The following is a 72,089-nucleotide window of genomic DNA, read 5'->3' as shown; positions in this document are numbered from 1 at the left end:
TATGTCCCTCAACATTCTACAGAACTTTTATCGCTGTACGATTGAGAATATATTGACAGGCAACATCGTAGTGTGGTTTGGCAGGGTTACTTCACATGATCTTAATTTTCTAGCAAGGGTGGTCAAAACTGCCTCTAGAATTATTGGGGCTCCACTTGAACCGCTCCAAAATATATACTGGAAACGCAGTACTAAGAAAGCACTAAGTATTATGTGGGATTCTAGTCATCCCGCATACAATTTCTTCTCTCACCTCCCATCAGGGAGGCGTTTGCAGAGTATCCCAACACGCACATCATGTTTCAGGGATAGTTTTTACCCCCAGGTAATTAGGCTAATGAATGATAGTTCAACTGGAAGGAGGACTGGGGTCTGAGCTTAGTTACTAGGTTTACTGTACTTGGATGTTGTTTTAATGTTTTATATATATATATATATATATATATATATATATATATATTTTTTTTTTTTTTTTTTTTTTTTTTTTTTTTATTGAACGGTGTGGAGAGAGTGCCAAGGCACATTGTTTTCCTTGCTGTGGTACTCTGTACTAATATGCATATGACAAATAAATCTGAATCTGAGATCCGCGACCTGGCCCCGGATAAGCGGAAGAAGACAAGATGATATTTTATCTCTCTCTCTCTCTCTCTCTCTCTATATATATATATATATATATATATATATATATATATATATATATATATATATATATCACACATACAGTACAGTGGTGCTTGAAAGTTTGTGAACCCTTTAGAATTTTCTATATTTCTGCATAAAGATGACCTGAAACATCATAAGATTTTCACACAAGTCCTAAAAGTAGATAAAGAGAACCCAGTTTAAAAAATGAGACAAAAATATTATACTTGGTCATTTATTTATTGAGGAAAATGATCCAATATTAAATATCTGTGAGTGGCAAAAGTATGTGAACCTCTAGGATTAGCAGTTAATTTGAAGGTGAAATTAGAGTCAGGTGTTTTCAATCAATGGGATGACAATCAAGTGTGAGTGAGCACCCTGTTTTATTTAAAGAACAGGGATCTATCAAAGTCTGATCATCACCACACATGTTTGTTGAAGTGTATCATTGCACGAACAAAAGAGATTTCTGAGGACCTCAGAAAAAGCGTTGTTGATGCTCATGAGGCTGGAAAAGGTTAGAAAACCATCTCTAAAGAGTTTGGACTCCACCAATCCACAGTCAGACAGTTTGTGTACAAATGGAGCAAATTCAAGACCATTGTTACCCTCCCCAGGAGTGGTCAACCAACAAAGATCACTCCAAGAGCAAGGCGTGTAATAGTCGGCGAGATCACAAAGGACCCCAGGGTAACTTCTAAGCAACTGAAGGCCTCTTTCACATTGGCTAATGTTAATGTTCATGAGTCCACCATCAGGAGAACACTGAACAACAATGGTGTGCGTGGTAGGGTTGCAAGGAGAAAGCCACTGCTGTCCATAAAGAACATTGCTGCTCGTCTGCAGTTTGCTAAAGATCACATGGACAAGCCAGAAGGATATTGGAAAAAAAGTTTTGTGGACGGATGAGACCAAAATAGAACTTTTTGGTTTAAATGAGAAGCGTTATGTTTGAAGAAAGGAAAACACTGCATTCCAGCATAAGAATTTTACCCCATCTGTGAAACATGGTGGTGGTAATATCATGGTTTGGGCCTGTTTTGCTGCATCTGGGCCAGGACAGCTTGCCATCACTGATGGAGCAATGAATTCTGAAATTATACCAGCGAATTCTAAAGGAAAATGTCAGGACATCTCTCCATGAACTGAATCTCAAGAGAAGGTGGGTCATGCAGCAAGACAACGACCCTAAGCACACAAGTCGTTCTACCAGAGAATGGTTAAAGAAGAATAAAGTTAATGTTCTGGAATGGCCAAGTCAAAGTCCTGACCTTAATCCAATCGAAATGTTGTGGAAGGACCTGAAACGAGCAGTTCATGTGAGGAAACCCACCAACATCCCAGAGTTGAAGCTGTTCTGTACGGAGGAATGGGCTAAAATTCCTCCAAGCCGGTGTGCAGGACTGATCAACAGTTACCAGAAATGTTTAGTTGCAGTTATTGCTGCATAAGAAGGTCACACCAGATACTGAAAGCAAAGGTTCACATACTTTTGCCACTCACAGATATGTAATATTGGGTCATTTTCCTCAATAAATAAATGAGCAAGTACGGTATAATATTTTTGTTTCATTTGTTTAACTGGGTTCTCTTTATCTACTTTTAGGACTTGTGTGAAAATCTGATGATGTTTTAGGTCATATTTATGCAGAAATATAGAAAATTCTATTTTCTATTCTATTCACAAACTTTCAAGCACCACTGTAGATAGATATTGCATAATACAGATATTTTAGACGTATGGAGTATAATGTAGGTATTGTATATTGTATATAATAGTTATAGTAGTTATTGTAGATTACATATTATTGTATTGTGTCATGTCTATATTGTCTATATTGTAGATTACGTATACATACAGCCGGAGGAAAATGTTTGTACACCCTTTGGAATTTTTTACATTTCTGTCTAAATTGGTCATAAAACATCGCCTGAACTCTCCAGCAATCTTAAGAATGAACAAACAGTGTCTGCTTGAACTAAAACCACTCAAACAATTACATGTTATCATATTTTTATTGGCCATAAGATGGAAATATTGACAGGATAGGGAGGCATAAGTAAGTACACCCTTAGCTAAGGCTCATCCAAGAGCTAATTAGACTAATTAGATGATTAAACAATTTGACTCAGGTGTGAGCCAACCTGATGTCCAATCACTGAGGTGTGTCGTAAGCTACCCACCCCACTGGAAAACCAGTTAAAAGGTGTGTTTTGATGAGAGGCATGTTCTGTGCATCATGCCTTGCTCAAAGGAGCTGTCTGAAGACTTAAGACACAAAATAATTGATTTGTATAAAGCTAAAAAGGGTTACAAAACCATCTCTAAGACCCTTGGTGTTCATGTGTCTACAATTAGAAAAATTGTGTATAAATGGAGACAATTTGGAACGGTTGTTACTCTGCCAAGGAGTGGCCGCCCTGCGAAGATCACTCCAAAGGCACTGTAAGTCATCATCAATGAGGTAAAAAAGAATCCAAGAGTGTCCGCTGAAGACTTGAGGAAATCACTGAAACATGCAGACATCTCTGTGGACACATCTACTATAAGAAAGACACTGAACAAGAATGGGATTCATGGGAGAAGGCCACGGAGGAAGCCATTGCTGTCCAGAAAGAACATTTCTGCTCATTTGGAGTTCGCGAAAAAGCATTTGGATGCTCCTCAGCACCACTGGAAAAACATATTGTGGTCTGATGAAACCAAAGTTGAATTGTTTGGGGGGAACACACCACATCATGTGTGGAGGAAAGTCGGTACAGCACACCATCAGCAAAACCTCATCCCCACCGTCAAGTATGGCGGCGGTAGCATCATGGTGTGGGGGTGCTTTGCTGTCTCTGGGCCTGGACAACTGGCTGTAATCAATGGGAAAATGAATTCTCAAGTATATCAAGATATTTTGCAGAAAAACCTGAGGCAATCTGTCAAAAAGTTGAAACTCAAGAGAGGATGGGTCCTGCAACAGGACAATGACCCTAAACACAGAAGTAGGTCGACATTAGAATGGTTTCAGAAGAACAAAATTCACTTTCTGGAATGGCCCAGTCAAAGCCCCGACCTCAATCCAATCGAGATGTTGTGGCATGATCTCAAGAAAGCCATCCATTCCAGGCATCCCAGGAATCTTGCTGAATTGCAACAGTTTTGCAAAGAGGAATGGTGCAAGATTTCTCCTGATCGTTGTGCCCGTCTAGTCTGCAACTACAGGAAACGTCTGGTTGAAGTTATTGCAGCCAGAGGAGGGTCAACCAGCTACTAAATCAAAGGGTGTACTTACTTATGCCTCCCTATCCTGTGAATAATTCCATCTTATGGTCAATAAAAATATGATAAAACGCAAATGTTTGGGTGGTTTTAGTTCAAGCAGACACTGTTTGTTCATTCTTAAGATTGCTGGAGAGTTCAGATGATGTTTTATGACCAATTTAGGCAGAAATGTAAAAAATTCCAAAGGGTGTACAAACATTTTCCTCTGACTGTATATACATTTTTCTTATATTACATATACATAAATTCACCCCCCCCCCCATCCATATCGCTAGAGAGACACCAACTGCCAGAACCAAAGTCTACAGTGGTGTAGTGGTTAGCACTGTCACCTCACAGCAAGAAGGTTCTGGGTCTGAGTCTAGTAGCTGACAGGGGCCCTTCTGTGTGGAGTTTGCATGTTCTCCCTGTGTCTACGTGGGTTTCCTTTGGGTGCTCTGGTTTCCTCCCACAGTCCAAAGACATGTGAATTAGGTTGATTGGCTAGTCTAAATTGCCCATAGGTGTGTATATGTACCCGCCACCAGGTGAGAGTTTGGGTCCTTCTGGTGGACTATAACCACCCAAGAGAATTTAGAAGCTAGTTGATAGCTTCCTGGAACGCTGACCCTCAACTATGAAGATGGCAACAGACAGACAGTCAACATACTTGGCCAATGAACCTGATTCTAATTTCATGCTTTTAGCTCTTTGTAAGCTTTAAATTTTGTGGAGTTTTGTGGGCAAAATGAGCTGCACTTTTCAGGTAAAGTCAACGTACTTACATGGTAAGTATGAAGAAAATCATACTTAAATACTTAAGTATGATTAAATACATAAATAAATAAATAAATCAGGTGGAATCTTTTAGTTTGGTTTGGACTGTGAAAACATTTTCAGATAGCCTGATACATTTTGAAACATGCAACATTTTTGCACAACTTTTAAACTGATGAATGAGGCACAATGTTAGCATATTTAATAAAATAGCATTTATAATTTAATAACTTTAGCCAAGCTGTGTCATTAGAGTGATTAATCCAGGCTGGATGATTTTTATCTGTTTGCAAAGAAGACAGGTGTATTGACTCGACCTAATCATATAATTAAGAAGGAATGAGGGACACACACACCCACTGAAATGAAATTTGTTTCTGCATGCAGTGTGTTGAAAGCACATGAGGTCCCGTGAGTTTGGTGTGATGAAACAGAGTGACTGTTACCAGCCCAAAGTTTATTATTGTCTGTTAACAGCATGTTTTGTAAACTTTTATTCCTCTTAAAGTAAGTAAGTAAATTTTATTTATAAAGCACATTTAAAAACAGTGCAAACTGACCAAAGTGCTGTACAGTGTCTGAAAATAAAATAAAGCAAGTAAAAGCAATAAAAGAAAAGAATAAAAAAATACTTTACTTTCCTTAAAATAAAGAAAATAAAAGCAATAAAGCATATTAGTAGCATATAGTAAGAAAACATTTTAGCAACATTCCAATAGACAAAGACAACTGGGCGCAGTGTACAGTGGCAAAACACTGACAGCACTGACCAACACATAGCAGGGTTAGATCTTAACACTAGCCCGTGGCTAGTGCAGATAGCCACGGGCTAGTGCAAAATCTCTGCTACTAGCCCGTGTTGGCTAGTGCAATAACTTGACATGGGTGTGGCCATCTTGAATCACGCAAAATCTGATACAAAATCTTTTAGCTCATTCTATTTGTTGTACATGGTGTAATGCATTGTTGCTGAACATTACTGTCACAGTTCATTGACACAGGTTGTAACTGTGTACCATGATGAGTGCCTAATTTGCCAGACCTACCACAAGGTGGCACCACCATTCAGCACATTTAATATTCTGTAAGAGTAGGTGGCAGGGCAGTGGGGGCTGATGTTAGCCATGTTTGAAAAGTTTTGAGATGTGAGTAAGAGGAGATTTGCACTGAATTTGCAAGACAGCATAGTTTTTAACTGGCCTATCCATATGGCCAGTGATTCTGAGTGAATGAAGCATAACCTTGTGAGTATGAAAATTCAAGATGACTCCAAATCAGTCAGTTTTTAGAATTGAAATACATGTCGCATTGTGCTTGTATGGCTACTTAACTGTAAGCAATGACTACCTCTTTTATACTTCAAAGTGACAATTATGGTTTGAAACACAAAGTCACATATGAGAACCATAATGGATTGAATAAAGTACTGGTTTTGTTACACTGAATTGGGAGCTTCTGTTGTTTCAACTTGTTCATTGTTTAGTATTTAAAATTCTTTCAATTGTCACAGGAATTAGGGGCCAAGCAGCGAAGCTGGCGAAGGCCCCTAATGAGTTTGTCGGTTTTCTTATTATTATTATTATTATTATTATTATTATTATTATTATAGACAATTCAACTTTCTCCTTAGGGATGTCTATGGCAGCCCATAGAACCGTATGTAGGAAAATGCTCAAATTTGGCACACACATTCTAGACAGTCTCAGCATTCCCCACAACAATTTTTAGGTCCCGACCCCCAACCCTCTAGCGCCACCAGCAGGTCAAAGTTGCAGGTACATTTCTGCTTGTAACTTTTGAACCGTTGGTCCGATTTTCAAAAACTTGGTATCCCTGGAATCCTTGGGTCAAGACGAATCCAAAGCACCCCATGACGTCATTTTCCGCCCATATAGTTTTCCCGCCATTTTGAATTTTGTGAAAATCACTTAAAATGCTTCTCCTCCCTCAATTTTTGAGCAATTTCTCCCAAACTTGGTACATGGCAACTGTGGACTAAGCTGCACAAGAAACTTACCCGGATTTTAGAATTTCATAAGCGTTTGGCCGTGGCAGCCAATCAAATTTGGCTGCGCAGACGCCAAACAGGAAGTGTGCTCATATTTCAGCCGCCCTTTGGCGTATCTTAACGAAACTTGGTGAGATTATGCCCCACCCCTCCCGGAAGGAACACAAAAAAATTGGAACAAATTGGCTGCTAGGGGGCGCTATAACTAGGAAAAATGTCTTTTGGCTCATATCTCATGATGCGTTTGGGGCAGAAACAAAATTCCACTATCTCTGGAATCCTTGGGTCAAGACGAATCTATCGCACCCTATGACGTCATATTCTGCCTTGAGGATTTTCCGCCATTTTGAATTTTGTTAAAATCAATGAAATTCTATGGCAACCCATAGAACCGTCAGACGAGAGGTATTCAAATTTGGCACACTGATTCTAGGCTGTCTCAAGGTTCTTGTCACCAAATTTCAACTCACCACATCAAACTCTCTAGCGCCACCAACGGGTCAAAGTCGCAGGTACATTTCTGCTTGTTACTTTTGAACCATAGGTCTGATCGTCAAAAGCTTAGTATCGCTGGAATCCTTCCTTCAGTCCGAATCCAACGCTCCCTGTCTCGTCATATTCCACCTGGTAGATTTTCCGCCATTTTGAATTTTGTGAAAATCAATTAAAATGCTTCTCCTCCCTCAATTTTTGACCAATTTTTCCCAACCTTGGTACTTGGCAAGGATGGACGAAGCTGCACAAGAAACTTACCCGGTTTTTAGAATTTCTTATGCGTTTGGCCGTGGCATCCAATCAAATTTGGATGCGCAGACGCCAATCAGGAAGTGTGCTCATATCTCGGCCGTCCTTTGGCGTATCTTAACGAAACTTGGTGGCTTTATGCCCCACGCCACCCCAAAGGAAAACAAAACATTTGGACCAAATAGGCCGCTAGGGGGCGCTATAACTAGGAAAAATGATTTTTGGCTCATATCTCATGATGCGTTTTGGGCAGAAACAAAATTCCACTATCTCTGGAATCCTTCCGTCAAAACGAATCCAACACGCCCTATGGCGTCATATTCCACCAGGTAGATTTTCCAAAATTTTGAAATTTGTGAAAATCTATTAAAATCCTTCTCCTCCCTCAATTTTTGACCAATTTCTCCCAAACTTGGTAGATAGTAACTTTAGACTAACTGTCTGCCTGGTCAGTTCTTTCTGTTGCCATGGCAACTTAGGCTGGGTCACACTGCTTGGCCCCGCATTGCTGCTTGCAGCTATATTTGGGCTTAAAATAGCGGGCTAGTGCAACACTCTGCGGGCTAGTGCAATTTGCAAGCCACTAGCCCGGCTGGCTAGTGCAGAAAAACCTTAAGATCTAACCCTGCATAGTAAAAGAAGATGAAGCATGAAATAATTAAGATACATAAAAAGTGTTAAAAAGCATTTTAGATGCATAAAAAGTGTTAAAAGGCAGTGACTTAAGGGAGAGAAAAAAGCTAAGAACTAAGAAGCACTTAGCTAAGAAAAAAGCTAAGAACTAAGAAGAACTTAGCCTTTAAGGTGTAAAAGTGTGTTTTCAGTCTAGATTTAAAAGTAGTGATAGTGGGAGCGAGTCTGATGTCTGGAGGCAAACCATTCCAAAGACGTGGGGCTGCCACTGCAAAGGCTCGGTCACCTTTATGTATGAGGTGGGACCGGGGAACATGGAGGAGGCCTTGGTTAGTGGATCTGAGAGACCTGGGTGCAGAGTGGTGTCGCAGCATGCCTGAAATGTAGGAAGGGGCCTGACCATGTAAAAACTTAAAAACTAAAAGAAGTATTTTGAATTGGATTCTAAAACATATGGGGAGCCAGTGCAGAGAGGAGAGGACAGGAGTGATGTGATCATGCTTCCTAGTACCAGTTAAAAGTCTAGCAGCAGCATTCTGCACCAGCTGTAAGCATGCTATCTGGGACTGGGGGAGGCCAAAATATAGGGCGCTACAGTAGTCGAGGCGAGATGTTACAAAGGCATGTATAATGGTTTCTAAATCCTGGAATGATAGAGAGGGCTTAAGGCGGGTTATGACTCTGAGTTGGTGGTAGCTGTTTTTAATGACTGAGTTTATCTGTCTCTTAAAACAAAGTTCGGAGTCGAAGATGACCCCGAGGCTTTTGGCGTATGGTTTCACAAAAGGTGAGAGGGTAGATAAACTAGAAGTCACAAAGGGGATTGATTTGGGGGGACCAAAAATGATAACCTCAGTCTTAGAATCGTTGAGTTGGAGAAAGTTCTTGGTCATCCAACACTTAATGGCATCCAGGCAGTCCAGCAAACACTGGGTGGAATCCTTTGATGTTAATGGTATGTATAACTGAGTGTCATCTGCATAAAAATGAAATGAAACATTGTGTTGGCGAATTATGTCACCTAGGGGGAGCATGTATAAACAGAAGAGCACCGGGCCCAAAATGGAACCTTGTGGGACACCATATGAGACCGAGGCTGAGGGAGAGGAAGAGTGATCGATAGAGACTGAGAAAGTTCTGTGTAGTAGATATGATTTAAACCAGAGTAGTGCTGTGCCACTGATGCCCACCCGCCCCTCGAGGCGGTTAAGGAGGATGTTGTGGTCCACTGTGTCGAAGGCCGCACTGAGATCCAACAGAACCAGGACTGCATTCTCACCCGAGTCCAGAGTGAGGAGTAGGTCATTTGTAACCTTCAGCAGTGCAGTCTCAGTGTTATGGAAAGGTCTAAAACCGGATTGAAAAGGCTCTAAAACTGTGTTTTGGGACAGATAGGGGGACAGTTGGGCAAGAACAGCTTTTTCCAGAACCTTGGAAATAAAGGGCAGCTTAGAAATAGGCCTATAGTTGTTTAGACATTTGGGGTCCAGGTTGTGTTTTTTAAGCAGTGGCTGGACGACTGCATGCTTAAAGCAGGCTGGGACAGCACCTGATGTCAGACAAGCATCCACAACAGTTTGCTAACTTTAATTTTTTTTTGATCAGTTAAAACTAGACAGCCTTTCGATTTCATAAAATTGGTGAAATTTAGTTCCCTCTGAAATTTGGTTATTGTGATATATGCTTATTTCTGTAATATAATTGTAATTGTAATATAATCTGTAATTTCTGTGTATATATATATATAATGGGCGGCACGGTGGTGTAGTGGTTTGCGCTGTCGCCTCACAGCAAGAAGGTCCGGGTTCGAGCCCCATGGCCGGCGAGGGCCTTTCTGTGCGGAGTTTGCATGTTCTCCGCGTGGGTTTCCTCCGGGTGCTCCGGTTTCCCCCACAGTCCAAAGACATGCAGGTTAGGTTAACTGGTGACTCTAAATTGAGCGTAGGTGTGAATGTGAATGGTTGTCTGTGTCTATGTGTCAGCCCTGTGATGACCTGGCGACTTGTCCAGGGTGTACCCCGCCTTTCGCCCGTAGTCAGCTGGGATAGGCTCCAGCTTGTCTGCGACCCTGTAGAAGGATAAAGCGGCTACAGATAATGAAATGAGATGAGCCAAGCTGTGTCATTAGAGTGATTAATCCAGGCTGGATGATTTTTATCTGTTTGCAAAGAAGACAGGTGTATTGACTCAACCTAATCATATAATTAAGAAGGAATGAGGGACACACACACCCACTGAAATGAAATTTGTTTCTGCATGCGGTGTGCTGAAAGCATGTGAGGTCCCGTGAGTTTGGTGTGATGAAACAGAGTAACTGTTACCAGCCCAAAGTTTATTATTGTCTGTTAACAGCATGTTTTGTAAACTTTTATTCCTCTTAAACCACAACAGTTTGCTAACTTTAATTTTTTTTGATCAGTTAAAACTAGACAGCCTTTCTATTTCATAAAATTGGTGAAATTTAGTTCCCTCTGAAATTTGGTTATTGTGATATATGCTTATTTCTGTAATATCTGTAATGTAATTGTAATATAATCTGTAATTTCTGTGTGTGTAATATATATGGGCGGCACGGTGGTGTAGTGGTTTGCGCTGTCGCCTCACAGCAAGAAGGTCCGGGTTCGAGCCCCGGGGCCGGCGAGGGCCTTTCTGTGTGGAGTTTGCATGTTCTCCCCGTGTCCGCGTGGGTTTCCTCCGGGTGCTCCGGTTTCCCCCACAGTCCAAAGACATGCAGGTTAGGTTAACTGGTGACTCTAAATTGACCGTAGGTGTGAATGTGAGTGTGAATGGTTGTCTGTGTCTGTGTGTCAGCCCTGTGATGACCTGGCGACTTGTCCAGGGTGTACCCCGCCTTTCACCCATAGTCAGCTGGGATAGGCTCCAGCTTGCCTGCGACCCTGTAGAACAGGATAAAGTGGCTAGAGATAATGAGATGATATATATAACAGGCCATTCTGTTGCTGGGAAGTTACTTAATTTGAGGGGATTCCCTAGCAAATAATGTGCATGAAATTGCTTGCTTTCCGCAGTCAAGCAGACAGAGGAAGTCCAGTGTGCATGCACAGGTTTACCTGCTGCTTCTTCTTCTTCTTTTTCTTCATCTTTCAGGTTTTACGTGTTGCATTACTGCCATCTACAGGTTTACCTTGACCGTGCACTGACAGTTACATAATTCTGTCTCTAAACGAACAGCTGATCACACCGAGGTGCTCTCTGAGTGCCGATATTTATTAGTTTGCTCCTGCGTTTCCTTTCCTTTGCAACATAATGTCTTTTCTTCTTGCTTTCCGTTACTATAGTCAGTCTTCCATGTTTCATTTGCACACTCACGTCCTCCATTGTTCTCTCCTGTTTCAAATTTCTATCCCACAATGCCTTGCGCGAACAGGGAAAGCCCACCATGTGATGCATGATGCTCTAATTCATGCATGGCCCTAAATTTATTAATTGTTCTATTTTTGAAAAAAAAAGAATAAAATTGGAAGTCTGTGATTCGAATTCAGTAGCTTTCGGTCCACTAAACAAAAATAACTGGCTGTCAGGGAAAATTCTTTTTATGACCTAAACTTGAAAAATCTGAAAGGCAGTCTACCTTTAAAGAACATGTTCTTTTTATCCATTTATAATTGTATTTAATGTTGTGGAACATCAACGAAGTAATATAGTTTCTCTCTTATATTAGGAGCATTTAAACAAGAAATGTGATATTCAAGAAAAGCTGCTTAGTTTTGGGGAAAAAATGTTTGTATCCCACGAGAGTTCCTGATTTTATGTAAATTTTCATTTCGACTCACTACTATAATGTTAACATGGAATGAATGGCTTCAAATTGAATTGGAAATTAGGTAATTGCAAATCGATAGGCGGATTATACTGCGGTGTTTAAATCGCTTATTTGTTTCAATTACAGTATTAAAACATTTTATGAAAATTTTGTGAAGCTTAGTTTTTCATTTAAATTAGAGAAATATTAAGTATGTAAAAATCAATAACTGAAGAAAGATGCAAACACAGTCCTTCGTTCAATTAAGACCAAAGAAATGTTACTGTATAAAAGGAGGATGAGTCACAATGGCTCAGCTGGCTTATAAGTCCATTTCATCATAGCATATTCTTTTGTATCCAGAGTTTGGCACTGCTACATAAGCTGCTAAATGAACCTTCCTCTTTTGCTCTCTGTGAACTTGACCTTTTCTGGCATCACTAAATTCAAATGAGCTGTAGTACTTTACAGGTGATAGCCATTCATCAACGTAAGTAAAAAAGAAAATTGGCATTACCAAAACTTTTGGTATTCATTCATCTGATGAAAATTTACAACCCCAATTCCAAAAAAGTTGGGACAAAGTACAAATTGTAAATAAAAACGGAATGCAATGATGTGGAAGTTTCAAAATTCCATATTTTATTCACAATAGAACATAGATGACATATCAAATGTTTTTAAATTGAGAAAATGTATCATTTAAAGAGAAAAATTAGGTGATTTTAAATTTCACGACAACAACACATCTCAAAAAAGTTGGGACAAGGCCATGTTTACCACTGTGAGACATCCCCTTTTCTCTTTACAACAGTCTGTAAACATCTGGGGACTGAGGAGACAAGTTGCTCAAGTTTAGGGATAGGAATGTTAACCCATTCTTGTCTAATGTAGGATTCTAGTTGCTCAACTGTCTTAGGTCTTTTTTGTCGTATCTTCCGTTTTATGATGCGCCAAATGTTTTCTGTGGGTGAAAGATCTGGACTGCAGGCTGGCCAGTTCAGTACCCGGACCCTTCTTCTATGCAGCCATGATGCTGTAATTGATGCAGTATGTGGTTTGGCATTGTCATGTTGGAAAATGCAAAGTCTTCCCTGAAAGAGACGTCATCTGGATGGGAGCATATGTTGCTCTAGAACCTGGATATACCTTTCAGCATTGATGGTGTCTTTCCAGATGTGTAAGCTGCCCATGCCACACGCACTAATGCAACCCCATACCATCAGAGATGCAGGCTTCTGAACTGAGCGCTGATAACAACTTGGGTCGTCCTTTTCCTCTTTAGTCCGAATGACACGGCATCCCTGACTTCCATAAAGAACTTCAAATTTTGATTCGTCTGACCACAGAACAGTTTTCCACTTTGCCACAGTCCATTTTAAATGAGCCTTGGCCCAGAGAAGACGTCTGCGCTTCTGGATCACGTTTAGATACGACTTCTTTGAACTATAGAGTTTTAGCTGGCAACGGCGGATGGCACAATGAATTGTGTTCACAGATAATGTTCTCTGGAAATGTTCCTGAGCCCATTTTGTGACTTCCAATACAGAAGCATGCCTGTATGTGATGCAGTGCTGTCTAAGGGCCCGAAGATCACGGGCACCCAGTATGGTTTTCCGGCCTTGACCCTTACGCACAGAGATTCTTCCAGATTCTCTGAATCTTTTGATGATATTATTCACTGTAGATGATGATATGTTCAAACTCTTTGCAATTTTACACTGTCGAACTCCTTTCTGATATTGCTCCACTATTTGTCGGCGCAGAATTAGGGGGATTGGTGATCCTCTTCCCATCTTTACTTCTGAGAGCCGCTGCCACTCCAAGATGCTCTTTTTATACCCAGTCATGTTAATGACCTATTGCCAATTGACCTAATGAGTTGTAATTTGGTCCTCCAGCTGTTCCTTTTTTGTACCTTTAACTTTTCCAGCCTCTTATTGCCCCTGTCCCAACTTTTTTGAGATGTGTTGCTGTCATGAAATTTCAAATGAGCCAATATTTGGCATGAAATTTCAAAATGTCTCACTTTCGACATTTGATATGTTGTCTATGTTCTATTGTGAATACAATATCAGTTTTTGAGATTTGTAAATTATTGCATTCCGTTTTTATTTACAATTTGTACTTTGTCCCAACTTTTTTGGAATCGGGGTTGTACATTCATTTTGGAGTATGGAAACATTTTCACACACCTTTACTGAAAATGAAAGAAAAGATGTCCCATATGGAGCTGTAGCTAAGTTCTAATCTTTAAATGGACAAGTTTTACAAAGTTGTGACCAAAACATACATTTCTGTTACAGTAAACTGTTTGGGAAAGCGCAAAGTCATAACTAGAGTAGTAGATGATTGTATCATGTTCATTTTTACTGATATCAACAGTTATAGGGATAGAAGAAGAAAGGAAACGCAACCTCTCAGCTTTACATGTAGCTTTGAGAACATGTAATTCTTTATTTGGATTAGCAAGTAAGATGCATATCATATCAGAACCCAAATATTGCTTTGAAAGAGTTTCTTATAGCAGCATGGCATCAACTGTAATATTCACATCAAGGATATAGGTGGCATCTACGTTTCCAGATGAAATAACTGCCAACTGTGGCTGATACAGAGCAAAACTTTGCAAATTGTTTAACTTTTCTTTTGGTAAATCCACAAATCTGTAGCCCCCGAACACACATTTTATGAACATGTCCCAAACTACCAAAGATTAGAACAATGATATACATTTATAGCCCCAGCTGTTTAGGGCATTACACAAAGGTTGGTATTTTAGCAACTTTGATGCGTAGCACATGTCCATATAAGCGTCAAAGGAGCAACCAATTTCTAGGATAGTGACTTTTTTGTTTGACTCATTAATTTGCACTATATCTGGAGTGTTAGGTGAGTTACTTATAGCGCAGTCCAGTATTGTGCTATTCTCATGCAAAATGGAAAACCAGTCCTTTTTAACAGTTTCGTTATTGTAAAATTTTGTATATTTGGCAATGGTACAAAGCTCTCTGACCGTGACAATGCAGTCATGATGCACGATGTAAAGTCCTTTGTATGCGAGGTATCCGTTCATAATGTGCACTATCATCTCTCTCTCCCAGTTGCTGTGAAGCAGGCAGAATAGTTCATGTGTGGAGGGGTACCAGGTTGACAGGTTGGCTTTGGTAGGCAGTACCTGAAGATGGGCTTTTAATGTGAACTTCAGGATATCTTCGTGCAAGACTGTGTTTTTCAATGCAGAGTGCAAGACACTGTGATCAGCGCAAGACAAACAAGCCAATTTCCGCTGTAAGCGTAGCCCAGTCCGGTGCTATGTAGGGCGAGACTGAAAGTAATTCAGAATTGTTCTTCTCGAATTTTGAACATCATGGTATTGTTTGTTCTCGCCCAGAGTGATGGTTGCCTCCACTGTAATGGATGGATCTGTGGCCAGCTTATCATTCTCCTCTGCTGTCTGTCCTGTCTGGCCCAGCGCAGTTGTATAATAGCGTGGTTGCAGAGGTTGTTCAAATCCAGCCAATCTGAGCGTACGCCAAAGCCAGTTGTATGGGAGTCTAGTTTTCCATTGGGCTCTTTCTTAAACCCAAGGATGCTGTCATCCTGTGGTGATGTGAGGGGGATCCTGCGCTTTCTCAAATGCAGAAGGAGTGAGGCTCTGGCAAGCTCATGCACTGTTGGATCATCATTGTTCAGCATTCTTAAGAGATTGCTTATTCGGGTAGCAATATAAACCCATTCGACATGTGGGACACCCAGTCCTCCCTCCCCAGTCCTGAAGAAAACAATTTCTCTTGTTGTACGTACGTGTGTTTAGACCTATCCATTGTCTTAGCTCACTGTCCTATTATTTAGTTCAGTTAGGACACATTTGGAGAGATGAATGTTGGTGAAAAGATGTTGAACTTTGGAAAGGGCAATCTCTCTTATGGCCTGCAATTTCATTATAGTGGGTAATGACGAAAAATCAATCAGTGAAAGCCTTGCAGAGTACTCAGCAACCAGTTCTTGTGTCTGTTCATCCCAATCTCCTGCTATGTTAAAGCAGTGTCCCAGGTAGCAGTATGTTTCATGCCGTGCATAGACCTTGATGGCATTACCCATGATGAAGAAAGAGGGTGGTCGATCGCTTTTAGCCTTGAACCGCCTATTGCTTCCACTGCGTCTTTCATAAAACACAGCACACTTTGAAGGTTTCAGCTCTAGTCCAGACCACCGTAGAAATTTGTCCGTATATGAAAGCATTGTAATGACGCCTTCGTCTCTAGATGGCATCTGGACATCGTCTGCGTAGGCTTGAACTGGGTTCAGGGGTCTAATGTGTGGTGGGGCACAGAGGCACAGCCATTTCAGCCAGTAATTCAAGGCTATTATGAAGTTCACTGCGCTCCATGGGCAGCTGGTTTTAATGCTGGTTCCCAGTTGTATTGGACTGGTAAGCTGGTCTCCACATATCACTTGGAAGAAAGAGTCTTTGTAAATGTCCCTAATTATGTTCACATACCGTATAGCCGGGGTAGGTTAATCTCTTCTAGGGCCCTGATCATAACCATGTGTGGCAATGAACCAAATGCATCCCGAAAGTCCAGAAAGACTGCGTAAAATCGGGCAGATTCATGTTTGAAATCATCTATTCCTGTTTTTAGGCAGAATATATATTTGTTCATGCCTTGACAGTTCATGTAAGCCTTCTGTTTATCTGACAAAATACCTGTTTCTATGAGCTATGGTAGAATGCGGTTAAGCATGCACTTCATACAAACTTTGTATACAGCAGGAAGGAGGGAGATGTCTCTCCATGTAGCTGGGTTATTAGGTATGTTATCTTTTTTTCAGGATTCTATGGATCAGGACTCCTTTTCAAGACTGTGGTACTTTCTCATTTATTAAGCAGACATTAAATAATTGTGTTAATGCTGTACATGTTCATTGTTTGGTGACTTTTAATGTTTTGTAGGTAACACCATTCAACCCACTCGCCTTGTTGTTTGGAAGGCAATCAATCACCTTTATAACCTCTTGGGGTGTAAAGAGCGAGATGTTTGGTGGCTCAGCTGGGAGATTTAACTCTACCACATCATGCCGGGGAGGGCTATTCAGGTGTTTGTGCATAGGGTCTGCTCAACTTTTAGCAGAGTAGTAGCTGTAAACTCGAGCTATGTCACTGATACTTGGTGGGGGATTTGGATATGTACTGTTATTAAGGATGATACTGATGGCCTTACTTTTATTATTATTCCAGAGATAGGCAATTTCGTCTTGGCCTACCTTTCTCGGGAGTCTCTGCTGCTGCGTTCCCGCTGCCTTGTTGAGGGCTGGCTGAATGACCTCGCACGTAAAACGTAGTTGTTTCTCTATCCATTCTGTCAGGACTTTCGATGTTCTGTCCTCTGGGGGCTCACAGAAAACTGGAAGTTTGCTGAGAATCCTAACAGTGTATTTCAGAAGCGGTGTTCCGTATGGTCTGCCATTTCGATGGTGCACTGAGAATGTCCCATTTTTTATAGTAAAGTCTATTTAAAATCACCATCAACCTATTCCACTGTGTTAGGTCTCTTCCAGAAACTGTAATCCTCTGTCTGTTGTTGAAGAGTTTAGTATCCAAGATTTTTCTGAAGTCTCTTTCATCTGCCTGAAAATGAGCCCACTCCTCCTCGGAAAGCCGGCGGACATAAACCCCAAACTCGCCCAGATTTGATCTACGTGGCATCAGGTGAGGAACAGGGTCATCGGTGCGCCATTGTTGTTTACATACTTTTCCAGACTTCAGGGCAGCTTTTAGGGTCGTCTTCAATGTTCTTAGCAAGAATATTATGATCAGTGCTCTTCTGCCATAATAATAGCCTATTTTTTCTACGTTTTCGATGGCAGTTACGATGGGTGAGATGTTAGTGTTTGTTAGTGCTGCATGCCGACATACGCCATTGCTGGCATCGCGCACGCAACACACACACACACACACACACACACACACACACAAGACTAAGAACTTAAGACTAACCCTAACCCTATTTATTCCCTTCATTTGGTCACCTGCCAGTTTCTATCAACAGCAAGCTCTCAGCTATCATACATCTTCCAGTTAAGAAGGGTGAAAGCTAGCATCTGCTTCCTCCTAGACACATAAAACCAGCATCTTTTTTTCAAAAGATGGGAACAAGACACCATCCTCTTCAACATACATGAGCTCACAGATGCCCATGATTGGCTAGTCTGACTGCAGCTGACAAGGGAGAGAGAGTATGCCTTTCTTCCCACACAGAGAGTTCAACAATTTTGCTCTCTTTGCTGCAGGTCACAGATGACTGTGGCACTGTCAAGATTGTTGAACTCTCTCAAGCACTTTTCTCTCCCTCCACTTGGGAGCGCATTTTACTAATATTTTAATTTTGGTTTCATATATTCTTTTGAAGCTGGCCTCAGTGCATCATGTTTATTTTATTTCACAAACTAGAGCATTTCATGTAAATGATATCTAGATTATTGGTGAACCATGGCATGCATTATATGATAATGGACCACTTAAATTGTTTCACAGACTATGCTGCTTATGTAATATTACTGTACATATAAACAACTGTACATATGTGTTCATAGTGCTGCTGCACACACTGCCACATTATTGTCCATACAAACATCTGTACATATGGGTTAATTACTGCGAACTGTATATACAACCTTACATACTCTGTAATCAGCCATGGCCAGGTATGGGGGGGGGGGGGGGGGGCATAGGGGGCAGATATGACATGGGGGCATGGCAGTCATGGCCTGAAGGTTAGAGAAGAAGCCTTGGGCCCAAAGGCCTGTTGGTTCGATTCCTGGGACCGGCAGGAAAAATGTGAGGGGAGTTGAGTGAATGAACAGCACTTTCCCCTCCCTCTGTATCATGGCTGAAGTGCCCTTGAACAAGGCACCTAATCCTCAACTGTTCCCCAGACACTGTAACATATACCCAGAGTGGGCAGCTATGTGTGTGCTCATTGCTCATGTGTGTGTTGCTGCTTGTGTTCACTGTTTCAGATAGGTTAAATGCAGAGGAGGAATTTTGCTGTGCTTAAAAGTGTACATGTGACAAATAAAGGCTTCTTCTTCTAATCCTGTCCACTTCCCTTCTGTAAATATCCATTTAAACATTTACAAAAATATTTGTATGTTGTAACTGTCCACTGTGCATCACTGAATAAATTGTAATATATAGCATCACTATGCTGCAGTACTTACTTCTGGCACTTATCGTACCTGTAAATAATACTGTATTTTGCACTTCTAGTTACAACCCCGATTCCAAAAAAGTTGGGACAAAGTACAAATTGTAAATAAAAACGGAATGCAATAATTTACAAATCTCAAAAACTGATATTGTATTCACAATAGAACATAGACAACATATCAAATGTCGAAAGTGAGACATTTTGAAATTTCATGCCAAATATTGGCTCATTTGAAATTTCATGACAGCAACACATCTCAAAAAAGTTGGGACAGGGGCAATAGGAGGCTGGAAAACTTAAAGGTACAAAAAAGGAACAGCTGGAGGACCAAATTGCAGCTCATTAGGTCAATTGGCAATAGGTCATTAACATGACTGGGTATAAAAAGAGCATCTTGGAGTGGCAGCGGCTCTCAGAAGTAAAGATGGGAAGAGGATCACCAATCCCCCTAATTCTGCGCCAACAAATAGTGCAGCAATATCAGAAAGGAGTTCGACAGTGTAAAATTGCAAAGAGTTTGAACATATCATCTACAGTGCATAATATCATCAAAAGATTCAGAGAATCTGGAAGAATCTCTGTGCGTAAGGGTCAAGGCCGGAAAACCATACTGGGTGCCCGTGATCTTCGGGCCCTTAGATGGCACTGCATCACATACAGGCATGCTTCTGTATTGGAAGTCACAAAATGGGCTCAGGAATATTTCCAGAGAACATTATCTGTGAACACAATTCACCGTGCCATCCGCCGTTGCCAGCTAAAACTCCTATAGTTCAAAGAAGAAGTCGTATCTAAACATGATCCAGAAGCGCAGACGTCTTCTCTGGGCCAAGACTCATTTAAAATGGACTGTGGCAAAGTGGAAAACTGTTCTGTGGTCAGACGAATCAAAATTTGAAGTTCTTTATGGAAATCAGGGACGCCGTGTCATTCGGACTAAAGAGGAGAAGGACAACCCAAGTTGTTATCAGCGCTCAGTTCAGAAGCCTGCATCTCTGATGGTATGGGGTTGCATTAGTGCGTGTGGCATGGGCAGCCTACACTTCTGGAAAGACACCATCAATGCTGAAAGGTATATCCAGGTTCTAGAGCAACATATGCTCCCATCCAGACGACGTCTCTTTCAGGGAAGACTTTGCATTTTCCAACATGACAATGCCAAACCACATACTGCATCAATTACAGCATCATGGCTGCGTAGAAGAAGGGTCCGGGTACTGAACTGGCCAGCCTGCAGTCCAGATCTTTCACCCACAGAAAACATTTGGCGCATCATAAAATGGAAGATACGACAAAAAAGACCTAAGACAGTTGAGCAACGAGAATCCTACATTAGACAAGAATGGGTTAACATTCCTATCCCTAAACTTGAGCAACTTGTCTCCTCAATCCCCAGATGTTTACAGACTGTTGTAAAGAGAAAAGGGGATGTCTCACAGTGGTAAACATGGCCTTGTCCCAACTTTTTTGAAATCTGTTGTTGTCATGAAATTTAAAATCACCTAATTTTTCTCTTTAAATGACACATTTTCTTAGTTTAAACATTTGATATGTCATCTATGTTCTAATCTGAATAAAATATGGAATTTTGAAACTTCCACATCATTGCATTCCGTTTTTATTTACAATTTGTACTTTGTCCCAACTTTTTTTGGAATCGGGGTTGTTGATGCTAACTGCATTTCATTGGCTTTGTACCTGTACTCTGCACCATGACAAAGTTGAATCTAATCTAATCTGATATTTCAGTGTGCTAGGAATACTGCTGCTTATTGTAGTACACCAGAAACAGAGATGACATTAAAAAAATACACATTTTACTGTCTCTTGCCTGACTCATGACCATTCTTTTTATCCAACCTTCAGTTAATCAACTTGACTCAGCTTATATCCCTTGACTAATCTTTTTGTCAGCTAAGGTGTGTTTTGACAGCAAACAATTATGCAAGTTAAATAAAATAAATTAAAGAGAAGTGGGAAATGATTTGAGGCAGAAAGGTGCACGGATGTTAGATGCCATAGATGGAGATGTGCGAATCTAAAATATCAGGTCTGTGAAATGGTCCAATTTTGATATATATTTTTTTTACTTTATATACTTCTGAAAAGTGTACATTTTCCTTTTCTTGATATCCCATCCAAAAGTACTAAGCATTTTCTAAAAATTCCCCAAAAGAAAAAAAGCACAAAAAAATGCATTAAAGATTTAATTCCACTGAATCATGCTGTGCCTACTTTTGCGCCTACTACATTTATGACATCACACTGCAAAAAATAAAAATCTTAGGAAGTTTATTTGTCTATTTTCAAGTCAAAACATCTAGCCACCCTTATTATAAGACATAATTGCCCAACAAGCAAAACCTCATTTAGCTAGAAAGGCTAGTTTTTAGACAGTCCATCTTGAAAATCTTGTATAGACAAAATGTCTTGAAAAAGTCTTATTTGGAGCAACTTTGAAAATAAAACAAGTTTTTTTTTTTTTTAAAACAAGTAAGTACAGGGCGGCACGGTGGTGTAGTGGTTAGCGCTGTCGCCTCACAGCAAGAAGGTCCGGGTTCGAGCCCCGTGGCCGGCGAGGGCCTTTCTGTGCGGAGTTTGCATGTTCTCCTCGTGTGCTCCGGTTTCCCCCACAGTCCAAAGACATGCAGGTTAGGTTAACTGGTGACTCTAAATTGACCGTAGGTGTGAATGTGACTGTGAATGGTTGTCTGTGTCTATGTGTCAGTCCTGTGATGACCTGGCGACTTGCCCAGGGTGTACCCCGCCTTTCACCTGTAGCACTGGCGGCTCGTTAATAGGGGCGATTTGGGCGACGCACTCCCAAACAGGGAGGGAGATTTTTTTTTTTTTATCTACTCCTACTACCAACAGTAATGTCATTGTCCAATCAGGCTAAGGTCGCGCCTGGTGTAGCCACGCCCTTTTGGGGCGATTTCTGTCAGGTTCAGATTTGCCCCAAAATCTCCCATTGACACTAATGGTACGTACGTTTTTTTCGAAAATCCTGCTCCCAATGCATTTTCTATTAGGTTTTATGTGCCCGCACAAGCAGCGTGCTTACATCATACGCCTGTTGCGCCGCGCAAGTGTTGCCAGATTGGTTTTAAGTGCATTTTGGCGGGTTTTGAACATAATTTTGGGCTGGAAAACGCAACTTGCGCGGGAAATGTGTGAGCATTCTATGAAGATGGCAGCGAGTGTTGAGTGCAACAATACGATAGCGTCTCTGAAAGAAGTTCCCTTTAGTCGTCGTACCAATGAGGAGAAAACGGCAATCAAACAGCTAGGACCTCCTAGACCGAATTTAAACATCAAGCAAATGTCTACGAAGGGGGAGAAGACCTGCTCAAGAGGTTTTAACAAGAACTGGTACCACCGCAAAACTTGGCTAGCTGGCTGTGATGTAGTCAATGCTCGTTTTTGCTCCCCTTGCGTTCTCTTCCACCCGGGAAGTAGCATAGCAGACGGTACAGTGATATCTGATATTTGAATTTACTAGGCAAAAGTTGTTTGTGTGTGTGTGTGTGTGTGTGTGTGTTTTACCAATGGCAGTTTAACATTGCCATGTTTTTGTTTTACCAATGGCAGTTTAACATTGCCATGCTTGGAATATTTCAGTAGCCTCAAGTTCTCTCTGACTTGGTGTAAATTAAGCATATTTTCAGTTTTTATATATTGTACAGTATGTGTGTTCATTGGAGCCAGCAGCGCCTTACCTTTTTTCCAACTTGTTAAGCCAAGTTGCACTGACTACAAAACCTTGTGTAACCTTGTGTGTGTGTATAGCTAAATAACTAAAGCCTTTTGTGTTCATTGACATGCTTGTAATACTTTAAATTTCCTTTTAAGGCATGGCTTTCTGGAGGAATTCTTGGGGAAAAAAAACTGCAGAATTTATTTAGAATTATTTGTTGTTAAAATGGTGCAATTCCATATTAAAAAACACAATTAAGCTGCACACATTTGTTTGATGGTTATGCTTTTCATCTTTTTCAAAACTTAAATAAACACTTGTTTTGGATTTATATCCTGCCACTTTAATTGCATTCTTTAGAATTGAAGAAATTAGAATATGTTTATAATTAAGACTTTGTGTCTACTTATTATAGAATACTGGAATAATATGAGAAAATAAATGAGTAATGTAATATTAATTGATTGTGATGTTTTGCTTTGAAGGCTTCACAATTAATCTTCCTTAGTTTTAGCCTGGCAAGCCAGACTAAATGTGAATATTTGCCACTCGTAGGCAAAAATATTTTTGGCGCTAGGCGGGTGGGTCTAGTTTACTAGGCTACCTTAGTTTGCCACCTTTAACTTGTTCAGTGTTGCCAACTAGTGGAGAGAAGAGATATTGTCTATATTGAGATCTGAATTTACCAGGCAAAAACAAGTTCGGCCAATTGATTTGCTACCTAGGTCAATTTACTTCAGTCCTGTGGACATTTACGGTCCGTGTAGACATAACGGGGGAAAATTGCCCCCCCTGAAAAAAAATTCAGGAGCCGCCACTGATCTTTAGTTTACTGCGACTGTTTACTCAGTCATTCAGATTGAGCTCCTTCTAGATGCTGTACATACTCTAGACCAGACAAGTGCCTTCAAAAAGTTTGAGTGACTGGAGGGCATTTTAGTGAGGTCTTTTTGGAATGCTGTGAGTTAAGTTCAGTGTTTTTTGTTTTTTGTTTTTTTGTGCCTGATCTTGTAAACCCCTCGTACACATGAATAGTCAGTGCCCCCAAAATGCACTGTTGCTTTGGCGTTGTGTAAGCACTGTAAGTCCAAATGCGTAGACTTTTTTTTTTTTGTGCCTGATCTTGTAAACCCCTCGTACACTGCATTGTTGCTTTGGCGTTGTGTAAGCACTGTAAGTCAAAATGCGTAGACTTTTTTTTTTATTATTATTAATTTTTTTTTGGTGCCTGAGGTCCTGGGGAAGTGGAATCTTAAGAGATGTTTGAATGTTGAAATGGGAAAAAAATAAACTTGTTGCAATGCTACACGTGTCGTCAACTTGATTCAAGATAGTCTCTGGTCTCATATCTAGAGTATTTTACTGTTCTTTTAAATGCACTGTTGCTTTGGCGTTGTGTAAGCACTGTAAGTCAAAATGCATAGACTTTTTTTTTTGTGCCTGATCTTGTAAACCCCTCGTACACTAAAAGGAGAATCTTTTAAGCTAGCAATGCTTAGTTGTAGAATTTAACAATCCTAATATTAGTATATTTATCTTAAATTCAGTTTTTACTGCTAAGACTTTGTCATGAATTTAAGTGAAATTCCCTTAAAATTAAATAAATAAAAATGACTTGAATGGATAAACGTAAGAAGTACGATCTTGTTATAAGGATTATTTTGAGTTAATCAGATCTCGCATAATAAGTTCCCCAATCTTATTTTTTAATTATTTCATCTAAAAACAGGTTCGATTTTTCATCTTGCTTCAAGAAATCTTACCAAGTCAAATTTGACTAGTTCCACTGGCAGATTTTTTTTCACCTGATTCAAGCAAACATGCTTTTGTTTTAATCTTTTATTTCTTATTTTTTGAAAGGCCATTTTTTGCAGTGCATATACCTATGGAAAAGGCATTACTGACAAATTGTAATATGAAAATTTTCATTTGAAATGCTGTCTTTGATTATCACCATCCCCATCAGTCTCCGTTTCATCACCTGGGGTGTAAAAATCACTGTATTTAAACACAAGTCTCATCCTCATTCTTCACTACATGGATCTCTGTTCATGCTAACATCGAGCTCTCATTCAATTAGCTAAATCAATGACTTGTATTAGGGCTTAAAGTCATTAACATTTGTAACCTATGGAACAGTCCTCTCTAGTGTCTGGACTATAAAAAGTTAAAGAGAGAGACACTTAATCTGCAGATGCTCAGATAGTATATAGTTACAGTGGTACTTGAAAGTTTGTGAACCCTTTAGAATTTTCTATACTTCTGCATAAATATGACCTAAAACATCACATTTTCACACAAGTCCTAAAAGTAGATAAAGAGAACACAGTTTAAAAATGAAACAAAAATATTATACTTGGTCATTTATTTATTGAGGAAAATGATCCAATATTATATATCTGTGAGTGGCAAAAGTATGTGAACCTTTGCTTTCAGTATCTGGTGTGACCCGCTTGTGCAGCAATAACTGCAACTAAAAGTTTGTGGTAACTGTTGATCAGTCCTGCACCGGCTTGGAGGAATTTTAGCCCATTCCTCCATACAGAACGGCTTCAGCTCTGGGATGTTGGTGGGTTTCCTCACATGAACTGCTCACTTCAGGTCCTTCCACAACATTTCGATTGGATTAAGGTCAGGACTTTGACTTGGCCATTCCAAAACATTAACTTTATTCTTCTTTAACCCTTGGGTGGCACGGTGGTGTAGTGGTTAGCACGGTCGCCTCACAGCAAGAAGGTTGCGGGTTTGAACCCAGCGGCCGGCGAGGGTCTTTCTGTGTGGGGTTTGCATGTTCTCCCCGTGTCTGCGTGGGCTTCCTCCGGGTGCTCCAGTTTCCCCCACAATCCAAAGACATGCAGTTAGGTTGACGTGGGGCGGCCTTGGGCTGAGGTGCCCTTGAGCATGGTACCTAACCCCTGACTGCTCCCTGGGTGCTCTGGTGTGGCTGCCCACTGCTCTGGGTGTGCGTGTGTTCACTGCTTAAGATGACTTAAATACAGAGGATGAATTTCACTGTGCTCCTCCCGAATCTGAGGTTCAACAATTGGTTGGAGCCTCCTTTCCAGTACCCTGGAATAAACTTTCCCAGGGAGGCTGAGCAGTGTGATGCCCCTATAATTGGAGCACACTCTCCAGTCCCCCTTTTTTGAAAAGAGGAAATTTACAGTTACAGCTGAGAAAGGCATCTGTCTAGCACACAAAACCCATAATGTCCTAGTTAGTATCAGCTAACTACCTTACTCTATAGATTGGACTTATTATTCTCATGAATGCAAATAAAATAGAGATAGGTGTAACTCTGGCAATGAAGGTAATTTGAGCTGCTTGGATGATATGCCCTATATGAAGTGAAAATGGAATGCCACACTGTGCACTGGTAAACATCCCAAAATATATGCACTGTTATTTTTAGTTACGTTTGAATATTGAAAACTTTCAAGTCAACATATTTCACAAAAGAATAAGACAAATTTATCAGCGCTTTGTCCTCTATGTTTGTTTTTCCTGCTAGACCCTCAACTTGCAATTTGATTGGTTGTGAAGTAAAACAAAAGTGCTTGCAATCTGTTCTTTTTATAACACAGAGTCATATTATCCACTTAAAGCAATCCCACACTGTATGTTTTTGTTTTGTCTGCCATTATGTGTCGGTGAACACCTTTGAAGTTATGTGTGTGTTCTATTGTATTGTCTTGTATAGCCCCATGCCACGAGACAGAGCAAGACTGAATTATGTAAAACTTCATTATGGGCTGTTTCACAATCAGGATAAACTTTTCAGGTCCATAATAGTCCAAAAATAAAAAAAACAGAATTTTGTGCTTCTCTGTTGCCAAAAATTGCCTTTTAATATGGAAATTAACTGCACAGAATTTCAGAGTGACAGGTCATATACTGAGCATGTTATTGTGGTGGAGACATAGTGTATTTCTAAAATTGGCCCACTGTTTTATAGCTCACAAGAGAAGGTATACAAAGTGAAAAAAATGTTGAAACATCTGTGATTTTAAGTACTATGCAACAATCTTTGTACATGGTGGTAACTGTAATAACAACTGAAGTGGTGACGATCCTTGTGGTTTTCCGGAGAGGACACTTTTTGATGGACTCACATTTCAACCACATGTGAAGCTCTGCTGCAAATATGCCTTGCATCTGTTTCAAGTCCTGTTTTTTTGTTTGTTTGTTTGTTTGTTTTTTACTATGCACCAGCAAAGTATTCTGCTTCAAAAGAGACAAATATTTTCTTTAAAAAAAATAATTCATCATATGGTTAGTGTTTTCCAGCGAGGACATTTTTGATGGATAAAAGATACTGTCAGAGGCACTTAGTTTACAGAAACTCTAACTTCCAAGTAATACCTAGTTAGTGCTAAAAATGCAATTCAGAATTTAACCAGTAAAATCTAGATGTAATAATTAAAGTAGAATTAAATGAAATGACCACAGGGTCAAAACTGAACCTGCATTTGACTCTTACAAACTATTAGCCAAGAAGCCTTTGTCACATGTACACTTAAGCACAGAGTGAAATTTAACCTCTGCATTTAACCCATCTGACGCAGTGAATGCACACATGCGCACACACAAGTGAGCAATGAGCGCACACACACACCCAGAGCAGTGGGCATCTATGCTACAGCACCTAGGAAGCAGTTGGAAGTTAGGTGCCTTGCTCAAGAGTACTTCAGCCCAACCTCAGCCCAAGGCTGCCTCATGTTAACCTAACTGCAAATCTTTGGACTGTGGGGGAAACCGGAGCACCCGGAGGAAACCCATGCGGACACGGGGAGAACATGCAAACTCCACACAGAAAGGCCCCTGGCGGCTGCTGGGCTCAAACCCAGAACCTTCTTGCTGTGAGGCAACAGTGCTAACCACGACAACTTAAGAGAGGTTACTGCTGTAGGTAGCAGGGATGTAGTGGTAAAAAAAAGAGGTGGGTAAACTATAAATTCTGTGATCAGGGGGAGCATGGCACAGTAATGGCAGATTCATATTTAATGTAAGCAAAGGCGAATGCAAGGTCACCATGATGCATATACAGTGGTGCTTGAAAGTTTGTGAACCCTTTAGAATTTTCTATATTTCTGCATAAATATGACCTAAAACATCATCAGATTTTCATACAAGTCTTAAAAGTAGATAAAGAGGACCCAGTTAAACAAATGAGACAAAAATATTATACTTGGTCATTTATTTATTGAGGAAAATGATCCAATATTACATATCTGTGAGTGGCAAAAGTATGTGAACCTTGGCTTTCAGTATCTGGTGTGACCTCCTTGTGCAGCAATAACTGCAACTAAACATTTCTGGTAACTGTTGATCAGTCCTGCACACCAGCTTGGAGGAATTTTAGCCCATTCCTCCGTACAGAACACCTCACATGGGTTTCCTCACATGAACTGCTCACTTCAGGTCCTTCCACAACATTTTGATTGAATTAAGGTCAGGACTTTGACTTGGCCATTCCAAAACATTAATTTTATTCTTCTTTAACCATTCTTCGGTAGAATGACTTGTGTGCTTAGGGTCATTGTCTTGCTGCATGACCCACCTTCTCTTGAGATTCAGTTCATGGACAGATGTCCTGACATTTTCTTTTAGAATTCGCTGGTATAATTCAGAATTCATTGTTCCATCAATGATGACAAGCCGTGCTGGCCCAGATGAAGCAAAACAGGCCCAAACTATGATACTACCACCACCATGTTTCACAGATGAGATAAGGTTCTTATGCTGGAATGCAGTGTTTTCCTTTCTCCAAACATAACGCTTCCCATTTGAAACAAGAAGTTCTATTTTGGTCTCATCCGTCCACAAAACATTTTTCCAATAGCCTTCTGGATTGTCCACGTGATGCTTAGCAAACTGCAGACGAGCAGCAATGTTCTTTTTGGAGAGCAGTGACTTTCTCCTTGCAACACTGCCATGCACACCATTGTTGTTCAGTGTTCTCCTGATGGTGGACTCATAAACATTAACATTAGCCAATTTGAGCAAGGCCTTCAGTTGCTTAGAAGTTACCCTGGGGTCCTTTATGTCCTTTCTGACTATTACACGCCTTGCTCTTGGAGTGATCTTTGTTGGTCAACCACTCCTGGGGAGGGTAACAGTGGTATTGAATTTCCTCCATTTGTACACAATCTGTCTGACTGTGGATTGGTGGAGTCCAAACTCTTTAGAGATGGTTTTGTAACCTTTTCCAGCCTGATGAGCATCAACAATGCTTTTTCTGAGGTCCTCAGAAATCTCCTTTGTTCGTGCCATGATACACTTCCACAAACATGTGTTGTGAAGATCAGACTTTGATAGATCCCTGTTCTTTAAATAAAACAGGGTGCCCACTCACACCTGATTGTCATCCCATTGATTGAAAACACCTGACTCAAATTTCACCTTCAAATTAACTGCTAATCCTAGAAGTTCACATACTTTTGCCACTCACAGATATGTAATATTGGATCATTTTCCTCAATAAATAAATAACCAAGTATAATATTTTTGTCTCATTTGTTTAACTGGGTTCTCTTTATCTACTTTTAGGACTTGTGTGAAAATCTGATGATGTTTTAGGTCATATTTATGCAGAAATATAGAAAATTCGAAAGGGTTCACAAACTTTCAAGCACCACTGTAGTGTTTTGCGACAACTTTTCTGACGCAACAAAGACATACATGTGTGGCGCATGCCTCTTTCCTCTTGTGTGTGTGTGTGTGTGTGTGTGTTGGAGAGAGAGAGAGCGTGTAGGTAACTGATTTTGCATGTATGCCCGTGTGTGCATGCATTTCTGTGTATGCATAGTGTGCATAGGAGTGAGTACGGTAAGTGTGTGTATGTATTCCTGTGTGCATGTGAGTGTATGTATGCATGTGTGTGAGACCAAGGGTTCCCTCAGGTCTCCACTCAGCCGCTATTTAATTCCTACATTAATCTAAAAATCCCTGTTAAACAAGATACCAGAGACAATAACTAGGGTTGAGGTTTATTAAATCTCAATAATCAATTAAGAGAGAAAAATAAACTCCATAGGAAACAGGCTGAATTATATATCAACAGTAGGCCTCTATGAAAAATAAATCACATCATTAGATCTGGCACTGGAAGAATCTTAACTTTTGTATGTCTAGGTAGCACAACACAAAACTGCAGCAATTCAAACAAACAAAGAATCATAACAGCACTGAACCTACAGTATTTGTAGCTACCCTACTAGTAATTTTATCACAACAGTGCCCAGAGAGCTTCTCTGTCTATTGGGTGTGCAGGGGCGTGTCTGTGGATCTGTAGCTCCTAATTTTGTAGCTATACCCTACTAATAATATAACAACAGTGCCCAGAGAGCTTCTTTGTCTACTGGGTATTTTAGTGTGCAGGGCCGTGTCCGTGGATCTGTAGCTCCTCTGCGCTTCACCAGCCAAGATTTCACATACTCATTTGGATTCCACTTTATCAATGGAGGGCCATTCAGATTCACAAACATTAATGATGACACTGTCTGTATCAACACCCTACACCTCAGGGGAGACACAATGATGTTCATTAAATTGAACCCTCGTTCACATTCTGCACTGCTCACAGGTATCAGGCTGAGAATATTGGTCACTGGGGACAGGTTTTGAGGTCATACATGTCAACCTATACGGAATGTCCGTATTTTATACGGATTTGATTCAATAAACGTAGTATACGGGCGTACAAATAAAGTTATACGGATTCTTTAAAAAAACTTCAATATTTATTTAGAGCTATAATCAATTCCCACGATGATAAAAGAGCGCATAACATTTACAAACATACTGTACACCACAGAAAGCACAAACAGCCAGTAAAGAGTCTTATGAAATCGCGCGTTATCTTGTGGTAGCGAGACTTCGTTCCACTTCTGATCATGCGCACGCCGCATTGCGAGAATCCCGCCAACCGGAGCGACTTTCACTAGCGACTGAAAAGATTCGGAATGGGCACTCCGGCAAGATCAACACAGACACTTGCTGTGACATGCAGCCTAGTGAGTAGTGGTGCAGAGTGCTAAAAAAGCTGTCATGGAGTACAATTCAGAACATTAGAGTGACACTGTGTGTTTTTGTCGAACATTGGAGCTTTGTATTCATTCTGAAGGTTTGTTGTTATTAATATTGAATAAAAAGTAACTTGGATATATCATTGTTAATTATCATTCAAATTTTAGGTAAATTATTTTAATTTGCATCTTATACGGATTTTATAAGGGAAATACGGATTTTGGAGGTTGGTTATACAGGTTTGATTGACCAAAGGTTGACATGTATGTGAGGTATTACACTGGAGTCCTCTTTGTAATCCCTGAAGCCTTCAAGCACTTTCCTAGGGTCAAGTCTGAAGCAATGTGCAAGTTCCTTTATGCAAGCTTCTCCATACTGCTCGTGTAAGGGAACAGGCCAGTTTTCTGGACTGAGAACATTAAAGTGATCCAGCAAGTCTGTATATTGAGCAGTGTTCTCAGCTGACACACCAGGGTATCTGCTTGAGCCAGTGCTGAACAACCTGTCCTCTAGGTTCTCAGTAAGAGACTGAAGGAACACTGCTTGATAGTCAGCGTATGGCCTGTTTTTCTTTGCCATATGGTAAGCTGTTCGAAACAGTGAGGCTGTCTTGTCTACTTCCTCTTCTACCTGCTTTTGAATGGACACATCAATTGTATTTTTTTCTGTGTTAAATCTTCTGCTGCCATATGGCTTTTTGACATTGCATATTTGTAAATTTTGCTCCACAAACATAACTGATATTGCTGATGGCCATTGTGGCTGTATGTAACTTTTGTTTGAGACAGACATTCCTGTTTAAAGAAACACTCCAAGGGATTTGACATGTTTGCATGTTTCACAGCCGAGATATTCACCACGGACAATAAGCCAAGCATTGTCTTTTTTAAACTGTGTATGTTGCTTTTCAGTCCAGACGTGTGGATGGCATCTGACACTCTCTGATTCCGTCTCAATTTCTTCTGCCTCTGTTTCTTCTTCCTCTGCGTCTTCTCTCTCTGATTCTCCTCCCTCATTTTTCAGAGGTGGAAAAACTGGATTGACAAAGTAAAAGTCCTGCTTAGGTTTTCCTTCTGCCTGTGCTCTCAACACCGGTGATTTCACCAATTAGCTCATCAACCTGGCTTAGGGGATGTGGTAATTAGGATCAGCTGGTTCATTGAATTGGCTGGAGCAAAAATGTGGCAGGGTTTTTACTTTCTGCACCCGGGTTTTTCCACCTCTGCTCATTTTCTCCTTTTTCTGTTCTTCCTGTTTCTCTTCCCTCATTTTCTCCTCTCTCTGTTTCTTCTGTCGCTCCTCCCTCTGTTTCCTCTCTCAAAGTTTCTCTTAAAGGCCTATCTGTTTCTCCATCCATTTGCCTTCTCTCTTAGTTGGTCTTGTTTCATCCTGTCCTCGCCCTATCTTCCTCCTCTCACTCTCTCCTCCCTCTGTCTGTCCTCCTGCTGTTTCTCCTCGCCCTGCAACACTGTCTCTCCACCACCATCTGTAAAATAAAGTTTAAAATGGCTAAGAAACAATCATTGTGCCCTTCAATAGCCCTCTACACAAACGTTAATTGACCTTAGGCCAACACCTTACACACGCCTCTCCAGTATATCGAGGAGGGCAAGGGGGAGGGATGACTTACACCTTGCCCATTTCAAATAGTAGGCTGTCAGAGTAAACTCTCTAAAGCTTTAGCATCACCCACTATTTATCTTACAATAGGCTACTTACTGAATTTGGTTTGTAATATTGTCAAAAGTTACATGAGTGACTAACAACTTCATGTGTCTACCAGAAACGTCATTTAGTCCATGCTGACAGTGTTTTAGTCATGATCCATCAAACCAAAACGTCTGGGAATTGACCTAAAAAAACCGTAAAGTTTAGCATTCCTTTTGGACTCACTTTGACGAGACGTTTTGCTGGCAGCGGCAGGAGGGGTACCACTCCGACACTTCAAAAAGCTCCTGATATCCATTTAGCTATATCATCTCTCCACACTCGTAAACAGTGACAGTAATCGATCTCGCAGCCTGCTGCTTCCTGCTGGATGCCACAAGAGGGCGATCAGTCGTACAGAAATTAATTGGAAGCCACCGTAACTGTATCTACATAGAATAGGAGGCGTATAGGTGCGTAAACTATATTTAGATGTGCGTAAACTCTGCTTGGAGGTACATAAACTATAGGTACATAAACTATGTAGAGGTTCGTAAACACCATTTCTGAAATTTGGGAGGTGCGTAAACGGCGTTTACGCACCACTACATCCCTGGTAGGTAGGGTTCCAGCATAATATACTGAACCTAGTTGCAGAAGTTAGTTGGTGTTATTCAAAAAGATTAACAATGATTGTGAAACAGCCCCAATGTGACATTAGTCAGAAACAGCTGTCAAAGTCATTCTTAATAATGTCAAAATATTTCTTTTGCAATCTGTAAATCAAACAGGGACAAGTTAAATAAAATAAATAAATATAAAATAGGGACAGGGTTTTTAAAAGATCAAAATGATTTGCCACATCGAAAATTCTAGATTTTGTGCCCTATGACCCAACACCAGCTAAGCATTCAAAGCAAACTAAACATGATCCATGAACTAGATTTGTTCCTAGTGATGTGCACTCCTATCCTCACTGTTAAGCTCACTGCTGAGATGTCACACACCTGCAATGCACAATGCAAACCAAGGGGAAGATACTTGATCTGAACATAGATGAGTTGCTAACTTTCTGTGAGGTTCTTCATAAATCTGGCTACAGTTCTGTGCCACATCGGGTCATGTTTTGGTCATATAACCCTGATGTTTGTAATGAAGCCATCTCAAATACAATGAAAAAGAATTGCTTTTATGAGATAATGACCTCAATCCATTTCGTGAATAACTCAAAGGCCAAAAATGACCCTTTCTTATAAAGTACAGGCCATCTCCAGTGCACTGAATTAATTTTACAAAATAATACCATACTCAAATGGTTATCGGTTGATGAAAGCATGATCCTTAACCCTTTGATGCAAAACATATGCACACCCCTTCTAATGCACAAAATGGGTCAAAAATGACCCGCATTCATTTTCCAGGTTATTTCATGCTGACTGAGTTTTTCTTTGCTCCATCTTTTGAAATCAATTTATTTTATGATTGAATATTCCAAGTATTCTTTAAATATCTTGTTTTTAATTACCACAAATCATTAATTTAATTTTTTCTTTCCTACTTTATGAACAAAAATACTTTTTATATTACTACACATGGCTCATCCAAGTGTGATTTAAAATTAAATGTCTTAATACTATAATAATAATAATTTGTTTCAAGTAATTACTTTAGCAGTGAATGGGGCCAGTTATTTATCAACTATGTAGTTAGCTAAGCCAACTACAATAAAATTAGCTAACTAAAGTAGAATATGTCAACAGCTCGGTAGCTAATAGTAATTACTTGTAACTTTCTGACAAGTAATCTACTCACTCTCAAGGTAACCTAAACATAATCAATTTTTTTCTAAGGTAATGTTAGAACAATTGAAAAACATTACTTACATGTATTAGATGGGCAAAGGGCGCTGTGCTGAGCTGTGAAATGTCTGACACAAGCACAATTCACAGTTCCCACCAAACGCTGTAGTAAATGCATGCGGGTCGTTTCTGACCCATGTGTGTAAACTTGATGTAGAATTACAAAAGTTGTGCTTGTTCATAACTTTAGCTTGAGAGGTTTGAACCTAAAATATCCCACCCATATAGGTTTGCTCCCTACCAGGAAAATTATACAAATCAGGACAAACATTGGGCCTTCCTTTTCTTTATCTGGTTTATTAAGAAACAGATTTAGTGTACATATAAGGGAAAAAGAAAAACAGAACATACCAACATGTAAGCACAATACTTTTTAACCAGGATACTCTAATAAAGTGTGGGTCCATGAATATTAGGCATTAATGATGTGATTTTGCTTTAGACTGGATTTTTTGTGAGTTGTATGATGACTGCTAAGAGTGTCAGAATTATATTTAAAAAAATAAAACACCCACAATGATTAAATTAAAAAAGAAACACATAGGGAGCAGTGGCGGTTCTAGACCAAAATTACTAGGGGGGCCGAGGTGGGGCCAGTGTTTTTTCAGGGGGGCACATATAAAGACAAAACATGGCAATATTTAAGCGTTCAAAATGTTTTGTTTAGTTTATTTAAAACCAAAACAAAATACATTGAGCATAAATACAATGAGATAAACATTCTGTTTCAATAGCCTAAACATAAAATAAATTGTGCTCAATAAATCTTAAAACCATGTTTCTCTTTTTTGTAAAATAAGATTTCTATTTTTGCATACAATGAACCTTTTATCTGTACCATGACACTTTTTAAATTCACAGCATGAATGAATTTTCTTTTTCGCAATCACTATCTTTATCTAAATCACACTGTCATCATCTCACTCTTTATGTACAGCGGGGGGGGGGAATAAAAAGAAAAAATAAATTCACATACAGTGGTCTCAGAATCACCCTATAGCATTCACAGCAGGCTGAAACACTACAACAACAAGATTCTGCGATTGTGACTCCTTGAGAAACGGTCTACAAATGCATCAAGGTTCAAAGCCTTGGACCTTCTGGATTCAATGCTGAGCACACCAAGATTGCTTAGACGCTCCTCACTAATGGTGGATCGGAGGTAGGTCTTCACCAGTTTCAAAGTGGAGAAACTCCGCTCACAAGAGGCAGATCTCACTGGGAGTGCCACAGCTATTTTGCATAGTCTAAAGAGCTCTGTGGCAGCGGGGGCGTGGTCAAGCGCCGGTCTGTGACAGGAGGGCGGAGTCAGGGAAGGTAAGTGGCAGAATCACTACACCTGACGGCAACCTGTGTTTGTGTGTCTCCACAGGGACCGCGCCCTATTTAAGGAGAGAGAGCGAGAGCAGAGGGGGCTCTCTCCACAACCAGATGACTGGAATGTGTGTGCGGCTGAGAGAGAAAGATATTTCCACTGAAAAGTGAAAATAAAAGAGTTTTGCGAACTCAGTCTCTGTCCTGCCGTTCTCTGTGCTCCACTCTGAATCCCGGGTTTCAGCACCACTGTAAGGTTCACTAGGTGTGGGTGGAGCACAGAGGACGGCAGGACAGAGACTGAGTTCGCAAAACTCTTTTATTTTCACTTTTCAGTGGAAACATCTTTCTCTCTCAGCCACGCACGCGCACACATTCCAGTCATCTGGTTGTGGAGAGAGCCCCCTCTGCTCTTGCTCTCTCTCCTTAAATAGGGCGCGGTCACTGGGGAGACACACAAACACAGGTTAATTGCCGTCAGGTGTAGTGATTCTGCCACTTACCTTCCCTGACTCCGCCCTCCTGTCACAGACCGGCGCTTGACCACGCCCCCGCTGCCACAAGCTCAAAAAATACTTCTTTATATGTCTCAGTGAAACGTGTCAACGCTACTGTATCTGATGGCTTTTCAATAAAAAAACTTCGGACGTGACAGCTGTTATCTCTCACGTCCGAAGTTTACAATTCGCGCCGCTGCTGCTCTTTCTGCTGCAGGTAACAGTGTGCGTGTAGCGCTTTAAGGAGTCCGTGTAGAACACTCCGTCATGTCAGTTCCGATCTTTGAGCCAGCGCATGTCGAAATTCTCATCTCATTCTCATTATCTCTAGCCGCTTTATCCTGTTCTACAGGGTCGCAGGCAAGCTGGAGCCTATCCCAGCTGACTACGGGCGAAAGGCGGGGTACACCCTGGACAAGTCGCCAGGTCATCACAGGGCTGACACATAGACACAGACAACCATTCGCACTCACATTCACACCTACGGTCAATTTAAAGTCACCAGTTAACCTAACCTGCATGTCTTTGGACTGTGGGGGAAACCGGAGCACCTGGAGGAAACCCACGCGGACACGGGGAGAACATGCAAACTCCACACAGAAAGGCCCTCGCCGGCCATGGGGCTCGAACCCGGACATTCTTGCTGTGAGGCGGCAGTGCTAACCACTACACCACCGTGCCGCCGCATGTCAAAATTAATAAATCTTATTATCCGTTCAGCACAGGGGCCAGGGGCAATTTTACAGGGGCATTGGCCCCCCCTGGCCCCCGTTTAAAACCGCCTATGGTAGGGAGCCATATACATCAGGGCCATTTCTTGTAAATGATATGTGATGGTTCCATATGAATAATTTGTAGACCTATATATGGAAATCAAGACATCAAATCTGTTGTCTTTTCTGCCAGTCCAGGGCACCTTGTGTTCTTTTATCGTCTAATACACTTGCTTCAGCTCATCAGTTGGTTATCTTGGTGATACAGTCAAAAGTGCACAGGATGTGTCAAGAGCATAAGCTATTGTAAATGTGAGTTAGACATATTGCAAAGCTTTAAGTAATCAGTATCACAATTCGCATATTTTAGGCATGGCACCAGATAACTGTGTTCTGTGCATTTGTGTTGATGCTCTCCTATGTGTTTTCACTTTTCCCTGACAAGGATGTCAGCAACACCATAAACCTGTGTGAGCTCCTGACAGTCCAGAGAGGCGAGAAGCTTCTGCAGACCAGATAAGGTTGGAGTAAACTTCACCATCAGCGTGACAGTCTGGTGACCATCAATGTTACTGGGTGAGAAGGAACAATTGTGTCAATATCAAAGGCAAATCTGTGCATAAGATTTTTATTGGAACTTAAACTGAAATTATTAAAAATAGTTCTCCTGCCAATTAGTAAGACTGCCAAAATCCAGGGTCAAATTTCCATGACCTCTCAGCAAAAGGAAGCATACATTTGTTGGTCAGGAAATGGTCTATTTGATTAAAAAAAAAAAAGCTTAACTTATTCAGTGAAACTAAACCATTAACTGCATATGAATTCTAAATGATATAAAATGGTCATTAAATGTGGTTTACCCATGGAGGATGTCTTTTGCATTCAGCAAGCCCAAGCCCTCGATACGGAACGTGACATTCTTCAGAACGTGTGGCAATGGATTCTTAAATGTAATTTTAGCCACCATCTCACTTCCCACCACAGCATCTCCTACAGGCTGTAAGGAAGAATTGCAAATAAAGCATCAAGCTCCATCTTTTTGACCAAGCAAAAGCACCAAGTTCAACATAAAACTCTGAACCAGTATGTAAAACAAGTGTCTCAATGGAATGCAATGAAAACATATAGCATAAGATTATCCAGATGCTGTTTCCAGCTTATAACACTGCTCTGCTGAATTCTTGAATCTGATTGGTCAGAAAAATGTTGATTTTCAATACTAGTTGGGACAGCAGTTTCAGTTTATATTAATTCATGCATTTTAATATGTTATAAACAAGTGCAATTGTTGATATGGTGAATTTCTGAAAGGCGATGTATAGTTAACGTTTGTGGATGGTGTTTCTAGCGTCAGCGCTTTGTAATAGTATGTTCTATTTCATGCCTCCTGACCGCCAGAGGCGGCACAGCCTGTGGATGATATCCTTCGCGTAGCGCAAGTCGAGACTTATACCAACAAAGAAGTCGTGATGACGTACCTCATGCATAAGAGGCACTGCAGCACGTCATTCGTCCTCTTATTCTTCTCGCGCTTGATTCGAGCATCCCAAGTTAATTACCGGATTACCGGAATCCTGTACGGCGGTTCCCCCGTGAAGGAATTTATATTCTAAAGAAAAAAAAATAAAAAAGAAGGAAAGGAACAAGAAAGGTAAGCACACGGAGGCTTTTCCCGTGATCAGAAGTGCACGGTGGTTCACCCCGTGTTCACCCCCGCACACACACACTCACATCCCCGCGGTGGTTTTTCCCCGTTTTGTTGACAAGTGTGGTGTATTCCCTAGTTAGCACGGTGGCTCTCCCCGTGACTGACTAGCTAGCTAGCCAACTCGTTAGCCCTGTCACTTGTATTAGCATTGTGTATTCGGTGTTTGATCTACATTATTGTTATTGCGTCGTGTGTTAGTTTGGGTTCGCGTTAGTTGCGCTATGATGGATGTCCTTTCCCTCACATGCAAAACGTGCTTTGCACCACTTGCATCTGAGGACGGTCATTTAGAATGCCCGTCTTGTCTAGGCACCGCTCACCTTCGTTCAGCTTTGACGAACCCTTGCCCAAGCTGTGCCGTCCTACCGCTCACGGTAAGAGAGGCCAGACTTACCGAGTTATTGGCCAAAAGTGACGCGCTGCTCTCGACAACCGAGCATATTGCCGCAGGTGCCCACAAAGCCGTAAAACGCGGCAGCACAGGCCTTCAGGCTGCGCAGCCAGCCAAGAAGGCGAAATCGCACTCCACTTCTGTGCTCAACAAACGGGTGGACGATCTCTCCTCGGCTGTAAGCCGAATAGAGACGTTACTGCTTCAGTTCCAACCCCCTCAGGCAAACATGCAGACCATGCCACCAGCAGGTGGTACCCTGGCTACTGCTCCCACCCTGCCTACCCGAGAGGAGCCAGACGTGGAGGACGATACACTCTCCACTGCCGCCACTGACTCTCTCTTTAATCCAGTGGAAGACGATTCCCTTGAGCTGCCTGGCTCTCCTCGCTCGGGCATTTCCTCTGACGATGCCCCCTCCAGCGTTTTTTCCGACAAAAATGGGGATGGCAGGACTCTCGGCCCCCAATCCTTGCTGGCCGCAATTACTGCGGCGCTAGTACAACGTGGGCTACAGCCGCTGCAATCTAACGCTGGTGTGAGCGCCTACTTCAGGCAGCCCTCGGTGGACGCCTCCTCCATCATCCCAAAATGTGACGCCTTTGTGGACGAGTTCCAGACGGCGTTTAAAACTGCAGCTGCACGTTCCCACCCCACCTCTGTGGCACGCGCTATGAGTAACATGGCTGATGCAGGCCTGTTTGGATTGGATACAATGCCAGCAGTGGATCCCTGTGTGGCGTCTCTGGTGGTCTCCCCAGACGAGGCAGTACGTCCCCAGGTACGCTGTCCAAGCAAGGCCTGTAGGCGCACAGACGATGATCTTGTTCGAGCCTACAATCATGCGGCGCGCATCGGAAGGATCGACAATACGATTTCTCACCTTCTTCTGGCCGCGCAGTCTTCCCTGCTGAAGGCAGACTCAGATCCGGCTGTACGTGAGGCAATTGAAGCCACCCTACAGGGCGTGGGCTTCATGACCCAGGAGTTAGGGCGTCTGATGGCGGTATTAGTGCACGCTCGCCGCCAGGTCTGGCTTTCGCAAACGCCACTCCCGGACGCGTGCAGAGCCACCCTACGGGAGCTGCCCCTCATACCTGGCCAACTGTTCGGGCCAGCCTCTAAGGACGCTCTGGAACGCCGCACCCTAGTTTCAGAAACACGGAAACAGCAGGTGGGCTTATCACAGGTGACTCGCTTCCGAGCACCGCAGCCCCCAGCACTACGGCGGGAATTCTCATCCCCCCAGCGCGCGGCACCTCAACGGCAAAGGGAGAACAGACATGCCCCCAGGGGCTCTGCACCCTTTCGCCGCCAGGCATATCCCATGCCCCGCTCCACCCCCACTAACAGTGGAGCGAAGCCCAATCGCACTCCCCGCTGAAGGCCCCGGGCCGACGGTTGGACTGTACACAGAGACTCAACTGGCCGCATGGGCCAGAATCGTTCGCGACCCATGGGTTCTAAAAACAGTGTCAGAGGGTTACAGACTGCAGTTCAGACGTCGGCCCCCTCCAAAGGCCCGTCTCAGGCCCACAATTGTAAAAAGTTCAACAAGATCTCTGGTTCTCCAGTCGGAGATAACCGTTCTTCTGCAGAAAGGGGCCATAGAGGAAGTAGAGTGTTCTCCTACTTTCAACGGCTTCTGTTCAGTTTATTTTGTTGTTCCAAAAAAAGACGGCGGTTTCCGCCCAATTCTAGACCTTCGGGGCTTAAACAAGTACCTAAAGAAAATGCCATTCAAGATGCTGCACACAGCAGACGTTCTGAAGGTAATCTCCCCAGCGGAATGGTTTACTACCCTGGATTTGAAAGACGCCTACTTTCATATCCCGGTGGCACCAGCACATCGTCGGTTCCTCCGCTTTGCCTTCCAGGGCCGTCTGTTCCAATTCAGGGTACTCCCGTTCGGCCTCGCTTTGTCACCCAGAGTCTTCTCGAGATGCATACAGGCAGTACTGTCCCCCCTCATGGAGTCAGGTATGAGGATTCTACCATACCTGGATGACTGGTTAGTCTGTTCCCCGACGAGGGAATGCAGCCTAGCAGATATAGCAACACTGCAGAGCCATGTCTCAGAACTGGGACTGACAATCAATTTAGAAAAGAGCACACTTATCCCGAGCCAATCGGCTCAATTCATTGGCATGATCCTAGACTCACAGACAATGTCCGCGTCCTTGACCAGCCGGCGTGTAGCGAACATCACTTCACTACTGTCACGAGTACGGGTGGGACGAAGACTACGTTTCAGAATACTACTGCGGCTCCAGGGTATGCTCACAGCAGCAGCCCAGATCCTCCCCTTGGGTCTACTGGAACTCCGGCCTCTGCAAATATGGCTGATTGGCCTCGGCCTCGACGTGACCTGTCACAGGAAGACACCCGTTCTTATCACAGAACATTGCATGTCTGCCCTCAGCCCATGGCGGAAGGAGACCTTTTTAACATCAGGTGTTCCTCTTGGTGCAGCACCCACACACAGGGAGATTGTGACTACAGACGCCTCTCTTACAGGGTGGGGCGCAGTATGGCAACACAGAGCAGTCAGTGGGTTGTGGAGCAAAGAAGAGATGGGCGAACACGTCAATCTCCTCGAAATCAGAGCAGTACACCTGGCTCTAAAACACCTTATGCCATACCTACAGGGGCGCCACGTACTTGTCAGATCAGACAATGTGACGACGGTGTACAACATCAACCACCAGGGGGGAACACGATCCCCCACTGCTTTTCGCTTAACTCAATCTCTACTGAAGTGGGCCTTCCCCAGGCTGGCATCCCTCAGGGCAGTCCACTTGCCAGGGAAACTGAATGCGGTGGCAGACTCCCTGTCGAGACAACGCCTCGACCCGGGGGAGTGGCGCCTGAGCCCACAGGTGGTACAGCAGGTTTGGGATCGCTTTGGCACAGCAGCGGTGGACCTGTTTGCCAGCAAAGAGTCCACACACTGCCAAAAGTGGTTCTCTCGCACGCAGGAGGACGAAGCACTGGGCTTGGACGCCATGGCACACGAGTGGCCGGACGAACTGCTGTATGCCTTTCCACCGATTCCCCTCCTTCTGGAGGTGCTACTTCGGATACGCCAGTGCTGTCACCGTGTTCTGCTGGTGGCTCCGCGATGGCCAGCGAGACCGTGGTTTGCTGTGCTTCATTCCCTGCTGACCGGAACTCCGTGGCAACTACCGCTCAGAAGGGACCTACTGTCTCAGATGGAGGGCAAAGTTTGGCACTCCTGCCCGGAACGTCTCCAGCTGTGGGTGTGGCCCTTGGGCCCGACAACCCCCTGTTAGAGTTTGACCCAGCGGTCATCAATACCTTAGAGAACGCGAGGGCCCCCTCAACTAGGTCGTTGTATGACAACCGCTGGAAATTGTTCAAGACGTGGTGTGAGACCGTAAGCGTTTCTCCCACGGGTTGTCCTATACCCGTACTGCTCAAGTTTCTACAGAAACTGCTTGATGAGGGTAAATCCCCATCTACCGTGAAAGTCTATGTAGCAGCTATCTCTGCGAGGCATGATAAAGTGGAGGGTGCGACTATTGGTGCACATAGTCTCATCCGCAACTTTCTTAGGGGCGCTAGACGCCTCCACCCCTACAGAGCCCCTCGCAGCCCTCAGTGGGATTTGCATCGCGTACTAGACTCTCTGTGCCAGGCCCCTTTCGAACCATTGGCTGAAGCAGACATGAGATGGGTTTCCTTGAAGACCGTTTTTCTCTTAGCTATGGTCTCGGCAAAACGTGTGAGTGAGTTACACGCACTCTCAGTCAGCCCAGATTGTATGAGATGGGGACCAAATCTATCTGGCGTTACGCTATGGCCAAACCCAGCCTTTCTGCCGAAGGTTCTATCTCCATCCTTTATTAACCAATCCATTGAGCTTGCTTCTTATGAGGACCGTCTAGACCTATGCCCTGTGCGAGCCTTGAGGCACTATGTGTCTCGGACCGAAGCCACGAGACGGTCAGACCAACTGTTTGTCACTTATGGAGGTGGTGCAATTGGCTCGCCTGTATCTAAACAGCGCCTCTCACATTGGGTTTGCGAGGTGATTTCCCTTGCACACAAGTCAGCTGATTCCCTACCAGTGGGCAGTGTAATGTGCCACAACACCAGGAGCTTGGCTACCTCATGGGCAGCTCTGAGGGGAACCCCGCTATCTGACATCTGTGCAGCAGCAACATGGTCTGGCCCTTCAACATTCACCAGGTTTTATAGGGTAAATGTGGCATCACCTACAAGCCTTGGGCCTGCCATTCTTTCAATTATGGATTGACATACTCGTCCTCATGACAGTGCTGGTATTAGTCATCCACAGGCTGTGCCGCCTCTGGCGGTCAGGAGGCATGAAATAGAACGCTAGTTACGAATGTAACTGTGGTTCTATGAATGCCGGATGACCGCCAGAGTTCCCAGTCACTCGGACATCGCAACCGCGAGAAGTTTTCCGAGGACGAATGACGTGCTGCAGTGCCTCTTATGCATGAGGTACGTCATCACGACTTCTTTGTTGGTATAAGTCTCGACTTGCGCTACGCGAAGGATATCATCCACAGGCTGTGCCGCCTCTGGCGGTCATCCGGCATTCATAGAACCACAGTTACATTTGTAACTAGCGTTTTCCGTCTCAGGAAAGTCTTCAGAAGGGAGGAGTTTTACACTTTGTGGTTTCTTGATACCATAACATGAGCTCTGCTTTTTTTTTTTAAATATTAGTTATTTTTTTAATTAAAATATTAGTCAAGAGTGACAAAAAGTGAGCTATAAACAGTTTATAGCAGCTATAACATAAGTGAGAATATGAACTAACTTGTTTTGAAAAAATTGACAAATTGCTACGATGCAAGAGGAAGAAAACATTTCAGGATGTGCTGTTACTGGAAAATGATTAACTTTGGGATAGTACCAGGGGCAGCATGGTGGTGTAGTGGTTAGCACTGTCACCTCACAACAAGAAGCAGCTACAGATAATGAATGGATGGATGGGGTAGTACCACCACTTCATCACACCACCCGTTCCTTTAAAGAAGAACCTTTTAAATTGCATTTGGATCTACTTACTCAAAAGTAATAACCATGCTCAAGAGAATCCTAATGATGGACTAAAAAACTCCACATGGTGTCAAGTCATGCTTTACATTCAATATTCTGTTAATAGAAAACTTAAAATGAGAGCCACTTGAGGACTTACGGTGAGGATGATGTTGGGCGTGCGCAGGTGGAAGTTGAACCGGGTTCCCAGAATCTGCTGAGTCTCACTGACTCGTCCAAGCACGGTGAGCATCAGTGCTGTGTGGTCCACCAGCTGGTCCTTATACAGATCATATGGAACGGTCCACTCTAGTGTCTGGACTAAAAGAGTGTTGGGAAAGGCACATAATCTAAAGACACTCATAGTATACAGTTCAGGGTCACAGACATTGTTCAGGAACATACATCATTGGCAGTCCTGGGATTTGAATTCACAACCTTCCTGTGACTAGCAAAGAGGCTGAACTGTTACATTTGTCTCTTAATGCAAAGTATAAGTTCTGAATAATCTCCCACCTTTGTTGGGTTTGAGCTTCACCTCTATAGTATCCTTCTTCACTGTGCCTTTTAACACTCCTGTATAGTACATTATTGCCACCTGACAATAGAGCTTGATACTGCGCTCCTCAGAGCTGCCATTATTCATGGTGAAGGACAGCCGAGCATCTTCGCCCACCAAAGGCCCCTCTTTTTCTATGGTGACCTGTAATTTGACATCATCAGCCACAGCAGCAGGGTAGATGTTAGTATTGGAGCCATAGCGCGAAGCAGTTTCCACAGCAATTCGCTCAGCTTCAGATCCTAAATGATGAAAACCAGAAAGGTGGGACCAAAAAACAAACAAAAAGCCACAGAAGCTAAAAATTGACAGGACAAAACATGTCATGAGTGTTTTTACCTTCTGGGTGTTTGTAGAGGTGTGTGACGTCCTCTCTGCGATCAGCACCAACCGCCTTGGTGCTGATGTGGTGGCCCACGGCATTCTTCTCACAGAAGATCTGAGTGAAGGTGCCATCATCTTGTCTCTGCCAAAATATCCTGTCACTGTTCACCTACCAGACACAAATGCATTCAATTATTATTATTGTGTGCGCGCACATGTGAATATCATGTGTTTAAACACATTTTGGTTCAAAACATTTCTATCAGCAAAGTTTCCAAATAGAACCCTTTTTATATAACCTACTTATCCACTTAATACCTAGACTCTTAGAGGGAAGCACTTCTTCATGGATTGTAGGGTTCTACATGGAAGGGTGATAGGAAAAAAAACCCAGACTTTGTTGCAGGGTTCTATGTAAAGTGGTTCCCCCAGAGGGACAACCAAAAAACCCCTAAAAGGTTTAAAATTTAACTAGGGCTGTTGGACTGAGTACATTCTCAAATCTGGTTTTGGACTCTTGGCCAGTCTCAAGACAGTTTCCATTTGTATTTGAACTTGTCACTGTCTTGGGCACTGATCTCGCTAAATAAGGTCTTGGTATTATCCAAGAGTTTCTTCTGCTGGAAAATAGGCCAACCATTGATGCAATGCACAAATGAACCTGTCTAACTGAAGTGAAAGCTTGGCCTGAAAAAGATTTGTTGGTTTTGTCATAATCTTAACTTAGTCTTGCTTTTATTTGGACTTGCTGTTGAATTGGCCTTGACCACCTTAATACTTTGTCTTGACTCAATTTTTGGTTGTCCTGGTCTTGCACTTGACAATGGTAGTACTGACAGCTTGATTGTTACGATAATCAAAAGATGTGTTCCTGCCTCAGCGAAGACAAAAGTGGCATCATATTTGAGATAGACCAGTCCATCACGGATGGCAGCCACAGGGGCAGGGCCACAGCAGAATGTGCCCTGACTTGTTTCTTGAGGCGTGGCATCCACCGCCTGCCAACCCCCCATGCCTACTGGTAGATCAGGACGGACCATCCAGCATTCATTCCACACATGAAAATTCCTGCAGAGAAAAAGTGAAGTTGGTTAAAGAAATCCATTTCTGGCTGTGATGCAGTCAAGAGAAATATCTTACAATACAGAAAAAAAAACATGCTCATAACTAGTAAAAAAAAAAAGCATTTTAAACTAATTACATGAAGGGTTTTCCCTGACTTCTACATTCAATATATGGGTTGATGTGGGTTTGATTAACCTTTCATTTTGCCTTCAGAATGAACTCCACTTTTGCACATAATGGCTATGAAATGTTGGAAATGAGAATGTGTTTGTACCAAATAGAGTCACTGTTGCGGCTCTCAATTGGCCTCATTTTCTCATCAAAATACACATCAGTCGTCAAGGAGACATCAGTGTCATGGGCGGAGCTGAAGTTTGTGACACTGCGGGTGGGAATGCCTAAACACCTGAGAACTAGGATTGGGGGGGGGGTTCAGAGAGGCAGAGCCAGAGTGAGATGGAAATAGTGAAAGAGGTGGTAATTTTAAAGAGTGCTCAAGTACAAAAATTACTAAAAGATCTAACATTACAGAACAAGTTTCAGTGAAAAAGAAATGTACTCGTACCCGTGTTGGTGACCCCTGCAAAGACCCAGCACTGGCCATATTTAACAGGCTGTCCTCCACTTTGATGGTACTGCCTCAGAATTTCCACACTGCCATTCCACAACAGTGGGGAAGTCCCGTTTGCATAGTTACCTGACCAATTCCCTTGTAACACACCTTGATCATCAGGAGAGTTGACCTGGCACCAAGAAATCAGAGATACTGATTCACAGAGGCTCCAACTTGGGAAATTGCAAAGAGGGAGATTCTCCCTCTCTGCGAGAGTTCAGAGGGAGACAAGTTTGAGCGCCGTAGGCACGGAGGTGAGTCATATATTATATAATGATGTGCGTGGATGTGTATTTTATATGATTCACCACATTTCATGTCAATTTTGTGTCAATTAAATCTTAATAGTAACAGATCTAGATAAATCCAGTGACTATAGACCAAACTTTAATATTCCTAAAGTCAATGCTAACGTCAATAATGACTATTATAAATTGCCAATGGTAGACCCTCTGATGATAATGTTCTTCTAATAATATTCCATTTCTAAGTTAGTAAAAGTCAGACAAGTTGGTTAGAATCTAACATCTGGTCTGGTGATCTAGCCCTGTCAGATATCGGGTCGTCTTGCTGCCGTCCAGAACAGTCCGCCATTCGTCCCTGGCGACCATCGCGATGGGCGATCCGAACTTTATCTTGGTGATTTTCTGATATTTTTTTCTTCGTAGTTTGGCTTTTGCCATTTCCACCAACGGAACTTCATTTCATTATCTCATTCAAGAGAACATAAAGTTAAAGACGAGCAGGTGATAAATGCAGATGAAATGCAGACGCAGAAAAACAAACAAAATGGTTAAGTATCGCGGGTTTTCTCATTCTCTTGTGCGTATCATTAATAGCGCCCTCTGTAGGCTTTATCGGTAACTGCTAAGACATTGGGTGGCTCAGTGTGACCCCACGGCGGGGACCGAATTCCGCTCCATTCATATGCGTGCTTCATCTGCACGTGCATGCCTCCGGCATTCACGCCAATCCCCTCATTACACCGATCGGTGTACCGACCGGGGAATCGGCATATAACGCGGGGTACACACTCGAGTCCACCCATACAATGTCAGACACACGAAAAGCGGAAAGTCAACTATTAATTTTCGTCAACATAAATGGATCAAGTTATATATTTTAACTAATCATGTGTAGTAAGGGTGGGCGGGAGATTTTTATGTTGTCAGTGGGAGGTCGGGAGGATTTTCTAAAATGTTCCCTAAAGTGGGAGATCTCCCGCCCACAGCAGGAGAGTTGGAGCCTCTGGATTCCTAGGTTTTTTTTTTCTAATTTCAAGAAAAAAAGTATTTCTTTCTTGTATGTTTCTGCAAATAAATAAATGTATGGATATGTGGATGTAATATTTAGAATAAAATATGTAGTAGTAACAATGATTATACATTAGGGGTGTGCAAAAATATCGATACGGCGATATATCGCGATACTTTGTCTTCCGATTCAATATCGATACTCAAAATTTGAATATCGATATTTTTTCAAATAATAAAATCATGTTTCAGACGGGTTGTAAATCCAGTACGACTTCCGCACCTCCGCTCCGCGAGGTGTCGCTGTGCCGCTACCTCACTGCAAGGCACTCTTCGTCTTCTCTTTTTTCCCCAGCGGTTGCAGTGAGGAAAAAAAACAGGCAAGCATGGCTGTTAACATAAACCTAGAGACGCCGCCGAACTTTAAGGCAGATGTTTGGAGGCACTTTGGATTCCAAAGGAAAGGAGAAAAAAAACAGTGAGCCGGACAAAGAGAATGTACTTTGCAAAACCTGTTTCGCTCCAATTAAATTAAGATGCCCACTGCACTTTTCAATGTGTTTCAGACAGTGTGTTGTTCCTGCAAAATAAGCACAAGTTAAATGTTCTCAGGTATATGTTCTCAAGTTTACAAAGAACAAATTGATATTAGTGTTAGCACTGAAATGTATGTGCAGTCTGCAGTGCAAGTTTTAAGTTTTCATAAAACAATTTGATTCTGCTTGTTAAGCAGCACTGATGTGTCCATGCTTACAGAAAAGTTGATAATACTAGCACAGAAATGGGAATTTTCTGTATGTTGTAGTGAAGCAACTCTTGGTTTTGCCAGCAGTGGAATAGAGACAAATACATGTCTGGCAAGAGTGTGTAGTTATGTATGTGAAATGTAATTTTACAGTGGTCAATAAATTCTGATTTTCTTCAGTGAGACAGATATTGTGATGTGGTTGAAATTTCTTGCAATATATCGATTATCGCAGAATCGCTGTACCGTGATATTATCGTTATCGTAGGCAAAATATCGCCATAGTATCGTATCGTGAGGTATCTGGTGATACCCAGCCCTATTATACATCCACTAATTTTGGTTCAGGTTTTTTGTTTGTTTGGCTGTAAAAGACACTCACCATGGCTGACACAAGTCTGACAATATTAACAGGATCTCCCCAACCTGATGTACGTGCTTGATTCTTCTCCAGTAGGAACAGAGATGCTGCAAGAACCCCATCAGCAAACTGCACACAGGATGACCATTACACTCCAACCCAAGTATGCACGGGTTAAAAATATTACCTTGATATTAAATTTGAAATAATAAAATGACATTACAGGACACATGCACTAAGTTACAGTAAGGAATGCCAACAGTTGGCATTATCTTGCCAACAGAATAAGACCATCTCAAAACCACAAATTTACTTTCCATAAACACTACCTAAGAAAGTAGGGTAGTGGTACTCTGAGCATGAGGTGAGAATGAGGTGAAGTACTAAATAGAATAAGGTAGGGGAACTGGGTAATACCTGTCCAAAGATCCAACTCCTGCCTTCTATCTGACTGTCGCTTCCATAGTAGAGTGTTCCCACATCATTCAGAACATACTCGTTCCTTTCGTCCTCTTTATCCATAAACACTGAGTCATCTGAACATGAAACCGGGAGGAAAAAAAGTGCTGTTGCACTGGAAATATGGAATTCATAGAAGTCATGATCCAATCCTATTTTTGCCCATGCTTACCTTTACACCAGGGGTTAAACAGCAGGTAGATATCATTTTCAGGTTTGCAACTATAAGTGTTGCTTCCTTTTGGGGTCCATGTTACCACACTGAGCTGGTAATAACCAATGGGAGCAGCTGGTGGAGTGCTGATGGACAGTTTTATCCTGGTACCTTTCTGTTCGATAATCTTAGCCTCCCAGCTCTTGTTATCTAACTTGTCAACTAGACGAACAGTCACTGGGGAGCTTCCCGATAACTTTTGCATAAAGCCTTTAACACACACACACACACACACGTTAGTGTATGGAGTACAAATGTATGAAAAATGGCCTCACTAAGTAATGTTCAAATATCAAGATTGTCATCATCTAGGCTCAAGGAGGACAGGGAAACCCTTTGACAAAATGAGGGCACCATGTTCTTGGAGTATAGATCCCCCAGCCTAATCCACCAACCCTGGTTTTCACTATTCAAGGAGAATATAGACACGACTCCAACCACCAAACAGCTTGAGTGCAGCAAGTGCCTGAGTCAGGGCTTGAACCAGCAATGGGAAGTCCTTGATGGCTAACCACACCTGCTGACCCAGCCAGAAGTTTGAAGCCATACACCTTTCTGTAATTGGTTGCGTGGGTCACTCTAAGCAGTAGCCTGCAGAGACAGTTTGGCTTTCCACCAGACTTGGCGGCAGTGATGCACCATATGTTCCACTGCTGGGACTCCCACTTCCTCCTCTTGCTCTGCAAACATGCATGCGTGATAGCCAAACTGGCACACAAAGGGTAACATGCCCAGTGATGAGTGCCAGAGGGGGTTATGGGCACATTAAACCCAGATCCGATGCCACACCTATGGTGAGGGTTTGGTGAATGCCAAGCACCTGAATGAACACTCCAAGTCCTGGTTGACTCTCAGTTTGGCCACTGCACTCAGGAATAAATCCCTTGAAGAGATTGGCTGTGGCTCCCAAGAGGTGACAAAAGGCTCTATAGAACCAGCTAGCAAACTGCAGGCCCTGGACTGAAACAATGTTCATCAGAAAACCAAAACACCCAAAATGCATGCTGTAGGAGATCAACCATTTTAAGCAGTTTAGGCAGGTGGATGGACTTGCAAGCCTTAAAAAACCAATCCTACAAAAACCAATATTAATTACACCTCCTGGGAAATGGGCAGGTCTACAATGAAATCTAATGAAATGTGAGACCAGGGATGGGAGGGTATGAGCAAACAGTGAAGCAGGTCAGGCAGACATGTGGTTCTTTATTCTTGATGCAGACCTGACAAGCTGCTGCATAAACCCAAACATCCTTACCCATACTGGGCCACCAGAAGTGTTGGTGCAATAATTCTAGGATCCTGGCCATCTCCAGGTGTGCTGAAAATGGGCATGTATGGTCCCAAGACAGGACCTGAAGTTATATGAACTAAGGAAAAGTCTCCTTGGCAGGCCTCCCCCATATCTGCATTGCAGATGGCCTACTCCAAGCCCCAGCATAGAGGAGCTACTATTTGGAGTAAGGGAATTCTAGGTTGGAGGTGGGTGCCTATGCATCTGGGTCCAACTGCCTCAAGACAGCATCCAGCTTGAGGTTCTTGGTGCCTATATAACAAGACAAAAATTGAACTGGGCAAAGAACAATGACCACCTGTCTTGTTATGGGTTCAGATGCATGGCCTGCTGAATATAGGTCAGGTTCTTGTCTGTCCAAATTATGACGGATTGGCATACTCCAGCCAATTTCATTGCCAGGAGCTCCCAGTCTTCAAAATCATACATCTCCACTGGGCTGAGATGGTGGAAAAAGCATTCACATGGGTGCTTTTTGGTCAGGACCTTCATGCTGGGAGAGAACAACACTCAGTCTAATATCTGAGGTATCTATTTCTTTTATAAACTGGCTTCTGGGTCAGGCATATGAAGGACTGAGTTGGATGTTAATCTCTCTTTAAGGGCCTTAAATACTTGTTGGGTTTCCCTAGTTCACTTAAAGCCCTCTGTAGTCTTCTTGATTAGCACACTGAAGGGGGGCCACCAGGATACTAAAGTTCTGAATAAAACGCATGAAGAATTTGGCAAACCCCAAGAAGCGCTGTACCATCTGAACCAAGGTAGGGTGTAGCCAGTCTGATGCTGCACTTTTTTTGGCCAGGTCTATGCTAAGAATCCCCAAGACACCACAAAGCCCAAGGAGACTGTGGTGATATAGAACTAAGACTTCGAGCTTGATGTACAAGTAGTTCTGCAAGAGTAGCTGAAGTACCTGGGGCACATGAATGATTGAATCCTTCAGGAAGGTACTGAAAATCAAAATATCGTCTAAATAGGCAAAAGGTGAATCATTTTAAGTACTTCCAAAGGATCTCATTGATAAACTGCTAGAAGACAGCAGGCATGTTCCTCAGGCCAAAGGGCATGACTAAAGATTTGTAGATCCCTGAAGGTTTGATGAACACAGTCTTCCACTCACTGCCTGATCTGATGCAGATAAAAGTTATACACTGCAGATCCAATTTAGAGGGAAAAAAACAACCTTTGACCTGCTGTTGGCATTCAAACAGAATTCAGAGACAGGAATACAGTGGTGCTTGAAAGTTTGTGAACCCTTTCGAGTTTTCTATATTTATCTCTGCAGAAATATGGCCCAAAACATCATCAGATTTTCACACAAGTCCTAAAAGTAGATAAAGGGAACCCAGTTAAACAAATGAGACAAAAATATACACTTGGTCATTTATTTGAGGAAAACAATCCAATATTACATATCTGTGAGTGGCAAAAGTATGTGAACCTTTGCTTTTAAGTATCTGGTGTGACCCCCTTGTGCAGGAATAACTGCAACTAAACATTTCCAGTAACTGTTGATCAGTCCTGCACACTGGCTTGGAGGAATTTTAGCCCATTCCTCCATACAGAACAGCTTCAACTCTGGGATGTTGGCGGGTTTCCTCACATGAACTGCTCGCTTCAGGTCCTTCCACAACATTTCGATTGGACTTTGACTTGGCTGTTAAAAAACATTAACTTGATTCTTCTTTAACCATTCTTTGGTAGAACAACTTGTGTGCTTAGGGTCATTGTCTTGCTGCATGACCCACCTTCTCTTGAGATTCAGTTCATGGACAGATGTCCTGACATTTTCCTTTAGAATTCGCTGGTATAATTCAGAATTCATTGTTCCATCAATGATGGCAAGCCATCCTGGCCCAGATGCAGCAAAACAGGCCCAAACCATGATACTACCACCACCATGTTTCACAGATGGGATAAGGTTCTTATGCTGTAATGCACCGTTTTCCTTTCTCCAAACATAACACTCCTCATTTAAACCAAAAAGTTTTATTTTGGTCTCATCCGTGCACAAAACATTTTTCCAATAGCCTTCTGGTTTGTCCACATGGTCTTTATCAAACTGCAAACGAGCAGCAATGTTCTTTTTGGAGAGCAGTGGCTTTCTCCTTGCAACCCTGCCATGCACACCATTGTTGTTCAGTGTTCTCCTGAAGGTGGACTCATGAACATTAACATTAGCCAATTTGAGAGAAGCCTTCAGTTGCTTAGAAGTTACCCTGGGGTCCTTTGTGACCTCACTGACTATTACACACCTTGCTCTTGGAGTGATCTTTGTTGGTCGACCACTCCTGGGGAGGGTAATAATGGTCTTGAATTTCGTCCATTTGTACACAATCTGTCTGACTGTGGATTGGTGGAGTCCAAACTCTTTAAAGATGGTTTTGTAACCTTTTCCAGCCTGATGAGCATCAACAATGCTTTTTCTGAGGTCCTCAGAAATCTCCTTTGTTTGTACCATGATACACTTCCACAAACATGTGTTGTGAAGATCAGACTTTGATAGATCCCTGTTCTTTAAATAAAACAGGGTGCCCACTCACACCTGATTGTCAACCCATTGATTGAAAACACCTGACTAATTTCACCTTCAAATTAACTGCTAATCTTAGAGGTTCACATACTTTTGCCACTCACAGATATGTAATATTGGATCATTTTCTTCAATAAATGACCAAGTATAATATTTTTGTCTCATCTGTTTAACCGGGTTCTCTATCTACTTTTAGGACTTGTGTGAAAATCTGATAATGTTTTCGGTCATATTTATGCAGAAATATAGAAAATTCTAAAGGGCTCATACACACACGTAATCGCTGACCTCACAAATAAACTGAGGCAAAGCAAGAACCTATGACCCTTTTGATCTGAGGAAAATTTAAACAGGCATTTCACTTGCCTAATCTCTGGTTTCCAATATCTTTGAATCATTAAAGCATTTTTTAAATGGTATGTATTTGTGTATGTTAATGGAATTTTATTGTTGGTACATTTACAAAAGGCTTTTATCATCTTAAAAATGAATAATGAAATGGTCAAATTAAAGTTAAATAAATGGAAACAATATAGATGTTACCATAACACCCATAGGCTAGGTCATGGGTAGGCATCAAGATAGCCATGGTTGACTAATACACCTTACCTCGCTTGAGTTCGAGGTGTAGTTTGTCAGATTTGGGGTCAAAAGTGCGTGAGAGCTCTATCCACATCTGAAAGCTCTGCCCTCGACGGACGAGGAGGTTATCACTTTGGTAACGGTCTGTGCGATGCTCCAAGCGGTTTGGGCCTGTTTTGGACTTGAGGAGGTCTATAGACTGCACTGATAACTGATCAGCTGTGGGTGGGGCTGAGGGAGAGAAAGAAAGACATTAATTTGAGTATGTGCATCACTGACTTGACTTTAAAGCTGCTGACTGCAAAATTGAATTCTGGACAAAATGTTCCATTTCTATTGCTGTTGGAGTTTTGAGATGTTTCACTGCTGCACACGCTGTATCCTATGTGTAAATTTTTTGCCGCGATAAATTGCGTCCTGCATTTTACAATTCCAGAGATTGCCGAAGCAAGTGAGTAACAATATCACGTGACCACCATGGGGCGTGTTTGACCTACTTTTAACCAAAACAAGTCAGCATGGGCAAATGCTAGCTAAAAGCCAGCAAAAAAGAAAAGGAAAGCCTGCATAGTGAGTGCAACTGCAAGATAGAGCAAAGAAATCATTTTTTTCTGGAAAGATATCATTTTAGCTAATGCTTAGCTATCTTAGCCTTAAAATGCATGGGCTTGACTCCACAGTAGCGAGTATGGCATTATAAGGGCCTTTCACATGACATCATCATAACTGTGGATTTGTTTATGTGGCCATGTTGCCAGACACGGGCGATTGCTCTAAGACAGCGAGGGAGGCTCAGCCTCCTCTAAAAATGACGAACATCGTGTAGGATGAATTGCGCTAGGCTTATGTTATAGCCAACCTTATAACATTGCTATTTCAGATCCAGAATCATAGAAATATATGTGCTCAACCCAACGACAGTGCGAAATCATTCCGTTATAACTTTCCCCAGTTCGCCTAATGTGTGCGTGAGGTTTTCCCCCTTGTGACAACGCGATGCAGCCCAGCCTCAGTGGACTTCAATGGCATTTGGGAGCTATGCGTTTTTTAATCTCAAAATGCAAGACGATTATTGGACAAATACTGTGAAAACGCTCGCCCACAGACTCCCAGCCTCACAGTGGGAGGGACATGGCAAAGCTTTCCGCAAGGAGACTGGTGATTGGTGAAAGCGTCCGGATATTTTCTTTGATTGACAGCTCGTTTCAAATATAGACAGGCAGCGGTGAATTTCAGTTCAGTCCCATGCGGGTTCGCAAGTGGTGTGGTGTATTGTAAGAGATCAACTTACATTTCGATTTCATTCATTACATACGGTTTCTACCAGCTTTTTTAGTTTGTATATATTTTCATTGTAAATAAAGTGTAAATATAGTGTTGTCAAGTTTGCCATCTTAGTTCCAGAAATTTCGTTTATTTGAGTGACTGAACTTGAGGGGGCTAGTCAGCTAGCAAGAAAGCTGCGCACGGATGCCAAGCATTGTTGATTTAATTTTGGCGAAGCCATTTGCCAGTCTTCCTTTCGAGGAAAAAATTAAAATTAAAGAGCAGGGTAGACCAACGCCTCAAATTGACTTGGTGAAAAAGGTAGGGAATAATACTCGTTCAGCCCTGCGATGACCTGGCGACTTGTCCAGGGTGTACCCCGCCTTTCGCCCGTAGTCAGCTGGGATAGACTCCAGCTTGCCTGTGACCCTGTAGAACAGGATAAAGCGGCTAGAGATAATGAGATGAGATAATACTCGTTCCTTTCAACTCTCCTGGTACGAGAAAGTGAATTGGCTAACAGCAAGTGACCCACATCAACAACAGTAAATAGGCTACTTTAGTAATATGTCATGGATGGACCAAAAATATAGAATCTATTTAAAATGTTTATGCTGAGTATATTATATTGGAATATATATTTCTCTGGATATGAATTAAACAGCTACAATTTGGAAAACATTTTTAAACAAAAACACAGCCAAGAACATTTCACACTACAGACCTGGATTAAAAGTGAAGGGTTATCAAAATTGTCAATAAAACATTTCTCAGTCAAATAAGTAAAATATAGGGAAAGTGTCATTGAATGAAATATGTGGCACCCAGCTCTATGTTTGGCTCCCCAAGGTCAGTGCTTGTGCCTATTCCAGGACACTCTGCTGTTACTGCTGAGGTTCCTGACAAAGAGCTGCTTTCAATAATGATCAATTTTTAAACAACATGCCACAATTTTAAAATATAAAATGTTAAAATATACCCCTCCCCCCAACACCACCATCATGTATATTGGACACTAGGCTAATGAGCCAAAAGAACAGTTTGTGACCCTGCCAACAATCAGCCAGATCAGAGGCAAGAGTATGGGCAAAATTGATGTGTTTTTTCTTTTAAAATCTGGAAATATCGTAACCGACCAGCCTCCCCTGTTTGAAAGACTACCAACTGCCACTGTTGCCAGATGAGCTTTGTGTTGGACAACAACCGGCACAAAGTGTATGCTAGCGATTGTAAGCCCAGTTCAGTAAACATCTACAGATAAACTTGGAGAAGTTACATCTAAAAGAACAATGCCAGACACCTGTATTGCTTTTGGATGTAATAACGTGGAGATAAGCCTGGTTTAACTTTTCACTGCTTCCCGGTGAACCCAGAAAGACGAGGAAAATGGCAAGCTGCAGTTAAACGGGAAGACTGGATGCCAACAAAGCATTCCTGTGTGTGTGGAGAACATTTTATATCAGGTTAACATAAAAACTCTGTGCAACTTTAAAACATATATCTGGATGTGAGCTTTGGACATGATATATTTTATTAGACCTAATGCTTGGCTCGACTAGCAGCATGTTTGTTATGTACTGATAATGTAGACAAGGCTAAACACCATAAAATATGATAGAATTAGGCCCTGGCTTGTTATTACTATTAGAAGTCCATGTTTCAGCTTACCTTTGTCAAAGTATTTCTTTAGTGGGAATTTCCCATAACATGCACGAAACCTGCCTCGAAATATTGGTAGCCATCTGTACTTTTGTATGTCTTTGGCATCTCCCCAGTGTATTTAGAAGTCCCAAATACTAAATAGTTCAAGACATTGTAATATCCCAAATCCAGTAGCTGGTTTGCCGAGCACTTTCAAGTGGAATAAATACATTTGTGAATAAATTAATAAGAAGCCTTTATTTTTGTCACATGTACACTCAAGCTCAGCAAAATTCCTCTTCTGTATTTAACCCATCTGAAGCGATGAACACGTGCATACACAGAGCGAGCAGTGTGCAGAATAAATACATTTGAGGGTAAATTATGGATCTTTGATGCTTGTATGTTTCAGCTTTTGGATGCAACATGATCTGCTGGTATAATGTTTTTTTTAATTTCAGAGATTGTACCAACTGCAGCTGTCTCGATTTTCATTAACTGTCATGGATGTTTGTTTACCTGGCAATATAGCAGATGCTGCATGATAATCTATCAGGGCTCGAAATTCGCGCTGGTCCGGTCGTCCGAGGCGACTTAATTTGTCATTTGGCGGGTAATTCCTGTCACTAGCCAGCCCAGCTGGCTAGGTGAAAATAAAAAATATATATGAAGCGAAGATTCAGACTAGGGCTGTGCAATATATCAAATATGCTCGATATATCTCCGAAAATTCTGTGTGAGATACATAAAATTATTATATCGTAACTATCGAGTATTTTATGGTCATCTGCCAATTTGTGTTTGTTGCATTTGTTTAAAACATTTTCTGGTGGTTTTCTCCCTGTCCCTCATGCAGTAACATGAGAGGCTGCCTAAGGGTAAAAAAAAACCCAAATAACATCACGCACTCGCCAACCAATCCTGGGCGACATCTAGGTGCTGAAAGGAACTTGCAGGAAGATTTTCTAGTTTTGGTTTACAGCGCTGACTCAGTTCGTGCAATCACTGGTGTTGCATAGGCTACCGTGTAAGCTCTGTCAATTTCAGCGACAAATTAAAAATGGAAGCGGACGAATTGGTTCCTAAAAGAACTAGTAAGGGGTCAGTCATCTGGCATTTTTTGGATATCGTGAGGAGGACGTGGAACAGCAAATGCCAGTTTGTAAAGTGTGCAAAAAAACCCTGTCATCACAAAAGGCAGCAGCACTACAAATATGTTCCATCACCTGAAAACTCACCCGGTGCAGTATGAAGAGTCTCTTAGGCCCTGTCCACACGGCAACGGATTCAGGTGAATCTGATAAAATTGTTTATCGTTTCGGCCTGGCGTCCACACGGCACCGGCGTTTTGGGTGCCCCAAAACGAAATCTTTTGAGAACGGGTTCCAGAGTGAAAAAATCTGGCAACGGCACCGTTGCGAAGTCGTCTGGATGAGTAGAACGGATTTGTTTACGATGACGTCACAACCACATGACTGTCAGTGCTTCACGCCGGGTAGAAGTGTAACGAACTCGATGCGAGTTGTCAACAAATCCTATAACTTGGTTCATGAAACGCGCTTACAAAATATTTTCACTGTGAATATTTAAACAATCCCGCCAGCAAAAATAGGGAAAAAAAGGAGCAATCTCACCTCTTCAGATGTTGGTTTAAGTCCGACAATACATTCCTCAAAAAGGGCATAGAAGAACAAAGTAATCCATCAACGTGTAGCATTCAATTTATTCTGGACCATTAAAGAATTCTGGAGGATATCAGAATGTTGGCAGCTTCCATCTACCCCCGTTCATTCCTCTTTCCACGTCTCCATTCAACAGTGACAGGGAAGAACTATGCGCATGCATCTACTTCTTCTATTGTCTCCGATGGGACCGTCTTACAGCGCACGTAGTGGTGTGGCATGTGTATTGCATCATTTTCAGCAAGCGTTGCGTTGCCATATGTACCTGATATTTTACTGATCCGTTGCCCATGTGGACACGATATTAAAAAAAAAAATCTCGTTGCCGTTGTCGTGTGGATGTAGCCTCAAACTCTGAACTACTTGCCCACGAGCTAAACCCCCCCCACAAGCTAAACAAATGACCATAGCGGCCTCGTTCTCCAAAGCCACCCCATATGTTGCAATTTTCAAGATTGTTTTTTCAGTTTGTGCGACATCTTTGTTGAATAAAAACAGTCTTATTTCAACTCAATTGTGATTAATCACAAACATGAAAATTTAAAATGAGTTGTTGAAAACCACCTGTAAAGTTAATCAAGAACGTTATTTAATCTGCAGGGATTGTAGTGAAAACAGTAAAGAGTAAAAGTTAGATTTCATGGGGTCCTTTAGAGGAGATTTCAATATATCGTGAAATGGAGAAAGTGTATCAGGATATTCATTTTTTCCCATATCGCACAGCCCTAATTCAGACACACCATCAACTAAAGCCGCCACATATTAAGCGCGTGCCATGTCTGTGTTAATCGATGTGTTTATCGGCAGGACGGAAAATACCGAAGAATTCCGAATCACATCGTGTACATGTCATTGAATATCGCGGTGATCACGTTATCAAATTCAATAGATGTGGCCACATTATCGCCCATTTAAACACGTGTTTTTGTTGTTGTTTACATCTACATCTGCCAAAGCTACGTTGCAATGTGGAATTTTCTGAAAGTTGTACAGAAACCACCAGAGACGGGGACAAAGCAACCTCGGTCTGAAGAGGAGAAAAAGGCCGCCGATAAAGCGTACGAGAAGGAGAAATGACAAAGGATTCATAAGCAAACGTGGGAGCAGGGTAGGCCTTGGCTGCGATGCAATTTTTATGGAATAATTAATTTTTTTCAAATTGATTCCTAGTCAATATGAAGCTCCTAATGCTTTCTCTCTCATAAATGGTTAAATACAGAAAGCATGTTGGACATATTTTGGGTGCTATAGTCATGATAGTAAGTATATTTGTTTTCAATACTTATACAAGTTGCCAAGTTTTCCAATATATTATTTGTTGATATTATATTATGGTGCTCTGTGTTGTTCTCATTTATGTATTTAACAACAGTATCAAAATACTCGGGTCTTGAAATAAATACACATTAGTCATGAACAATGGTAACTACTCTCTCTTGTGTTATTTTTGACAGAAGTAAAATTCATACACAAATTTTGGCTAGTTGATTTTCTGTTTGGCTAGTTACTTTGGAAGGTAACTAGTCTGGCTGGCTGGTGAAAAAATATATGAATTTCTAGGCCTGATCTATGATGGTGAAAGGTCCCTATACACCTAAGGTTTTGATCTTACAGAGAAAATTATAAAACAAAAGCAGTAACAGAAAAGATAATTGTCTTTTGTTTCACGGACCTATTCACAACTGTCAGCCACAAATTACATAACTGCAACTCAAAACTTTCCGAGGTCGATGCAGAGTCTCAATGTTTTCTGTGCATCGCCATTTTGGTGCAATGCAATTCCATAATTATGCCAATTAGTTAAAGCTCCTTGCATTCGGCTATTTCCATAGGACCATACTGCTTACCTCAAGAGGTATGAAAACAGTCCCAAAAATGGAGAAAAGTGACCCTCAGTACATCAAAATGATCACATTTTGTCTGCATGATATTGTTCTTGCGAGACATAGGAAAATGCCATGCACAATAAAAACATTTGAAGATTTCAGATGATTTTGCAGTCAGTGCCTTTAAGTGCAGATATTATCTGAGTTCTTTGGTGCTCACAGTTTATCCCATTATCTTCGGTCAGTGGCGCATCTCCAGAGCCATCAGAGGTGACACAAGGGAAGCGACCAACACTGGGACAAATCCTTTTGGGTCTTGCAAGCATTCTAAGGAAAACAAAGTAAAACAGACTCGTTTGGGGTAGGAGAAATGTAATATAACCCAATATTTTTAGATTTATCCATTCTAAATTTATGTATGAAAATCATAACAGTAAGCCCACTGCACAGTTAATAAATCATTAACATCTTACTACTAGACAATGTACTCTCAGATGACTGGAAACAATCAAGGAAACAGCATCCACTGAAAATTCCATAAAACTGATAATTACCCAACCATACTTGGATCACATCTCCTGGGTTTTTACAATTAAAATGTTCATTGTACAAGGTTAGGAGGAAAGCAGTAAAGTACAGTCAATATAGCACATCCATCCATTATCTGTAGTCGCTTATCCTATATAGGGTCACAGGCAAGCTAGAGCCTATTCCAGCTGACTATGGGCGAGAGGCGGGGTACACCCTGGACAAGTCACCAGGTCATTGCAGGGTTGACACAGACAAACAACCATTCACACTCACACCTACGGTCAATTTAGAGCCACCAATTAGCCTAACCTGCATGTCTTTGGACTGTAGGGGAAATCAGAGCACCTGGAGGAAACCCATGCAATCACAGGGAGAACATGCAAACTCCACACAGAAAGGCCCTTGTCAGCCTCTGGACTCAAAGCCAGAACCTTTTTTGCTGTGAGGTGACAGTGCTAACCACTACACCACTGTGCTGCCCCAATATAGCACAGATGAAACTTAAATAGTAATGGTTATCTTACAATTTATTAACTCAAGTTTAATCCATAATGACTAAAACATTATGACCTAAGGCATTGTTTGAAACAACCTCCTAAAACCTGAGGGTTTTCTGAAAAACTTGACAGAATGAGCCTCTGTAACACATAGAACCATGAAATTAAAAAAGAGAACTTAAACCTTTGGCTTTAATAGGAAATCTTTGCCCTAATATTCATTAATATTAAAAAAAAATTAAAAAGATTATTATTATTATTATTATTATTATTACTGGGCAGCACGGTGGTGTAGTGGTTAGCGCTGTCGCCTCACAGCAAGAAGGTCTGTGTTCGAGCCCCGTGCCCGACGAGGGCCTTTCTGTGCAGAGTTTGCATGTTGTCCGCGTGGGTTTCCTCCGGGTGCTCCGGTTTCCCCCACAGTCCAAGGACATGCAGGTTAGGTTAACTGGTGACTCTAAATTGACCGTAGGTGTGAATGTGAGTGTGAATGGTTGTCTGTGTCTATGTGTCAGCCCTGTGATGACCTGGCGACTTGTCCAGGGTGTACCCCGCCTTTCGCTTGTAGTCAGCTGGGATAGGCTCCAGCTTGCCCGCGACCCTGTAGAACAGGATAAAGCGGCTACAGATAATGAGATGAGATTATTATCACTACCCAAGCACCCTAGGTGCAAGGTGTCTAACTACGTTGAGAGCGGCAGCTCGAAACAGACTTCAAACATGAACTCAACTACCACTTCCAAGATCCACAGCGCCCTGTCATCTGTCTATTAATTAGACCTGTCTCATTACACTAATCAGCTACTTAAGCCTCTCTCACACACCTCTCAGATGCAAAGTACCATTCAGTGTTCGCTCCTGCGTGCCAAGACGTTTACCATCTGATTGCTTTCTAGTTTTCTCGACCCCGTTTCTCGTTTACTTACCTTGCCCTCTAGTCCTGTTTATATTGCTCTGTTTGCTGATCAGTCGACCCCGCCTGTATTCTTGACTATGTCTCTTATCTCACGATTTGGCTTGGATTACAGTTTGCTTCCCCGCTCTCCCCTGCACATCCATCCATAAGTGCCTGCACCCTGACACAAGGACGCTAATGGAACTATAAGGATTTTTTTCCTTTAAGACTTGACCATTTTTAAGGTGGTTCACATGGGTGAAAACTTTTTTTTTTTTAATTTGGTACAGACATCAGTGCTTGTGACAGTTACTCAGGGGCAGAACTTTGGCCATGGGTGTGTCCCAGTAACTCAATAGTGCCACCATTTTTAATGGAATCTTATGCCAGGCATATAGTTTCAGATACATGCCCTAAATTTGGTACATATGTGGGTCTCCCTAAGATTAACACACAACAGGAATTGAGTCATTTTGGATTCTGTGCATTTTTACACGTCACATTTTGAAATACTCCTGTTAATTTACAATCTAATTCACTGGCTAATTAAAAATGAACTCTTAATACTATAAGCATCATAAACCAGTTCATGAAGTTTAAAGTGCACAAAATATTTAGACATTGAGCATTATGATTTAAATAACAAAACTGTTCTGTTTATTTACCTACGGCAGAGCAATAGGGCCAGGGTTTTATATTTTATTTGGAAACTTCTGAGAAAAAAAACTCAGAATTTTCTAGAAAAAAAAGTCGAAATTTGAGAAAAAAAGGCGAAATTTTCGAGAAAAAATAAAAGTCAGAAATCTGTAGAAGGCGGGCTTCCATACGGAAGTGGCACTCACTTGCGGCCGGTAGACATGAATGGCTGAGACCTGAGCCATGGAATTCAGAGTTGTGACAACCGGGGTACAGGAAGTCGGTTGGTGATGTGATTCACGTAGATTCAAATACTTCTAGGCAGCAGCTTTCTGTTTGCTAGAGACTAACACAGAACCACTACATAACAAGCAAAACCCAATCCCGAAATAACATTTGATTCAGTCGTCCATTTCAGCAGCACTAAACACAGTATTAGCAGACTGTGGCAGCGGGGGCGTGGTCAAGCGCCGGTCTGTGACAGGAGGGCGGAGTCAGGGAAGGTAAGTGGCAGAATCACTACACCTGATGTCAATTAACCTGTGTTTGTGTGTGTGTGTCTTCCCAGTGACCGCGCCCTACTTAAAAGAGGGAGAGCAGAGAAGCTCATCCCCGAACCAGACGCCAGTTGTGTGTGTGTGTCTGTTAGTCACTGGATGTTTCACTGAAAAGTGTGTTACTGTAACAGTTCTACCGAAGGGTGGAGCACAGAGGACGGCAGAACAGAGATCAGGTTCGCAAACACGGCTTTTATTGCCACACTTTTCAGCGAAACATCCAGTGACTAACACAGACACACACACACAACCGGCGTCTGGTTCGGGGATGAGCTCCTCTGCTCTCCCTCTTTAAGTAGGGCGCGGTCACTGGGAAGACACACACAAACACAGGTTAACTGACATCAGGTGTAGTGATTCTGCAACTTACGCGTACCTTCCCTGACTCCGCCCTCCTGTCACAGACCGGCGCTTGACCACGCCCCTGCTGCCACACAGACTAAGTCTCCGTCAGCTCTGAATGACCTGGTACTTCCTGGTAGCCTAAATTAGTGACTTTTTTCTTGAAAATTTCGAGTTTATTTTCTCAAAACTTTTGACTTTTTTCTCGAAAATGTTGATTTTTTTCTCGAAATTTTTGACTTTTTTCTCAAAACTTTTGACTTTTTTCTCAAAATTTGACTTTTTTCTCAAAAGTTTTGAGATTGTTTCTTGAAATTTTTACTTTTTTCTTGAAATTTCTGACTTTAATCTCAAATTCTGAGTTTCTTTCTCAGAAATTTAAAAAAATATATGTATTTCTTAGTGGCACTATCACTCTTCCATATTTACCACTGTCTTCCAGACACAAAAATTGATACTTCTAATGTTTAAAAACTCATGACCTTTACCACACACACACACACACACACACACACACACACACACACACACACACATCTAATCATACATGCAAAACCAGACAATGTATTGCGTGCATACAGAATTTAGTCTCATGGTTGAGAATCTAAATGTTTGATATGTGAAATGATGCCATTAATGTAGTGTGATGTGGCACATGAGCAGTGTTAGTTCATTACACACTTGCTCATGAAGGTTAAATTGCACAAATTGCTTAGACTCTGAGCAATATGATTTATACCTAAAGTGTGTCCTTGTAGTTGATACACAAACTGAGAATTCCAATGTTTAAAACTCTTGACTTCTTTTGGACATGCATGTAAAGGATGAGAAATTACTGAAAGAGATATTACATGCATTTTGCCATTATACATAGGAGTAAAGAAATTCTCAGTTGCACGTTTACACAGCACATAAAATGAGTTATGGTACTCTTGAAGGTTACATGAACAGGTGAAGCGTAAAGATTAGTCAGTAAATGTCATTTTATGCAGTCATTGAGCACAATGAAAATTACATGTTTGTCATGAGCCAAATGGCAGCAGGTGTTGGCTAGACCCAAAAGTAGACTCACATGCACCGGAGTGAAAAAGGCTGGTCTTTAATCTTGATCGTGAAGGACTGGACGAGAGAAGCAGCTGACAGGAGAAATACCGAAACGGAGAATTAGGGGGAAACGGATACTAGTGTCAAACTGGAAGAGATGAAGTGTCAGACAAGCGTGGAAGCAAGAAAAAAAAAGGTCACAAAGTCTAGAACATAACCCCACAGCAGGAAAAGAGCTCTCGGTGCAAAAACAAAAGTTTAAAAGTTCAGGCCTGAGTTTCCCAAAAGCATCACTGCACAAAGATAATCATTAAATGGTAGAGTGAGCAGCACAATGAACTCTCTCTCTCTACCCCCTAGTTAAGACGCTCTTAGCATTAAGAGGCTTTTGGGAAGCCCACCCCAGAGCACTCCTGTGTCGGGAGAAATGCGCTCACAGTCCCAAAAACAAAAGGCAAAAAGTAGTCCCACAGAAAGAGCAAAGTAATTCTACAGCACACAGCAAAGTAGCAAAATAACAGACTACAAAACAAAAAGGCGAAATACATATTCTGAGGTGAAGACAATCCTGCGCCAAGTGACTCTGAACGGAATAATATAGAGCGGTGGATCAGCTGAAGAGCGACAGGTGTGCTGGCTGCAGTGTGGGGAAGGCTCAGGGAAAACCAGGGAGTGGAGTAAAAGATCGGATCAGGACCTAGATGGTCCCGCAGTGGCGGCTGGTGAAAAAAATTCTTGGTGGGGCTGGTGTGCCAATAGATTTCCCTGCCTAGTCCAGTATAAGCATTCAAATGAACAGTCAGAAAATGACAACAATTCCACAATAATAATTTAATTTCCTTCTCAAAATCAGCAGTTTCACAGATAAATTAACAATTTACAGCTATATTAGGCTCCATTTATGCTTTGGAAAGGAACGGTATCAAATACAGTACAATACTCAAGTTCTTACACACACACAAATCAACTGTGTGTGTGTGTGTGTGTGTGTGTGTGTGTGTGTGTGTGTGTGAGAGAATGAGTGAGAGAGAGAGAGGAAGAATCACTTTCTTCATATCCCCGCATTGCTAGTTCAAATGACCTGACTAATTTCACCTTCAAATGAACTGCTAATCCTAGAGGTTCACATACTTTTGCCACTCACAGCTATGTAATATTGGATAATTTTCCTCAATAAATAAATGACCAAGTATAATATTTTTGTCTCATTTGTTTAACTGGGTTCTCTTTATCTACTTTTAGGACTTGTGTGAAAATCTGATGATGTTTTAGGTCATATTTATGCAGAAATATAGAAAATTTTAAAGGGCTCACAAACTTTCAAGCACCACTGTATGGAAGGAGTCTCCTGTGTCAGCACTTTATATCAGTTAGTTACTGTTACCACCTGATCTAATAACACCACGTCCTTACCTATCTGCTGTTGGTAGTGTGTCTACAACATTACCTTCTGATGAAGAAGGAGAAGCCGCTGACCAGGAAATTAATCCATCTGATTCCTGACAACATGCTAAAGAAGCAAAAGTAATGATTCAGTTGTGACAAAGTAAATTATTTAAGCGTGTGGGTGGTAACATCATAAGAAATTTGGTCCCAGATTAAAAAAAAAAAAAAAGATGACAACGATGACACAGTTATAAAAGTTAGTTATTTTTAATCATGCTATCTGTTATCACCCAGATGAGGGTAGGTTCCCTTTTGAGTCTGGTTCCTCTCAAGGTTTGTTTTTCTTGTCGGCTGAGGGAGTTTTTCCTTGCCACTGTTGCCACAGGCTTGCTCATCAGGGATAAATAAATTTGTTAGGGATAAAATTAGCTCATATGTTTAAAGTCTTTATTTTTCTGTAAAGCTGATTTGTGACAATGTCTGTTGTTAAATGCACTATACAGGTAAACCAATGACTTGACTTGAATATATTCCTCTGTGATGTTTGCTAGAAGATTTGGGTAGCATCATTTGGTCATCAGCTTTCAAGGCCAACTAGGCTCAAAATTCAGCAGAATTAAAACCAGAAACCACAAAATACTACTAACATCCACAATTCTGCTGTAGATTGTTGGATGGACTATGCTTTGATCTAATCAGTAACAGAAATCTTGAGTTCCAGCAGGATTCCTCAGATTATTGTTAGCCAGAAAATCTCAGCAGCCTATCATGGGAAGGGATTTACCATTCGAGTGCTAGTTTAGTTTAGTTTAATTTATTTGTCACATAAAATATAGATTACACAAAGTATAAATTTCAACAAAAAAATAAATATATACATGTGTATAACAAAAATAGGGAAAAAAAGAAATAGATACAAACGTGACAGGAGAAGAAAACAGGGCGTAAGCCCCAATTGACATTCAACCCCCACAAATTACAAAAATATAAAAACTTATGACGCATTTAGGATAGTAAAAAAAAAAAAATTTAATTTGCTAATTTGCCAGTTTGAGTGTCCAGTGACTACATTTACATGCACATCCAAATCGAGCTGCTGTCGGTAATCGAGCTGAAGGTCCCAGCAAGGGTGCCAGAGAAATCCAATCCTACATGCACACGATGAAATCGAGCTATTGTGTGAGGTGCATTGTGCACCCGAGCCACAGGTGGCGCTACACGCCCCATCGTGTTGGTACACTTCCGGTTGTCGTAATGAAGAAGAGCTATTCAAGCGTATAAACAAAGTTATCAGCAGTGTTGCCAGATACTGCTGACGTTTTCCAGCCCAAAACATGTTCAAATCCGCCAAAATGCACTTAAAACCGCCCAATCTGGCAACACTGGCAGTTCTGTGTTCACAAGTTCCGTGCTCAAGCTGTTAGGCTTGCTCTAACAGACTGTATGGCTACAAACTGTCCTGTGCAGACCACTGTTTTGTAAGACAACTTATTTTGCACAATTGTATATTTTTCTAAAGTCCATTTTTTGCTTACAAAATTTTTTTTTGCTTACAGTTTAACTTATGTCTTAATAAACACACAAAAAGTTCAATTGTTTTGCTTTTATTGACATTCTTCAGATGTTGGACATATATATACACACCAGGGCCGTGCAAAGACCTTTGGAGGGGCAGGGGCTCAACATTCAAAAAAGGGCACTTGGAACAAATTTTTCACACAAGTTAACTTTATTCAAAACTAAATTTCAATTGCAACTGAACATTCTGTGTGTCTTGATAGAATATGTTGTGGACGTCGTCATTCAACCTTAAGTTTTCGAAGCTGCTAGAATATGTTATTAACGCCGTCGTTCAAACTCAAGTTTCCGAATCTGCCACGTTAATGAAATGGATGGAGCAAACGGTTTAAATATAGCCTAGGCGGCTTCATTAAATGATAATCAACCCTACGCATTTACTGTTGTGTTCTAAGCTGCACAATATTGCAGCATGTTCAGATAAGAAATGAAAGGAGATTTTCAGTGTGACCTTACCATGCCGTTCCTCGCACTGTCTCCCACTGTCAACCGCCTGCATGCGCTTTCTGCACGGAGGCTCACTGAATGCATGACGTCATGGATTGATGCCCGCATTTACATAGAAAAATGTTACTTTATAAATCTCTTATTGCATATATTATTGTCAAATTGTAGAGAATATTGATGTTGGAGCTAACTTATCTTTTACAAATATTAAAAAAAAAAAAACAGTCCCTATGAAAAGGGCACTTTGGACAGCAAACAGAAAAGGGGCAGGGGCTAGAGCACCTGTAGCACCGGTTCATTGCACGTGGGTGACACACACACACACAAATACAAAGACTTGTTTATGTACACAATTCACAGCTATGCAACAGCTGTACAGATGTATTTGGTGATACAGTAAGTGAGCTAAATTTTAACAGTGCAAACAATGCCACAAAAAGAAAAGATTCATGCCGTTGTCATGATTCGTTGTCATGCCGACCGAGGCTGTTGTGTTTCCCGCTTGTGGTCTCGTCACTCGTCACTTCCGGAAGGGGCAGTGCTGAAGTAAGTAGCTCGAATACGTAGCTCAATAGGGTATACATGCACTAAGTAGCTCGGCAGAAATCGCATAATCTAGGTCGTGTAGCTCGATTCCGAGAAATCAAGTTCGGTTCAATTTCAGCCGAATTAAGGTGTATACATGGCATTTTGAACTTTGATTTCAGTCGAGCAACGGCAGAAATTCGATTCTCTCTATGTGCATGTAAACGCACTGAGTGTTCCAGTGAAAAACTAGCTAAATTAGTATAAATACATCTTATCTATTAGGGCAAAAGTGTTCATTTTTGTGACATGATTTTTTTCCTCCTCAGGTACTTCAGTTTGACTTAATATTTTTTTTCAAGCAATGATGTCTTAAAAACAGGTACCGTATATAGATTTGCTCTTACCTGACTCTTAGCGTCTCAGTGTATTTCAGAGAATAGTGGACCAGGATACCTTTCGCTTTCTGAAATGGTTCTCCTCTCACTACCACATTCCTGTTTGTTTTTTTTATATCTACACGCGCGCGCGCACACACACCGACTCCATATTTGTCCCTCCCAGTGAAATGTCTCAAATACAGGGTGTGAACTTTTTAAAAAGAAAAATTATGTCTTATAATTACACCAAACTGTGAAAACATTATCACGATAATTAGTCATTCATTTTTAACCCGGTGACCTGTGCAGGTCAGGAGTTTTGAATCTAAAGTGATTTGTTTTAGAGTAATGCATTCCGACTTTCTGGATGAAAATGACAAAACAGTTATCCCCACAGCACATTTACAGTATATTACATACGTCAAAGTCAAAAATTTTCTTCTGTATTACATGTAAGGTTTCACAGAAGCTTCAGGTGCTGACAGAGGTGTAACCACACATAAATTTCAGGTGGGAATGAGGAAATACACTGAACAAAATCATGATAATTTCTGCAATTTGTATAGTTGAAAGGAGTGACTCATTCATGCTTTCCACTGCATTTTGGAGTGTGATTGTGTATGCATTCATGCACACAGATTAGTATGCATTCAGCCACAAGAGCCTGTAGTCTATTACAACAATAAAGTGGGACTACATCTGGAATGCAGTGTTCAGCAAGTACATATACTGCTGAAAATGATTAAAATAACATGATGGCAACTAAAAATAGACCTATCCTTCTGTTATAAATATAGAGGAATAGTAATAATGACTTTGTTGATCATTTCTGAATGTAATTTTAGCACAAATGTTACACAAAACAGTGTTAATCAGCTTTGCCATATGTGTATCTTAGGTCAGAGATTCACCGTCTCTTCCTCTTGCCCCCAAACGGAGCGATCACACTCTCGCAGATCAGTCCCTTCGTGCCACCCAGAATTCTGGGGCAAATCATGAAACAGACAGGAACCCCGAAATTAGTTTCACCGTCTTTATTTCACAATTTCGCCAAAGAAGAAAAAAATACAGAGAGCTTTTATATGTCTGTCTGTGTGTGTGTGTGTATGTATGTGTGTGTGTGTGTGTGTGTGTGTGTGAGTGAGTGAGTGAGTGAGTGAGTGAGTGAGTGAGGGTGTGTGTATGTGTGTTGATATCTGTAACTGGGTCAGTCTGTGAGCACTTATCAGCAGTTCTGCTCAATGTTGACTGAGAAAAGAATGCATGTTGGAGAGAGAGAGAGAGAGAGAGGCTGTAGTGATCATATTGAACCTTCTGTATGTGTGAGTGAAACCTTGGATCAATAATAAGCATAATGTTCTTCCACATTTCATATCAATAAGCAGAATGTTCCATTTCATATCAATAAGCAGAATGTTCTGATAGAATGTTCAGAAAGATATCAATATTACGCACAGCCTATTCTTGATAACACAGAGCAATGTGTCCTTACGACAGTAATGGAATTTTTAAACAAAAATACTGTGTCTAGCTGAACAGAAGGTCACAGAATAAATTAATGCCTTCTTGGTCATTTTTAAACAAAAATACTGTGCCGCCCACCTAAACACACTTGTGAGCCTTAAATGTTTCAGTTTACAAACACCAGGCTTCATCAGTTGGTAATACGGCAGAGAATAATTAAATGACAGTGACCTTTATTGTAAGAAGTGTCAATTAAATATGTGCTTTATAGGTATGTGAGGTTTAGTTTCTGGGTGTGGTTCTTTGTTTTCTGTTGAACAGAGAGTCACAGAATAAATCCTTTACAGTGTATAATGTTAACCCCTAATGAACAAAGGAGCAGGCGCACTCAACTCCAGTTACCAGGCCCGCCGACAGGGGGGGACAAACGGGTATGTTGTCCCGGGCCCAGGAATGGGGAGGGCCCAGAACTGGGCTCTCATGAAGTTGCGATTATTTTATTTCATTTCAAAATGTGTTGATTTGGGGGAGAAATGTGCTATATTTGCATTCAATAAATGATTTGTACACTCAAAAAAAAAAAAAAAACATTGGATTTACTTAACCGAGTTATGGCAACCGGTCCCACGAAACTGTGTTAATTTAGATGTATTGAATACAGTTATGTTGAGTTTTTCAACACATAATTGTATTCAATACATCTAAATTAACACAGTTTCGTTGGACCGGTTGCCATAACTTGGTTAAGTAAATCCAATGTTTTATTTTTTTGAGTGTAGATCTTTTGCCTTTATTGTCTTTGAAAAAGGCGTCAAGAACCCCCTACCACCCCTAATGCAAAAATGGTTTGGTCTGACTCTTTGATTAAGGGGAAAAAAAACGACATCGTTAGATCATAGCGCTTCGACAATCAGCGTGCGTGCCATTTGCCAACATGCACAAGTCAGGAGCACAGAAAAGAAAGGAAAAGAGAAAAAGAGAGGAAGAAACCAAGAGACTCAGGGGCTCACTGCATAAATATTTTACAAAAGATTCGGATGCAGCAGGTACTAGCAAAGGCAGTGGGGCAGCAGGGTGTGCTCCGTTTAATATCGGAAAAGACCAAATGCGCGACAAGACTGATCCTTTATTGATATCGAGCAATGCCAAATCTGTCAAATAGGGATGACGTGCAAGAAAAACATGAAAATAAATAGGCCTAACAAAAGAAAATATGGTCACATGCCCTATAGCCACATATGCTATGTAGTTGAACAGTTTAGGCTAAATAAAAATAGTGGGCCTATGCCTATACAAAAAATAAATGGCATAGCATCGGCTAACAAACAAAATATCTGCGCATTGCCTATAGCCACTTGTGGTTTGGTAAGTTGTTGAATTTATTTTAAAAATAATAATATGTTAATACAATAAAATAAACGGCATGGGCCTATGCAGGCCCGTAGCCAGCATTGTGGAGGGGGGGGGA

The 72,089-nt window shown here is 41.6% G+C and overlaps 1 protein-coding gene across 1 annotated transcript; it reads right to left on the bottom strand.

Annotated features, from left to right (window-relative positions):
- Positions 1-36,163: 36,163 nt before the first annotated feature.
- Positions 36,164-69,240, bottom strand: tgm1 (transglutaminase 1, K polypeptide). Its single transcript, XM_060937704.1, has 15 exons — positions 69,185-69,240; positions 66,289-66,351; positions 60,560-60,666; positions 53,952-54,155; positions 49,477-49,728; positions 49,263-49,381; positions 48,867-48,974; positions 46,439-46,616; positions 46,148-46,286; positions 45,684-45,876; positions 44,824-44,977; positions 44,442-44,726; positions 44,086-44,246; positions 37,653-37,789; positions 36,164-37,364 (listed from the first exon to the last, which is right to left on the bottom strand). Exons 2-15 carry the CDS (start codon positions 66,348-66,350, stop codon positions 37,220-37,222), a joined length of 2,244 nt encoding a protein of 747 aa, XP_060793687.1. The 5' UTR covers position 66,351; positions 69,185-69,240; the 3' UTR covers positions 36,164-37,219.
- Positions 69,241-72,089: the final 2,849 nt, after the last annotated feature.

This window comes from Neoarius graeffei, chromosome 13 (assembly GCF_027579695.1).
Source record: "Neoarius graeffei isolate fNeoGra1 chromosome 13, fNeoGra1.pri, whole genome shotgun sequence".
NCBI classification, from domain to species: Eukaryota; Metazoa; Chordata; class Actinopteri; order Siluriformes; family Ariidae; genus Neoarius; species Neoarius graeffei.
Note: the sequence above shows the minus strand (reverse complement) of the source record. Positions and strands in the feature narration are given on the sequence as shown.

What these genes read in the sequence shown, in the direction of transcription:
- tgm1 (XM_060937704.1), bottom strand. Translation starts at nt 66,350, where the DNA reads ATGTTGTCAGGAATCAGATGGATTAATTTCCTGGTCAGCGGCTTCTCC. An exon ending in TTCTCCTTCTTCATCAGAAG is followed by an intron (nt 60,667 to 66,288) that starts GTAATGTTGTAG and finishes TGTTTTCCTTAG; the next exon opens with AATGCTTGCAAGACCCAAAA. An exon ending in GAAGCTCAAACCCAACAAAG is followed by an intron (nt 44,247 to 44,441) that starts GTGGGAGATTAT and finishes ACACTCTTTTAG; the next exon opens with TCCAGACACTAGAGTGGACC.